This window comes from Monodelphis domestica, chromosome 4 (genome assembly GCF_027887165.1).
Source record: "Monodelphis domestica isolate mMonDom1 chromosome 4, mMonDom1.pri, whole genome shotgun sequence".
Classification (NCBI taxonomy): domain Eukaryota; kingdom Metazoa; phylum Chordata; class Mammalia; order Didelphimorphia; family Didelphidae; genus Monodelphis; species Monodelphis domestica.
Genome location: NC_077230.1, coordinates 353,580,738 through 353,652,826, shown reverse-complemented (window position 1 = coordinate 353,652,826; position 72,089 = coordinate 353,580,738). Strand labels below are relative to the sequence as shown.

Below are 72,089 nucleotides of genomic sequence, written 5' to 3'. Positions count from 1 at the left end.
TACCCCTGAAGCAGTTACATTATGAAGGCAGGGGGTATATCTGGGAATACCTTTTATAAAAAGGAAAAGAGATTATGATTGAATAGATACTCTGTAATTTATAAATGTGAAAAAAAGCACACAAATACACAACAAAAACAAAAAGCAGCTATAAACTAATGTGAGAGAAATGGATGGTATATGAATATTTTCCTCTTAAATAAGGCCTGACTATCTAATTTTGTTCACAAGACCACGGTCATCCTCTGTCTTTTCCACAACTCCTAGAGAATGTGCTGGTGATTATACTGTCAAAGTACCTCAGCAAAAAGTTTGCTCCTATCAACTGGCAGAAATCTGTGGCTGGTGTGGCCAATGTTTTGATCCACAAATAACTCTGAAACATTGCTCCTTTGGAGAGATGTTGGGGTAGTTTTGTTTTATTGAGGACTCAATAAACTCCAGAGCCTGTAGTCTGCATGTGGGCTGAATAGTGCTGGCACAAAACTTGAGCAATAATGAATTTTTATTTATTCATTCTACTTTACTGTCTTGAAAATTATAGGAAGTATTTGTTCCAAGGCAGAAGAATGATAAAGCTAGGCAAATAGAATTTGCCTAGACAAATAGAGTGACTTCGCCAGGATCACAAAGCAAGGAAGTATTTGAGGCCAAATTCGAACCCAGGTCCCACCAACTCCAGGCTTGGCTCTCTATCTACTGTGCTATGTAGCTGCCCTGGAAATATTTAGTTTTAAGAAGTCCTGCTCATATTTCTTCTTTGCTTCCTTCTCCTAAGTTATGTCCCTAGTTCAAAGCCCCCACTCTTCCATGAAGATATCTGACCTGGTACTTCTTAGACTGACCAGTTCTCTCTGTACTTCTAGGGCTCTTCCTGGAGTAGGGGAAGGGGGGGGGGGCAGAAATTCTTGCCCCAGGCAAGGACTAACTCCACCATCAAACCACTGTTGATGGTCTGGGGCTCTGGTGTCCATGAACTTTACAGCCTCCTCTATTAAGTTAGGAAGGTTCCTGTCCCCAGAATTAGAAATAAAGAATCTGAAGAAGAGGAAGGAAAGAAAAAACCACAGTTCTCTTTGCCTCCTTTTCCTGTAACTGAAAACAAAGGACTGAAGATATGAATGATCTTAAGTGTAAATACACACACACATACACACAGGAGTCCAGAAAGTCTTCCTTAACTGTCCACTTTTCACCTTCTGTCCTCTTCAGGGTCAAATGTCAGGACATCTGAATTACCTGTGGTCAACCTTGTGGCATCCCAGGTATATTCTAATCTGGAAGGTATTAATGATGTATTAATATTGTAACCCATGTGCTCATGTACTAGAGTCATGGTCATATTATTTCTTGATCATTGCATTTAATTGGTACTCTATCAATTCTGACCACTCTCTAAACCTACAGTCCAAAGGTCAAGAGAATTCCCAGGATGCCACAAACCTGATCTAACCTCACAGGGAATTGGAAGCTGAGGGATGGGGATCCATGTAGCACCATTGACTTATATACTAATTTTGTAGTTCACTAAAAAGTGAGAAAAAGTATGGACTATAGATATGAGTCACAGAATACTTGAGGGATATCTGGTGTCAGAGAGAACTCAATGAAATTAGGGAAGAATATATATTTTTTAACATTTGACTTCTTATTTTAAATTTCAACACTTAGAAAATGAAAAATGTATTTGACTCTATATATGCATACATATTTCATAATTTACATATGTAATATATATGAAGAATTCCACATGAAATAATTTCCACTATTTCTTGCTTGATTTTCTTTTTTTTAAAGATATTGCAAAATTTAATATTGATTTTGTGGTCCATAAAACTTGAGAAAAAGAATAGACTGTGGAAATGTACCACAGAATATTTGAGAGATCTGGTAGCAGAGAGAACTCAGTGAAAGGAGAGGAAAGTGATTAGAAGAAAAGCTAAAACAAGCATTTTGCTTTTCACTACTATCATCAATCAGAGTAGGAGACCATGAGAGTTTATCACATAATCATAGATAGGGCCATAAGAAGAAAATGAGTCCAAATTCTTCATTTTACACACTAGAAGAAAGAAACCTAGATAAGGAATGTGAGATCACACTGACAGAAATAGCAGTTAGTTCAATACAGGTCCTCTGACTATAACTCTCTCCTTCCTGAATTTTTTTTAGGTTATTGATTGGATCAGGGAAGAACAATGAAGGATGTTTTGAGGAAAACTGTCAGGTTTTAAGTTGTTTACACAAACACTCCCAGGGCCAAAGCCTTCCTCTCCAAGTGACCTAGGTTGGGAGGAGTCAATGGATCAGCAAACATCATTAAACCAGGCACTGTGCTTAGGTCCTGGGGATACAAAGAAGGCAAAGAAATAGCCTGTACCTACAGGGGGGTTATATTCTATCAGGGAAATAATGAGTACATCTACAAGTGTAAATAAGACCTGTAAAAAAAAGCTGACACAAGGTAATCTGGGATGGGAAGGCACTGGAAAGAAACCTCAAGAACAAGAAAAGTGTACAAAAGATAATTTCAGATAGTATGTGATGGGACAAAGAAGAAATCTAGATATAATGCTGAGTTATGTGTAGGCTAATGTTTCTTCCAATAGGGGTGAAGAAAACCTATGGTCTTTTCCTTTAAAGTGACTCCTCTTCTTAATTTCTCAGTTACTGTCCAGGCATCCATTATCTTTCTAATCACTGAGGTTTGCACCCTAACAATTATTCTAACTTCTGCCTCATAACCTATTTCCAACTACTGATTAAATTTTGTAAATTCTATTTCTATAAGTCCCTGCCATTCAGATTCCTTACAATGTATTAGCTCAGGCACTGGTCCCCTTCTTTCTGGTCAAACCACCACCACCTTACTTCAGGGTTTTCTTGTGGCTTCATCTTTCAAACCACCATCCCCACAATTATCAGTGATATCCTTAATTTTGTGATGGTTCCTCTACTCAAAAAATTTTCTAGTCATGATCAATTGCCTCTCAGATAAAATAGGAACTGTTCTGTTTGTTATTTGAAACCCTTCACTCTCTGGTTTCAGTCTACCTTTCCAGTCTTATTACATGTTTTTATAATGCACTCTACCTTTCAACCAAACTCAGTTACTTGGTATTTCTCACCCCATTTCCTGTGTCTCTGTGTTTCAGTATATGTCAGTCCCTTTTATGTGGAAGTTGTTGCTTATTACCTCTGCCCCTTAGTATCCCTGGCTTCTTTCAAAGCTGAGCTTATGGGCCATTTCCTACAAGATCTTACTGGATTTCACCAGCTTCTGTCTAATCCTCTACCCTTTCCCCTTCCACCTCCAACCTCAGGAAAGTACCATGCATTTATTTATTTTTTTAACCAAGTTTTATTGCTTGATGCTGATAAATCCTCATAACTACCCAAGACCAATCCAACTCCCGTGCCAAAACTTTGGTGCCTCATGATAAGGTTTCTACTCAGTAAAATCACCAATGTTAAGCTTTTGGTCTTCCTAGTTTCTTAGTCCCACCAAAAGAAAGTCCCCTAATCATATTCCACATTTAGTTTGGCAGCAGTAAAAGGAAAGGATAATTGTTTTTATATCCCAGATGGGCTGGAAAGAAGTAGCTTCCCTAAGAAGACAGACCAGGGTAGTGAAAAACCCGTGGTTTGTAGACAGGAGCCTGAAAAAGTCACCTTGTGTAGTCAACACAGCATTAGACAAAGATAATGGAAATATCTGGGTTCCAATTCTACCTCAGAAGCAGCTATCTGTATGGCTCTGGTCAAGTTGCTCAACCTTTATAAGCCTCAGTTTCTTCAACTGAAAAGTAGAGCCAATATTATCTGTAGCACCAACATCACTGAGTTGTGGGGGAGGGGGGGAGATGAGAAAATTCATATAAAGTGTTTTGAAAACTTTAAAACATTATGTAAATACCAATTATTAGTATTATTATTTTCTTGGCTTTAACATGGGATACTTGGGTGAACTTAAGCAAGTATTTTCTCCTTTCTGGATCTCAATTTTCTCATCTATTAGGCAAGGAACTTGCTTTATAATATCATTTAAAATATTATAAATTTGATACAGTCACCTTGGCAGATTAAAAGAATCTACACGAAGGGCCTCATGTAGGACAAGGGCATTGCAGACTCAGGTTCTGAACGTTTTGGCCACCGGATGTCACAGATAGGCAGACTATGATCTCGGGGGTCCCTGCCAGAGGACACAAAGACTCTGCCCGAAGGATTGCTCCATCTGATATAGCTACTTAGACCCTGTTTTCAGGTGGTCCTCAGTCTTAAAGAAACATACTCAAGGTTTTCCTTCAAAGGTGCCAGTATAAAGGAAAGATGCTACTACATGTAGCCAAAATGCTATAGTGAATTAATGATGAATAAACGTAAATAATTATGGAAGAGAAAGTTGAGTAGCTATAGTTTGGAGGAGGGGAGTTATGTGACTTTCCTATTTAAAAGGAGAAAAATAATATAGTGGGCCCAGGAGGGGGATGTGATCACTTCTCCTGATTTAAAAATAATGAAAGGATTTCTTGAGGAGGTAGGATTTTAGGTATGATGACATTATTGGGAACAGAGAGGACTAAGTCAGCTGGGAGGTAGCAGGAGCTTCCCTTGTTTTGGGTATAAGGATGATCTGGGAGAAAGAAGGCTCAGGGCTAATTCAGGCCTTATGGTCAACTAGAGAATGTTCTAGAGCCAGGAGGCAACAGTTCTTAGAGTAAAGAAATGGACATGAATATTTGTAGACATTTGTGGTCTTCTGCATGTGGTTGTGTATTTATATAGTGTCTATTATGTTATTTATAAGATCAAGGAGCTCATAGTGCCTTCACTGGCCTGGGTTTTTGAGGAAAAGGGAAGGAAGATTGGCTCAACTACTATGCCTGCCCCAATGGAGACTGTAAAGTCTTAAAGGAGGAAAGGATCTTTGGAGTCAGATTGTTCCCATGGCCGACTCTGTTGGAATTGGCAAGAGGGAAAGGAGATGAGGCCTGAATAGAAAATGGTTTGAAGTTAGAAAAGAGTTTTCAGTCAGGATATAGAGAGGAAAAAGATTGTATTGAAGGGCTGGGGGAGAAAGAAACCTTTTTAGGAATCAGGGGAAATCACCCAAATCCTCTGGGAAGTAGAATGGTTTGAATAGACGAAATGTGGGGTCTACAGTGCTCTAACTGTGTGAGGACATGTAAAACCCAGTGGAATTGCTCATTGGCTATGGGAGGGGGATGGGAAGAGGGAGAGAAAGAAAATAAATCATGTAACCATGGAAAAATATTCTAAATTAATTAATTAAATAAAAAAATTTAAGAGGAAAAAGAAAAAATAAATATGTGAAGAAACAAGTAAGAATTTCACAAATAATCCACATGGAATTATCTTCCTGGAAAATATCATGTTTCTTATGTAAAATATAGTCCAAACTTAAATATATTTTCCATATATTTACATTTATTCAAGGAACTAAAGAATTTCAGTTTCTTGTATACTGAGATATATTTTACTATTAATGTCTGTACTGGAATGGTATAGGAGATAAGGGGAGAGTCATGTCTCAGGCCAGAACTTCAAGAGTCCCAAATCTTGAGGTGATGCCAATCTAGCCTGGTCACTGAGTTGTCAGAGAGGAGTACATCTCCAACCAAACAGAACCCCTCCCAACTCCTCCACCTCCCAAAACATGCACCACCCTCTCTTCCACTGGCCTCATTCCAGGTTAGCCGCACCCCAACCTTAGCCAATAGATAGCCAGGAACCCAAAGGGCAAGGTTTTGGGGCCAGGGATAAAAGGCAGAGCTGGATTAGTTGCAGCATCACACTGCTTTTGACACTTCTGTGTTCACAAGTAAGCTTTCAAAATGGTGCACCTGACTCCTGAGGAGAAGAACTGTATCACCAGCCTCTGGTCTAAGGTGGCAGTTGACCAGACTGGTGGTGAGGCCCTTGGCAGGTAAGTACCAGGGGCCATGGAAAAGGGGCAATGAAGAGGGACAGGGAATGAGGACTGCAGCCACTGATCAAACAGTAAAAACTTTACTACCTCCTTTCTATTTCTTTCTCAAAGGATGCTCGTCGTCTACCCCTGGACCACAAGGTTTTTTGGGAGCTTTGGTGATCTGTCCTCTGCTGGCGCTGTCATGTCAAATGCTAAGGTTCAAGCCCATGGTGCTAAGGTGCTGACTTCCTTCGGTGAAGCTGTCAAGCATTTGGACAACCTGAAGGGTACTTATGCCAAGCTGAGTGAGCTCCACTGTGACAAACTGCATGTGGATCCTGAGAACTTCAAGGTAAGTTCTGGGGCTGATCATTTGAAGATGCAGAAGAGGAGAATTGCCACCACACAAAGCTAGGGAAGGTAACAGAGCCTTTGCCCCTTGGCATTGATATTTAAACAACAGACAGATTAAATATGTACAATTCCTTCCATCAGGTAGAAACAACTGAGTTCAGTGCTTAGTTTGCAAGAGCAGTTAATTATATTAGGAAGCTACCAGAATTCATTGTTAATTTTTATTGGTTACTTCACATTATTTTCACATCATGCATTATAAGTTCACAGGCTTATAGATTTATATATAGATTTATATATATATATATATATAAGGAAATTCGTAAATATGTTTTTATTTTGCATATGAGGAACCTGGGGCCTTATCATCATAAGTAAATTGTCTAAGGCCACTGGGCAAGGAATGGCCAATATGTTATTTGAATCCATGCACTCTGACTCCAAATCCAGGGATCTTTCTAATATACCACACTAAAACTCTAAGATAGGCTATTTCCCCCTCTTATATCATTATCAAAATTGCTAGTCAGATCTTTACCCCCATAGGGGCCTGAAGAGTTGTTAGTGTCTCAGGAGAAAAGGGAGAAAAGTACTGACCCAGTACTTAGGGACTCCTCAAAAGCTTGTAGTGGCTTCCTGTGTTTCTGTCTCTCCAGCTTTACTCTTTCTTCCTCTCTTATCTCCCTGTGCCCTTCTTAGTTCACATTCTTTTTTCTCTCACTTTAAAAAAACTTCTCCTACAGCCTCCTTTTTTATATTAATATCTCTCCACATCCTGCCTTCCTCTTATTTTCATATTCCTCTTATTTAATCTCCTTTATTTTCAACTTTTCACACTTTCCCCTTAGCTTTCTTTCCTATGTGTCTCATATGCTCTATTTTCCCTTCTACTTCCTTTTTTAAGCTCTGTTCCCTTCCATTATTTTGTTTCCATCCCTAATTAAATTTTTCCCTTTAATTTTTTCTTCTCTTTCTATCTTAATAATTCTCCTTCCCTTCTCCTTTTTCTCTTCTGTTTCCTTGCTTTCCCTTACCCTAGCTAGTAATTTCTTAGCTCTTCCCACTAGGCATCCTGTAGGTCCCAAAGACTCCATTTCCCTTGTTAAGGGACAGAGAAATAAAGGCAGAGAGAGGTAAGGGAAAACCTTTGGAGAAAAGTAAGGAGAAAAAATATTTAGGTGAGAAATCAAATAGTCTAATGATTGAATAACATCTGGAGAACAGTAGAAGGGAAGGTCAGGAACTGTAGGAAATGGGACTTTGGGGAATTCAGTGGGGCATTGTGAAGACAAAAGGACCAAACTCTACAATTTGAACCCTAATGGGTTAATATAACCCAGGAAATAAATCTGGATGTCCAGATGAAGGAGAATACAGATAGGTTGACCAGGAGGTCTGGATAGAAGCCTTTTGTCAGAAGTTCATTGTATGTTTTTCTATTTCTTCTACAGATGCTGGGGAATATCATTGTTATCTGCCTGGCTGAGCACTTTGGCAAAGAGTTTACTCCTGAATGTCAGGTGGCTTGGCAGAAGCTGGTGGCTGGAGTTGCCCATGCCCTGGCCCACAAGTACCACTAAGCCTTGCCCATCTGGTGGTCTTCATTGAGCTGAGTCCACTGTGTTCCATAGAGTCTACCTTCTGCACATGGAATGAATAGGGTCTGACCCTGTGGGCATAGTCCCTGACCAATAAACTGCATTCCTTCCAGCAAGCCTCATGTGGTTTTCTTTCCCTTCTCTTTGTTTGATGCCTTGGTTTGGGGGAGTGAGTAAATAAGAGAAGATGAGAGAGAAGAATTGGAAGGGATCTAGAAAGATCTAGAAATCTGGGGTATGGGAGAACCAGAGAACAGGGGAAATGGGAACCTGTAGAAATTAAGGAGACAGGGACTTTAAGGGAAAGGACAAAAGACATCTATTTACCCTTTCTGATTTTCATGATCAAACCAATGATTCCAGTTCACTAAACCTGGTACAGGGAATAGAGCGTGATGGTTCCTGGTAGAAAATTTGGAGAGGCAATTCTTAGATTTATAGCCCTATGGGCATAATACCTCTACCTCTCCAATAGTCTTGCCAAGTTATAGCAAAGGAAAAAGGCTTTACCCATTAAGTATTGCTTGAATGAGTAAGGCAGAGAAAGAGTGAATAAATGAAGGAATGAAAAACTAAAACTATTTCCCATTACCCATGCAAATTGTATTCCCAAAGTGCTCTAACCTAAAAGAGAGCTTTTAAAAAATCTCCTGGTGCTTCCACCAGTCAATATCTCCACCTTCTTCCCAGAATATCTGGAACTCTCTCTTCTCTCTTATGTTGATCAGCTCTTACTCAGATGCAGTAAGGAGGTGGGAACTTCTCAGCTCATGTGGCCTATACTTAGTTGCCACCACTAAATAGCTTCTGGTAGCTTTAGGAGCTTGGCTTTGCTTTTCTCTTTCCCTAGGTCTTTCCCATAGTGCTCTGAAGTATCCTATCCCCACAGTGGAAAAAAATGAGTTAATCATAATAATAAAAATACCCCCTTCATTTCAAGAAGCTTATCTCCCCATTTCAGTGAACCTCTTCTCTTTTTTATTGCCTCTTCATCCCCTGCTCTGCCTATAGTGCCTAGGCAACTGAAAGGGATAGAAAGAGGGTGTAGTGTGGTATCAAGTCTGAGATGGGGGGAAGGAATGCATCACAAGCAACTCCAGGTAGACATGTTTTAGAACTTCTAAAAGGTAATCTAGCCAAACACCCATCTCCATGCAGTTCTTTGGATAGTGTTAATCCTTTCCCATAGCAATTCCCTTCCATTATGGAGGACCACAGAAAGATGTTCCCACTTTCTGGATATTTTAGCCCCTTACCTCTTTTATGGGGAATTGCCTATCTTTAGTCCAAGGGTTTCATCCAGTAGGGAACTGATATCACATTGATTGTGGGAGTACACACACATTTTCTCCTTTTCTCTCTTTTTCCTACATAAATTCTCTTCCATCTCACAAATCACAATTACTCCCTCTTCCCATTTCCCCCAATGGTGAGTGACCTCATATCTCTCTTTTTCCTCTTCACAGAACCTTTTACTACCTAATCCCTCACTCAAAATTCCACCTCTTTCTTAGTTTAGTGGGGTGTCCTTCTTACGGGTGAATCTGTCCTACCAGCTATCTTATATAAGATAAAGGTCTGAAGAGGTTACTTTGTTCACCTTTATCTTCCATTACAGAAATATATATTCAATCTTTTTAAAAATAAAAATTAAACCTAGGAGCTCTCAGCCTGGCATAAAAAACTGACCCAAGACCTTCACTCTGACACAACCACACAATCCCTGGGGGAGAGTAAGTAGATTTATAGTAAATTAATACATATTGACTAAAGAAAGCTAATAAACAATAACATAAAAATGGGATGTCCACATTTTTGTGAAGACTGAGGGAAAATTGAGAGGAGGGCCTATGATGAGAAAGTATGGCTTTTCCTATCTGGGGGTGGTTTAGAGAGAAGAGGCAGATGGAGTTTAAAGTTTTTTTTTAAGGTTTTAGGAAAGTCTTGGTCAGATATTAAATGTATTAGATAGCACCTAAGGTTCCCTTCAAATTTCATGGGTAAGTTCCCCTTGGAGAAGTTAAATTATTATGAGTCCCAGAGATTTGATTTAAAGGGGGGAAAGGGAGAGTGGGCATTTCTCTACAGGGGTAGTTTTCTCTGATACAGCTGAAGCATCATGGTATAGCATGCTTCTGAGATGCTTGTTCAATATCTGAGGAGTGAAAAAGATGGATTGTGGGAAGGGAAAGAATTTGATAGGGATTTTTGAGAAACATAATGGAAAGAAGATGCTAAAACTGAAAGGAATTGCAGAGGCCATCTAGTTCATTTCTTTTCTAATTAGTGACCCTTTTTTACAAAGTTTCTGGTTAGTAGTTATACAGCCTCTATTTAGTAAAATATTGTGATAGAGGGTTCTTGATTCTTAATGGTAGCATATGTAATTTCTCTAATTGTTAGGGTTTTTTCTTCTTTATATTACTCCAATACTATCTCTTTGCAATGTCCAATTGCTCATACTCTCTGGGGTCAAGTAGAAAACTTCTGATCTCCTTTTCACATGTCAACCCTTCAAATAGCTGTCTTACCCCCTTTGGCCTTCTTTTCACCAGAATAATTACCATTATCCCCAAATTAGAGTCATTGAACCTAAAATCATATTTAAATCACTGTTTTAAAACTCCTGCTTTCTAGATACACTTTTTCACCCTATATAACACAGAATTAGAGACTCTCCTAAGTGGATGGGTATCAGAGGACAGCTGGTCCAGTCCACACTGGAAAAAGAATCCCATCCATAAATGCATCCAAGAAGTTTTTTTCTAACCTTTTCATGAAAATCTCAAGGGACACAAATGTCATTGCTTCCTGAGACAATGCACTTTTCTCAGGGGAAGTTTAATGGTTAGTAACTTTTTTCTTGTATAATACAGAGACTAAATCTTTTATTCATTTGTCCCTGCTGGGCCAGCATGCTCTCCTTTCCCTTATCATGTATGGCTCTGGGCTTACATGGACCAGGTTTGATCCTAGGGACCTGATATCAAGGTGGAGTCACCCTTTCTTGGATTATATCCCCACCTGGATTGCTCTAAAATAGCAATTATCAAACTTTCTTTTTTCAAGACTCCCTACTCCTCTTAAAGATTACTTAGAATGCCAAAAAAGCTGTTCTTTATATGGATTATATCAATAAAAATTGCTATACTGGAATTTAAAATCATTATTATTGTTTTGACCTGACAGATCACCTGAGAGAGATTCAGAGATCCCAAGGGGTTTTCAAAATATAAGGTGAGAATTGTTCCCCTAGGAAAGCTCCAAAACAAAACTTAATTGTAGCCCATGCTTAAGGTTTTCTCAAAAATGAGTTGAAGAGCTCCCCATCTCTTATAAAAGCATACAAGTAAAATATGAGTATCATTTATGAGAGTTTTTACTTTATGTATCATATAAAAGTCAAAATATTCAAGTCTCTCAGCTAAATGTAAGAAATATAAAAGACTCAAATAATTACATTTACTATCCTCCCCCCTAAGAGTTAAAGACACTTTGTGAGACCAAAGAACAAATATCTCCCATTCATGATGAACTTGTTCTGCATAAGCAATTCAAAATATCTATGAGGTTTCCTGGTCCCTTCTGGCATGGCTTTAGTCTTCCAACTGCAGGATCCTCCTGTTAGTGGTCTCTTTATCTTCTGAGGATCACATTAAGGAAATCATTCTCCTGCACACAACTCAGGAACATTCAGTCTCTGCAATTCTTGAATATGGGATTCCCCACAAGGTAACTCCAAGACTGAAAATGTTCAATCTAAAAATCCTTAGTTTTTTCCCATGTTCAGAAAAGGAAACAGAAGAGGAGAGTACAGTGGGAAGCACTTAGAGATTCAGGATCATAAGTCTCAAAGTCCATTTAAGCAAGTACAATCCATCTGCTCTGAGCTTCTGCTACAAGTAGTCCTTTTTTTTGTTCTCAGCATTGAGGAGCACACTATTGTAGGACTAGAACTGCAAGTGCAAGGGAGAAAGTGTGAAAGGAGAAAAGACAAAAGAAATGGACCATTTCACAGCTCATTCTTACAAGACAGAAGGGGCATTGGTCTGACCACTGTGCATCCTCAATCCCAATCACTGGAAGTGACTTGAAAAACCCCATATATTTTCTCGTGCAAGGGGTTAGGATTCATGTGCCCTCCCTGTCCAAGGATCATGTCCTGCAATCTCATAAAATTGAATGAAGTTATCATGAAATTGATATGTCCTTTTCATGTGAATTCTGCCTATTGTTCCTGTCTCTAAACTCTAAGGTCTATAAGAATATACACATATAAGGGGACAGCTGGGTAGTTAGACCCAGACCTAGAGATGGGAGGTCCTAGGTTCAAATCTGACCTCAGACACTTCCCAAGTGTGTGACCCTGGGCAAGTTACTTGACCCCCATTGCCTAGCCCTTACTATACTTCTGCCTTGGAGCCAATACACAGTATTGACTCCAAGATGGAAGGTAAGGGTTTAAAAAAAACAATACACACATATACACTGGAGAATATATACAATTACGTATGAGCATGCATAGAGACAAATAAGTGTATTCGTAGGTATTCTAATATACAAATATGTCTAAAGGAAGAAGTATTCCATCATTATGGCCCTTCTTTTTCAGTTGTATTGTGCTTTTCAACTGAGATGAAGTAATTTACATTTATTTCAATTACTAAATTTTAATTAAATGTATTCTATTTTAATTAATTTAATTGAAATGTCTACTATGTTTATGCAATGTTACCAGTTAAACAAAGAAATTTAAAAGCCAATGTTAATAATGATAAAATAACAACAATAACACTAATAATAGAAATATTTATTTGGTGCTTTAACATTTGTGAAACATTTTATGTACATAGTTTCAATAGAGCCATATGGCTAATCTGTGAGTTGTCATGGGATATAATTAACACCATATTAATCATGGGGCAATGGAGACTTAGAAAAGTTAGCTGTCTCTCAACCCAGGACACTAGCTGTTGCAACACATGATCAATTAAAGAAAAAAATATATATATACATATAATCCATCATTTTAATTATCCTTTCCAACATTGTTTCACTTACAAATTTTATGTCAGTTATTTACACATCTATCTCATGCACAGATACAAAATTTTGGACTGAACATTGTCAAAAACAAAATCTTAAGCCATTCTATTAAAGACTTTCCTCTAAGTTAAGATAGATTCATCAATCAAACTTTTGGGGAATTAGACTATGAGGAATGGGAAATTCCTAAAAATAAAGCTCTAAAGACAGATAGGGAAGAAATTCCAAAGAGGAGGAAAAATAAGAATTATCTAAAGATAGCAATGTCTAAACATGGATCAAACAGATATCTTTTTGACAGATATTAGCAGGGGCTACATCTTTTACTTTCTTTTCTTATCTGAAGTATCAATTTGCTTTTCCCCCATATTTGTTCAGTCCTTTCCTATCCAAAGATTGTGCTCCTCAGCAGAGAAAATGTACACAAAATGGACACAAAACAATAGCTCACTGAATTGTTTTTCTCTGTTGCCAATGAGCCTCATCCTATCCAATTTTAGCAGCAATCCCATATATCAAATTATATATCTAATTATGTATCTATTCCCCACTACTTTGTTGTTCTGAGCATTTCTTTCTAACTTCAGTTAGTGCACTATTCACTTTAGATCTCCTAATAATATTCTCTCAAGACCTTTTCATGCTTTTGTTTATCTGCTATCACCTATTTGCTTACTATCTACCCTGTGTGAATTTTTTAGGTAGTGGGTGGTTTTCCTGATTTTTGGCAGAATTCTAAATAGGTATTAATTAGGAGATGGCTAAGAAACATCTAGTAAATGCTTGGAAATGATCAAATAAAATATATTTAAAAAAAAAAAGAAACATCTAGTAAAAAAAAGCTAGTGTGTCTTTTTCAAGAAAGGTCATATAAGACTAACCTTATTTTGTTTTATGATTAGGTTTCTAAACTAGTGAATTAGGGCATTGTTGTGGATATAGTTGATCCAGATTTTAGCAAAGCATTTCATAGTTTTTCTTTATTGGGAAGATTGAGAAATGTGGGTCACCCAACTAGATAAGATTCTGATCTGGTTGAATAGCTTTAACCTAGAGAAGTCATTAATCAACAATATCAACATGAAAGGAGAGCCCCCCAGTAATTGTACTTGATGTTCAACTGCTTATGTAGAGAGAATATTTTGATAGGCCAGACTGTATTTTTTCTGGAGGGAAACAAAGTAAAAGTCATTTTTTCAGTCATCTTTAGCTTGTATATAATTAAGCATTGCCATTTGAATTTTTTTTAAAAATAAGGAACATAATGGGCCAGATTAAAAGCCATTCCTTACCATTTTCATTCAGATCCTTATGAAAACATCTAAGAACTATGAAGGGTTCCTAATAATAAGTCAGACTGGAGCTGAATTGAGGGACTCATAGGAAAAAGTGGAAGAGAAAGGAGTTCACATTCAAAGTTCAAATTCAAAGAAGATTTTTAAAAAAGGATGTGATCTGGGCACCTGCTATTTTTTCTAGCAAATTGGTTAAGAAGATTGTTATTATCCTTAGGTTGCAAGAAGTGACTAAAGAGATAGCTAGTATTCCCTTGAATGGGCACTTACTAACCATAGTAACAGGATATAGGAGAGAGTTGTAGGTAGTACTTAGAATAGCACTTCATTTGAAGACTGTAGCTGTGGTACAACGAGAACCTGAAAAATCTTATAGAAAAGAGTAAAGACTCTCCACACAAACAAATATAAATCTCCCTGATGGATGAAGTTGGTTCAAAGATTTAATTAACAGATCCATAGCTTCTTTTGCAAGGAGGAGGCTTACTAAATCTCAATAGCCCTTGTCTTGAGTTTGGATGGATGATAGGTCAACCTGAAAACAGTAAGAGAGTTGAATAGCAACTAGAGCCAAAATGTGATGCCCAGTCAAAACAGCAAAAAACAGTACAGATGGGGAGCATACCTAGAAGAGAATAATTCAATGATGTCACTAGAAGACATCAATTAGTTCCTCTACAATGTGAGCATGAAATTTCTATCTATGTGTCCAGGATATCAGCATTCCTTCATACTAGCTTTTTGTGGGTATATGGAATTTATTTGTTACCCTTTTCTTAACAAACACATCTATATCTGTGGAAGAAAATCAATGTTTCATGAGAAAAAAATTCTGACATTTTATTACTATGGTATTTTACCCAATGGCTATGTTGAATCTATTAACTGCAGAAATATATCTATAATTATCTGGCTTGTCCCAGAGAGATGACTCTCACAATAGCCCTACGGATCTGTTGGGTCTTGATACTATAGATGACTGGATTCATGAGAGGTGGGAAGAGGACATACACATTGCCCATCACAATGGGGATGATGGGTGAGGAGTGCCTAGCAAACCGGTGCACGATGGACAGGCCCAGCACTGGGACATAGAAGCACAGAACAGCCAGGATGTGGGACACACATGTGTTAAGAGCCTTGAGCTGCTCCCTCCGTGAAGCAATGGCCAAAACAGAGTGGAAGATCATGACATAGGAGAGCAAGATGAAGAGGAAGTCTGACCCCATGGAAAGAAGTATAACAGTCAAGGCATAGAAACTGTTGAATCGTGTATTAGAGCATGAGAGGCGGATCATGTCCTGGTGCAAACAGTAAGAGTGGGAGAGGAGGTTATGGCGGCAGTAGGAGAACCCTAGAAGCCGTAGGACTGGAGGTATGATAAGCATGGTGCTACGGAAGCCTAGCACTACTGTGATCTTCACTATCCGAGAGCTGGTGAGTATGGTGGGATACCTAAGTGGGTTGGTGATGGCAATAAAGCGGTCATAAGCCATGGCAAAGAGCATGGCTGATTCCATGAAAGAGAATGAGTGCACAACATAGAGTTGGAGGACGCAGGCATAGAGGTGGATGCCACGGAAGTCAAGCCACAGAACCCCCAGCACTGTGGGCATGGTAGATACACACAAGCCCAAGTCTGTACTTGCCAGCATGGCCAGGAAGTAATACATTGGTTGGTGAAGAGAGGGATCAGTGCGAACAATGTGAAGTATTATGGCATTGCCAAGTATGGCAGTCAGGTATACAGAGAAGACAGGGATAGAGATCCAGTGGTGGGCCCACTCCAGGCCAGGAAAACCTGTAAGCAGAAAGTTAGAAGAACTAGAATTGATACTCAAGGCATTGGGCATTATATCAGATTTGTAGAGGAACCTTGCAAATATCTACTAACAAAGGATAGAACTCACAATCACAAAATTCAAGAGTTAAAAGGTGTTTAAGAGGTCATCTCATCCAACTTGCACCACATCAAGAATGAGCTCTACTGGGTGAGAAGAGTATCCATCTAACCTCTGATTGGAACCCTCCAATGAACTCACTCTATCTTGAAGCATCCTCTTCTCCATTTAGATAGCTCTTATAATTAGTAAGTTTATCCTCCTGTCAATCTGAAATCTGCCTTTCTGCAGTTTCTATCTTTAACTCCTAGTTCTATCCCTGGAGGTCAGGAAGAAGTACCACAATTTTTGCATATTACAATCCTTCAAATACTTGAAAGTAAATGAACATAATAGGCATTTTCCTCATTAAACATTTCTAATAGACAAAAGTAGAGGAAAAGTGGTTAAGGATTGAATGCCTAGAATCCTAAAAATGAAATTCATGACATCAAAATGCAGATGTGAACTTAACACTGATGCTAGTAGAAGCTATACTTGTGCATATCACCCTGCTGCCTTGAGGTGTCCTTGAGTCTACAATGGCTTGTAGGGAGTAATAACTAATTGGAAGAAAGGCATCCTGAAGCTGCAGATATGCACTGACTGGCAGGGGTAGCTGGGGCCCTATGCTAAGCTTTGATATTGCTAGTCGAGGGTCATTTCTCAATTAGAAAGTCATATCTCAAGGCCACCCCCCAGTAATATGTGTCATCTTCTTTCTCTTCAGTCTTTTTACACAATATTCAAGGCTAAGTCAAAATCTGTTTATAGGGTTGTGGTGATGTCCAAAGGAAGAAAACAAGGAGGAAAATGGCCCATGGAAAAGATTTTGGACACAGAATCCATGGAATTTCTCAAAAGAAGGTTGGAAGAAAATTTAAACCCAGATGTCATCAACAGAACCATGTGCATAGCCAGTGCCTTGATGAAGTGAAGGACAAGATAAGTAGATCTGATGACAGATTCATCCAGTAATACCATCTTCTACTTGGAGTCTATATGTGATATCTTCTCCAAATGAGCCCCTGATGAAAGAAAGATAAATTCATACTTCTATTTTTATTAAATATTAGCCCTTTCCCCTTCCATGGAATCTTCCAGGAGATAAGTTCAGCTCCTACCAATCTTGTCTTCCTTCATTACCCTCGGACAAAGGTCATTAATCTTTAGCACTTTAGCTTGGCCTGATTATTCTCCTTTAGAAGCATTAGGTGGGCCACTGCCTTCCCAGGATTGTTATCAGCTACACTCTCTGTGAGTCAATGTTTTTTCTTCAATTTGCAAGTGGCTTACTACTTTCTTTTTGTCACCACTTCTAAAAACTCCCTCCTCATCAAGTTTGTATTGTTTACTCCTAAGCCAGAATTTAGGTGGCTTTTAGAACTTGGAACAAAGACAAGTATCGAGGGAGAGACAAGAGAGGTACCCAAGGAAAGAATAACGTTAAAGGGAGCTAACTAGGATGGAACTGATAAAGAAATACCAGCTAAAGGAAGGGAGGAACAGAAATTCTTGGGTTTACCCCTTTGCTAAGTGAGAAAGGTTGAATTAGGAAAGTGTCCTCCATGGCAAAGGCTAGGTGGCACAGTGGATAGATTTAGGTCTGGAGTAAAGAAAACCTTTTTAAAATCTGACTTTAGACATTTAATGGCTGTGTGATTGTGAATACATCACTTGCTTCAGTTTTCTGTTCTGTAAAATGAGTTGGAGAAGGAACTCTAGAACTCAAGAGAACTCTAAATGGGGTTACAAAGAGTCAGACATTACTGAGATGACAGAATAACAATCCCTTTGATGGATACCAGTCCAATGCTCAGTCAGGCCCAGTCCTCATGAAGAAAGCTGACTTGGCCCAGGGCACTCAATCTGAGATGGGCAGCAGAGGTTATGTCTTGGATTGACTTCTAAAGTCAAAGAAGCATAGCCTCACTGGGGCAACAAAATAGATGGGATGTGGGAGGAGAGCTCAGAACTCCAGAGTGAAGGGAGATAGGCTTCAGTCAGTCCAAAGGACTACCTTTTTTCCCTTCTGGCAATTTTTATGAAGAAGTTGATGCTGTGCTGCTCATGTCATCAAATGTACATGAGATCATTTCCTACTTCAGACATATACAAGTGAAATGACTGGGAAAGTCCTTTAATTTCTCTCAGCCAAAGTTTTCTCAGTTGTAAAACTGGAATAATAATAGTACCTACTTCACAAGGTTATTATGAGAGGCTCAAATGGGATAATAAATGGGAATTATTTTGCACATCTATGGAAATTATGAATGCTAGCTATCACTATCACCACCACCATCTTCATCATCCAAACAGCAATCAAGTTAGACCAGTATATTACTACCTAGAGAAAGACCTGAACCTGAACATCTTTCCTCAGGGAAAGGAGGAAAGGGAACAAAGCTTGGAGAGTAAAGAGAAACATGCAGCAGAGCTATTGGTAGAGAGGCATAAAAAAGAACAGATGATTTGGAGGCTTATAGGCAGGCAAAATTGTTTAAGAAAGCAACATTGGGAACTGTTTCCATCTAACAGAAATGTAATAAAAATAAATCTTCTCAACAAGATGCCTAACAATGCTTTTTATTTCCATTCCCTGCTTTCATCCCTAGGATCCTCCTTCAAAGATCAGGAAGATAAAGGTAAATGTTTACATCAAGTTGTGTAGCAAGAGTTCCACTTCCAACTCAAAGAACAAGCAAGCCTTTGTTAATGAATCAGTCAAAGAATAACACAGTTAAAAAACATCAGAACTAGAAAAGACCTGAAAGATCTTTTATTCCAAATTCATTTTTTACTGATGCTGAAAATGGGTAAGAGAAAGCCTGTGAGTTATCCATGCTGTATGGCTATTAAGTAAGAAGCTTTTTTTTTTCATTCTAGTAGCCTTTTGTTTTCAGGGAACTGGGGAAACACAGCTAGATAGCACAGCGGACTTTGAATCAGGAATCTTCATCTTCATGAGTTCAAATACAGCCTCAGAAAGTTATTAGCTGTGTGATCCTGTGCAAGTCCCTTAACTCTTTATGCCTTACTTTCCTCATCTACAAAATAAACTAGAGAAGAATTTGACAAATCATTCCAGTACCTTTGCCTAGAAAACCACAAACAAGGTCAGGAAGAGTAACATTTCAAGGTTGAAATGACTGAACAACAGTCTTTTTTAACCCCCAAAGTAAGGGTATAAGGGATGACTCAAAGGTAAAGTTTTCTCCTTCCCCTGCCCTTCTCTCCTGCCTGCCTCATCAAATAAGACACTGACCTGCAGGAAACAGTTCCTGGATCTAAAACCTTATATTCCTCCTCAAATACTCCCTATTACTACTAGGGTCATCAAGTCTTGTAGCCAAGGCTGACTTTCTGTTCCTTAGAAAACTCACTGTGAAATTCTTAGGGCAGCATCCTTCCCTGCTTTGCAGTTAGAATGAAAGAAATGTTGACATGGAAGCAGTAGGGAATATTTATCTGAGTGCTCTGTGCCTAGTACTGTCCCCATGGGAGACCTCTCTTCCCTCTTTCTGCTCCAGAGATTCAACACAGGCACTGAGTTCCTTGGAACTCCAAGGAGATGCTTTGACCTGCCCTGCCAATTTCAGGGGTTCATGTTGCTCCTTTCCTCTCTTGCCCAGGGGCATGGCCACCTCTCAATGTACACAGACAGTCAGGCAACTCACTGACCTCCCACCAGATCTCTTTTCTTCCCTATGCCTGGCCCAGTTTGAAAAATAGTAAAAAGCACCAAAGTGATATAATGAATAGAGTTTTGGATCAAGAATCAGAAAGATCTGAGTTAAAATCCTGCCCCAGACGCATACTAGCAGTGTGCCACTGGGCAAATCACTTAACCTCTTAACCTGAGTTTCCTTATGTGTAAACCAGAGATAATAACAACACTTCCCTCACAGGGTTCTTGGGAAGATAGAATGAGAAAATACACAAAGTATTTTGCAAACCTTAGAGCACTATATAAATGTTCACTTTTTTGGAAGGAAAGATTAAGAGGAATGGATGAGGATAGACCCAAAGCAATGGCTGCCCCATTTATTTTTCATCACTAGTTTTTTTGGGTTTTTTGGCTTTAGTCTTCCACCTAATCCTAGTCTTAGCTGTTCCCCGATCCCATTTTGTGTGACCAGAGTGGGGAAAAATCTTCATAAAACAAACTAGACTGACAAATAGGAAAAGCTCATCTGGACCCTTGCAGTAAGGAATTTCATCCCAATTTCTAACTTAAATTCCTTCTGTACTGGTATAAGCCAGTGTTCTCAATGGAGACAGAAGAATTTCTTGTACTGTTATAAAACTACTTCTCAGAAGCTCTAATCCATAGCCAGACTTCCAATTTCTGCACTCAATTCTAGTTTATTTATTGTATTTTTCCAGACAAAGGAATTTCATACTTTGCAAACCCTGAATATAATAACAATCAATCTATAAATATTTCTTAAGAGCCTACTATGGGCTAAGTACTGTGCTAAGCCTCGGGAATGCAAAAAGAGTCAAAAGACAGTTCCTGCTCTCAGGGAATTTATAATCTATGTAAATTCTAACTACTATTGCTACTACTACTACTACTGTCACCACCACCACCACCACAATACCATCTGCAATGGGGACGAGTTAGAAGCCTTCCCAATTTAATCAGGAGTGAAGCAAGGATGTCCATTATCACCTCTATTATTTAACATGGTACTAGAAATGTTAGTGATAGCAATTAGAGAAGAAAAAGAGAGGAAACTAAATTGTCACTCTTTGCAGATGATATGATGGTCTACTTAAAGAATCCTAGAAAATTAGCTAAAAGGATAGTAGAAATAATCAACAACTTTAGCCAAGTTTCTGGGTACAAAATAAACCCACATAAATCATCAACATTTCTATATATTTCCAAAAAAAATCAGCTGCTGGAGGTAGAAAGAAAAACTCCACTTAAAATCACTCTAAGTAATATAAAATATTTAGGAATCTATCTACCAAGACAAATACAGGAATCATATGATCACAACTACAAAACACTTGTCACACAACTAAAACTGGATCTAAATAATTGGAAAAACATTAATTCCTTGTGGGTAGGATGAGTTAACATAATAAAAATGACAATCCTACCCAAATTAATTTACTTATTTAGCACCATACCTATCAAAGTACCAAGATTTTTTTTTTCTTGAATTAGAAAAAATATTATAACAAAGTTCATTTGGAAGAACAAAAGATAAAGGATATCAAGGGAAATAATGAAAAAAAATATGAAGAATTGGGACCTAGCAGTACCATATCTTAAACTGTACTATAAAGTGGTGGCCATCAAAACAATACAGTACTGGCTAAGAGACAGAAGGGTCGATCAATGGAATAGATTAGGGGTAAATGTCCTCAGCAAGCTAGTGTTCAATAAACCTAAAGATCCCAGCTTTTGGGTCAAGAACTCACTATTTGACAAAAACTGCTGGGAAAATTGGAAAACAGTATGGGAAAAATCAGGTCTAAATCAACATCTCCCACCCTATGCCAAGATAAATTCAAAATAGATAAATGACTTAAATATAGGGAATGAAATCATGAATAAATTAGGTGAGCATAGAATAGTATACCTGTAAGATCTGGGGGGAAGGAAGGAATTTAAAACTTAGCAAGTTATAGAGAACATTATAAAATGTAAACTGAATGATTTTGCTTAAATCAAATTAAAAAGGTTTTGTACAAACAAAACCAATGTAATGAAAATTAGAAGGAAAACAACAAACTGGGAAAAACCTTTATAACAAAATTCTCTGAAAAAGGTTTAATTTCCCAAATATATAAAGAACCAAGTCAAATTTACAAAAAAAATCAAGCCATTCCCCAATCAACAATGATAATTGGATATGAATAGGCAGTTCTCAGATGAAGAAACCAAAACTTTCATTAATCACATGAAAAACATGTTCTAAATCTCTAATAATTAGAGAAATGCAAGTAAAAACAACTCTAAGGTACCACCTCACACCTAGCAGATTGGCCAATATGGCAGCACAGGAAAGGAATAAATGTTGGAGGGGATGTGGCAAAATTAAGACACTAATACACTACTGGTGGAGTTATGAATTGGTCCAACCATTCTGGAGAGCAATTTGGAAATATATGCAAAGGACTTTAAAAGACTGCCTACCCTTTGACCCAGCCATACCACTGTTGAGTTTGTACCCCAAAGAGATAATAAGGAAAAAGACTTGTACAAAAATATTTGTAGCTTCACTCTTTGTGGTGGTAAAAAATTGGAAAATGAGGGGGGTGTCCATCAATTGGGGAATGGTTGAACATACTGTGGTATCGCATGGTGATAGAATACTATTGTGCTGAAAGGAATAATGAACTGGAGGATTTCTATGTGAACTGGAAAGACCTCCAAGAATTTGTGCAGAGCGAAAGGAACAGAACCAGGAGAATGTACACAGAGACTGATGCACTATGGCACAATTGAATATAACAGATGTTTCTACAACCAGCAAAGCAGTGATCCAGGACAATCCAGAGGAACTTATGAGAAAGAAAGCTATACATATGTGGAGAAAGAACTGTGAGAGTAGAAATGCAGAAGAAAAACATGTGATTAATCACATGATTTGATAGGGATATGATTGGGGTTTTGGTGTTAAAAGATCACTCTATTGCAAATATGAATAACATGGAAATATGTTTTAAACAATGATACATGTATAACCCAGTGGAATTGCTTGTCAGCTCAAGGAAGGGGGGAAAGGAAGAGGGATGGGAATAATTATGAATCATGTAACCATGGAAAAATATTCTAAATAAATGAATAAATTATTTAAATATTTACATATAATTGGGATATATTTAATGCTATGAATAGAATATGTTTTAATATATATATATCATGGTTCTTGAGAAATATATATATATTTTTCAATATATATATATATATATATATTGAGAAATATATATATATCTCATGGTTCTTTTTATTATTGACAAAATTGTCTGAATTTCTCCACCCATCCAATTTTGGCACCAATTAACTATTCATTTTCCTCTTCATGAATGGAATCAGTTAAAGGAGATGATCTTGCAAATTTGCCCCATGGAGGTATTATGGCTTTTGCTGTAATGTTGGGCATCAGGTGGAAGGTGTTGGTTACACTAAACAATGACAGTACAATTGGACTTTGTTTTCAGTTGGGTTCTCCACTTTCCCTTCATCACTATATTATATGTATTGTTTATTATATTATATATTATATTATATGTTATGTTCTTATATTTAGACTACAATTTCCTTTTGAGTATCACTTCTGGTCATCAACTATATGACTTTGCATTGGGCAAGTGACTTCAATTCTCTTGAGCTCAAATTCAACTTTTGTAAAATAAAAGGATGCTATATGTTGGTCTCTGAGGTCCCTTTCTTCTCTAAATGCTATGGTTACTATTTCCTATCTAAATATACAAATGAGGTGACACAGGTGCTTTACACATTTTTGTTATTTCTTCTTAATGTATAGAGGGATAATGAAAAGATAAATAATCATTATGCTAAAGACAGATGCCAAAATGGATATTGATAATATTTTTCACAAAATAAAGTCTATATGGATAGAATCAACCCTGAATCCTGAGGTATGGTAACTAAGGAATATTAAATCACCTTAAAGTCAAATTATATTGTTGATTTATTTTTTATTTAATTGTGAACAACAGTAAATTTCTTAGAAGCAAATAATATAAAATATTCAAAAGGTATTTAGATAAATTAATGCACTAGAGATAGCCATAACATTTTCATGAGAAAAGTTTACTTGTTCATAAGTATAATTTTAATTTTTCAGAGGCTAGAAGTAAGAATAGTATCAGAAAACATTCTGTCCTGGGGGTCATATATTTTAGAAGTAGGAAGATTAAAGAATGAATACACACAAAAAAATGTTTATTTTGTGAGAGTGGGATCAGTGCACATGGGAGCTACAGACAAAGCATTATGTGAAATAGGAAGAAATTCATTGCCAGCTAGTCATTAGGGCAGAATGTTTGACCCCAAACCAATAATTCATATTACCCATAATGTTGTATTCTTTTCCCAAGGTTAAGTATTCCTCATTTTTTATAGTAAAGTAATAGATATAAATGCTATTCTTCAAGTATCTGACAGGCTGTCACCTTGAGGAGTAATCTATCCATTTTATTTGGTCCCAGAGGACAGAACCAAAAGCAATGGGTAAAAATTGGTAAAAGATCCTTTAGGCTTACAGTTAGGAAAAACTGCCTCATAATTAGAACTATTAAAAAGGGGAAAGAGTTCTAGGGAAATAAGTGTGTTGCCTTTCATTTCATATCTTCAAGATATGAAATATACTGTATGGCCACTGAAGTCCCTTCTAACTCTAAAACTATGTAATTTATTTTGGTTTGCCCTAAAGAATTTTTGTTTATACTTAGAATGGCTTCTACAACTATTTTATTTTGTCTCTATGCCAGCAGACATTCCTTCCAAGTTGTGTTTTCTTACAACTCATAATAAATTGAGTTGATGTTCCTTGCATAGGTATGGATTGATGGATAGGGAGTCAAGAGTGGGAAAACTGGGAGGAAGGGAAAAGATAAGTGACCCAGATACTTATGGAAGGGACTGGAAAGAGGGAACCATGCTACATTGAAATTGTCACATTTACAAAGAAAATTTGCCTTTTTGTAGATGATAAGAACTTGTTTGAGCTTCAGAGGCTTTATAATTATCTGCAACCTTTCAGAGAAATAATTCGGATTATAGCCCTACGGATCTGTTGAGTTTTGATGCTGTAAATGAGAGGGTTCATGAGAGGTGGGAAGAGGATGTACACATTACCCATCACAATATGTATTATGGGTGAGGAGTGCCTAGCAAACCGGTGCACGATGGACAGACCCAACACTGGGACATAGAAGCATAGAACAGCCAAGATGTGAGACACACATGTGTTGAGGACTTTGAGTTGCTCCCTACGGGAAGCAATGGTCAAAACAGAGTGAAAGATCATGATATAGGAAAGCAGAATAAAGAGGAAGTCTGACCCCATGGAGAGTAAGATGACAATCAAGGCATACAAGCTATTAAATCGTGTATTGGAGCAAGAAAGGCGAATCATATCCTGATGCAAGCAGTAAGAGTGGGAGAGTACATTATTACGACAGTAAGTGAGCCAGAGTAGGCGTATAATAGGAGGTATGGTGAAAATTATGCTCCGTAACCCTAGTGTCAGTATGATCATCACCACCCGAGAGCTGGTGAGTATGGTGGGATACCTAAGAGGGTTGGTGATGGCAACAAAGCGGTCATAGGCCATGGCAAAGAGCATGGCTGATTCCATGAAGGAGAAGGCATGAAACACATAGACTTGGAGAACACAAGGATAGAGGTGGATGCCACGGAAGTCAAACCACAGAACCCCTAGCACTGTAGGGATGGTAGATACACACAAGCCTAAGTCTGTACTTGCCAGCATTGCCAAGAAGTAATACATTGGCTGGTGAAGAGAGGGATCAGTGCGAACAATGTGGAGGATTGTGGCATTGCCCAGTATGGCAGTCAGGTATACAGAGAAGACAGGGATAGAGATCCAGTGGTGAGCCCATTCTAGGCCAGGGAAACCTGTAAGCAGAAAGGTAAAATAACTAGAATTTCCATCTAAGGTACTGGACATGATGTTAGAAGGCTGTTTTTTTTGAGAAACTTTGCTCATAGAGAGTATGATAATGTCTCAGAATTAGAGAAATTCAGACCTGAAAGATACCTCAGAAGAGATCTTGTCCAACCAGTACTACACTAAAAATGATCTCTATTGCTTGTGGGAAAATGGTTATACAACCTTTAGTTGAAAACCTCTAGGGAAGGGGATCTCACACTTCTTTTAGACAACTCTTATTTCTGGCAAGTTTTTACACTGATCTGAAATCTGCCCTTGTAATTTCTGTCTACATCTCCTAGTTCTTCTCTCTGAGGCAAGGAAGAATAAGTCCAATATTTTTATACATTATAGTCCTTCAAATATTTCAAGGTGAATAATAATAAGGAGTCATTTTCTGCATATAATACTTCTAAAAGATCAAAATAAAGGAGGAGAGAAAGTGATCAAGCAGTAAATGCCTAGAATCCTATAGGTAAAGTTCTTGAGATCAAAATGCTGCTGTGAACTTTATCCTGGTCAAAGTAGGGGCTGTCGATATATATATATATATATATATATATATATATAAATATATATATATATATATATATATATATATCCTGCTGCTGCTGGGAGATGCCTCTGAGACTACAATGGTATGTAGACAGTAGCCACAGCTTTGGAGAGTAGGAGTTGTGGATGGGTAGGTGTGCAATGACTCTCTTAAATGAATACAAGAAAGCTATGGCAATGGACTTTGCTTGGACATGCTAAGGTTCATATTGTTAGTCAGAATTACTTTATATTTTTAAAAACCCACATGTCTCTCTCAAGCTCACCCCCAGTGATATGGGTGATCCTTTATCTGTTTTGCCTTTTTACAAGAAACTCAAGACTATTTCTGAATATCTATCTATAGTTTGGTGGTGCAACTCCATTAGCCCAGAGATCGCCAGGGAAGAAGACAAGTACAGCAATGAACCATAAGAAAAGTCTTGAACACAGAATCCATGAAGTTTCTTGAAAGATGGTTGGGAGATAATTTAGAACAGAATGTCAACAATGGAAGAATGTCCATGGTCAGTGCCTTGATGAAGTGAAGAACAGGATAGGCAGGTCTGATGGTTGATACTTCCAATGACACCATTCCCTTCCTTGAACCTCTTTGTGATGCCTTCTCAGAACAAGTTCCTGATGAAAGGGAAACAGATTCATACTTCTATTTTTGTGAAACAGTAGCCCATCCCCACAATCCTTTCCATGAAGTTTTCCATGAGATAAGCACAACTGATTGAGCAAAATTGCCTCACTAAGTTCATGCAAAATCACTTTAATATTTAGCAATGCAGCCTGGCATGATTATTTTCCTTTGGAAATATTTGGTGTGCCACTGTGACCCCATGCTTGTTATTAGCTACACTCTCTTTTAGCCCATTCCCCCTTCATTTAAAAATATTTAATTGATTAATTTATAGCATTTTTTCAAAACTGGTTTATTGGTTTCTGCTTGATACTGTTTTCCAAAAGTCTTCCCCATAAGGTTCTTATCATTAATTATTTTTTAAAAACCTTTACCTTCAATGTTAGAATCAATGCTGTGTATTGGTTTCAAGGCAGAGCAGTAATGGCTAGGCAGTGGGGGTTAAGTGATTTGCCCAAGGTCACAGAGGTAGGAAGTATTTGAGACCATATTTGAACCCAGTACCTTTCATGTCTTTGTGTATCTCTCAATACACTGACCTCACTAGCTTCCCTCTATCATTAACTCATAAACCTGAGCAGAGTTGTTGTTGTTTTTTAATTTCTGGAACAAAAGATAGATAAAGCAGACCTAAGGAGAGAATAGAGATAAGCACTAGCTAATAAGAGTGGCAAGGATAAAGAAATACCAACTAAAGTTGAAGAGACACAGAAATCCTTGGGTTGGCCTTTGTGGAAAATGAGAAAGCTTGAATCAGAGAAATGTCCCTGATGGCAATCAATTCGATTCTCATATAGACCCAGACCTGATGAAAAGAACAAACTTTGCTAAGAGTATTTGCTTGGGACTGGACAGCAGAGGTTGTGATTTGGTTTGGATAGGATGTTTAGAGAAGTATAACAGGCTTCCAAGGGAAAGGAGATTAATGAGGTATGGAGAGCTGTGTGGGACTCAGGTTTCTAGAGTGAAGCAAGTTAGGCTTAAATCAGAGCAGGGAGAAGGACTTAGAGAACCACTTTTGTCTCTCCTCATCTCTCTCTCTCTCTCTCTCTCTCTCTCTCTCTCTCTCTCTCTCTCTCTCTTTCTCTCTCTCTCTCTATCTCGGACTGCTTCAGTGTTACAGGTTAACAAATGACTGAGCAAATCACTTAACTTCTCTCAATCTCAGTTTCCTCAGCTTTGAACTGAGGATAATAATAGCACCTACTGTCCAAGGTTATTTTAGTGTCAAATTAAATAATATATGTAAAATCCTCTACAAATTTTACACTGGTGTTTAAATTCTAGCTCTCTTTACCAACATCATCATCATCATTATTATTACTATTATTATTATTGTTGTCTGAACAGCAGGGTCAGGCAAAACCATTGTATCACTCCTAAAAGAAGGACATCATCTTGGACAGCTTTTCCTCTAGGAGGAAATACAAAAAAGAGCCTGCTTTGGAAAGCAGAGTAGAACATGAGATACTATGTTTGGGAAGGGAGGCATAGAAAAGAATGGAAGATAGGGAAACATGCAGGAATTCTAGTTTAAGGAATCAAGGCTTCTCATCTAGAAAAAATGGAATAAAGTGAAATTTTCCTATTAAGATACAGTCCAATGTCCCTTTCTTTATATTTTTACTCCCTGCTTTCAATCTTAGATATTTCCTTTTAAGAGCAGGGGCCTGAGTAAACACTAGTATCTCTAAATTCCTATATTAATTTGTACAAATGACCCACTTGGTGGGACAGAGAATTATGACAAATGTATGAATTAATCACAGGACCACAGAACACCAGAATTAGAAAACAACTGAAGGACTATCTATTCCAAATTCTTCTTTACAGATATTTAAAGTGGAGTCAGTGTGGACCTATGAATTGTAAAAGGAAACCAGTGAATAGGTGATAAAGCTCCTATCCATTTCCTACTCCATTAATTCTCTCAACAAAAGTGATGCCCTGTGTATAGTTCTAATAAATAAAGACACTGACCTTTAGGCAACAGCTTCTGGAACTAGAACCACATATCTGCTCTCCATCCTCACCAATTTCTGTTTACATCAGAAACTCCTGTAGCCCAGGGCTACTCCTTGCTCCTTGGAAAACTCACTCTCTGAGATTCTTAGGTAGCATCTTTCCCTACTTTGAAGTTTGCATGGAAGAGATGTCTGCATGGAATCAACAGGGAATATTTATCTTAGAGCTCTTTGTATAATAATTCCCCCATGGGAAACCTGTCCTTCTTTTTTCTGCTCCAGAGATTCATCACAGGCATTGGATTCTCTCTGGGCTCTAAGCAGATGTTCTGGTCTAAGCTTACTTTCCAAATGGTTTACATTGCTTCTTCTCCCTCTTATTTAGAAAATAATCACTTCTTAAAGTGCAACCCACTTACCCCTCATTAGATCTCTTACCTTCCCAATTCCTGGCTCAGTTTGAAAAGATCACAAGGCAACTAGGTGGTGTAATAGATAATTCCTGATTTAGGGTGCCCTTAATTCAGATCTTTCCCTACTAGCTATATAACTTTGGACAGGACACTTAACCACTCTCAGGCTGAGTTGCCTCATTTGAAAAATGCAAATAATAATGACCCTGCTTCATAGAATTATTGTGAAGGTAAAATTAGAAAATATGTAAATTGTTTTACAAACATTAAAGTCCTGAATAAATGCTATCTATGTCACTAAGAAGGGATAGAGAGAGGAATGAAGAGGCAGAAACCTAAAGAAACTCTTACTCCATTTACTCCCATTACCACAAATCAATTGTACAAAAAATCAAGCCATTCCACAATTGATAAATGGGCAAGGGATATGAATAGGCAATTTTCAGATAAAGAAATCAAAACTATTAGTAAGCACATGAAAAAGTGTTCTAATAGAGAAATGCAAATCAAAACAAGTCTGAGATACCACCTCACACCTAACAGCTTGGCAAATATGGCAGCACAGAAAAGAAATAAATGTTGGAAGGGATGTGGCAAAATTAAGACACTAATGCACTGCTGGTGGAATTGTGAATTAGTCCAACCATTCTGGAGGGCAATTTAGAACTATGTCAAAAGGGTTTTAAAAGATGTCTACCCTTTCACCCAGCCATACCACTGCTGGGTTTGTACCACAAAGAAATAATAAGGAAAAAGACTTGTACAAAAATATTTATAGCCACATTCTTTGTGGTGGCAAAGATTTGGAAAATGAGGGGATGTCCATTGATTGGGGAATGGCTAAACAAATTGTGTCGACTGATGGTGATGGAATATTATTGTGCTGAAAGGAATAATGAACTGGAGGATTTCTATGTGAACTGGAACAACATCCAGGAATTGATTCAGAGCAAAAGGAACAGGATCAGGAGAATATTCACAGAGACTGATACACTATGGCACAATTGAATGTAACCGATGTTTCTACAACTAGCAATGTAATGATCCAGGACAATCCAGAAGGATTTAAGAGAAAGAATGCTATCCAAATCCAGAGAAAGACCTGTGGGAGCAGAAACACTGAAGAAAAACATATGATCGATCACTTCGTTCTAAAGGGATATGATTAGGGTTTGATGTTAAAGGATTGCTCTACTGCAAATATGAATAACATGCAAATATGAACAATGATATATATATATATATATATATATATATATATATATATATATATATATATATATATATATATATATATAACCCAGTGGAACTGCTTGTCAGCTCCAGGAGGAGGGAGGAAAAAAATGTGGAAAAAGTAATGAATCATGGAAAAATATTTTAAATAAATTTTTTAAAAGGACCTTAAAGGTCATATAGATCAATGTGCAATTGAGCAAGGGTTGCCTGAAGAATGTCCCTCAAGTAGTTTTTGGTCACTGATGTTTTTCAGTGATGGAGAATTCACTATCTTCAGTACAGATTATGCCTTTTTTTGGAAAGCAGCTATTTTGTCCTTTCAAGTCTTGTCTACAGACTAAACACAAAAATCCTCACATGGCATGGTTCCAAGTCACCTTGTCAGAATGGCCATGCTCCAGTCAGAATGCTTATCCATTTCTATGATAAAATTTGGTGCCCAGAACTGAATAAAATACTCCAGAAATTTTCAGACCAATACAGAGTATAGTTATTCTTTAAATAATGTCCTTCCTCCTCTAAAGGAGTTACACAACCATGTCTTAAAAGTAATGTAGGTAAAGAAACATGTTGAGACACAAAAATTGTAGAGAGATTTTAAATTCTAATTTAGACTTAGATTCTAATTTTGTGTTTGAAATGGTCTTTTCCCATATATTCAGGAGGAAGAGAATTCAATAACCATTGAAGGGGCAGGAGTGGTGTTGCTATCTCTGATGCAATGACAACCCTTAAGAAGGTGCCTCGTTGATCCCAGAAGAATGAAGCAAGTCTGCAATCACAGAGACACTCTAGCTAGCCTCAGACATTTCTCACCATTCTGATGTCTCTGGGATTTTAACTTTTCAAAATATCTGTGCTCCATATTGAGCAACACTTGTGCCATGGTTTTTCATGCATCCTTCCTTGACTTGTTCCTCTGACAACCTCTCTTCTTCTAAGAACCTGTCATTGCAGCAACTAACAGCAACTTATCTTTGAGCAGCCAGGGCTAGGCTGTCTGCTCCAGATATAAGCTGGTACTTTCAGAAAATAAACATTGTGGTTTTCACATCTATGGGATTCAGATGACCTCCATCAGCTCTTTTGGGTCATTCAGAACCACATCCATTACCATAATACAAATTCAAAGGTATAGATCCCTCTTTATGAAATAATATAGTCTTTATGTTTCATTTTTTATTTTTAAAAATATTTCCATGTTTTCATGATTTATTTTCTTTCCCTCCCCTCTTCCCTTCCCCCTCCCAGAACTAAAAAGCATTTCCACTGGATTGTACAAATGAATCACACAGTTTTTTGACAATGTGGGCACCATGAAACTTAGTTTTGAGTCCCAGCTCTGCTATCAAGGAACAAACTTTGAGATGTTAATCTTTTTATTTTCTTTGAACCTCAATCTCCATATTAGTGAAATGAGGTCAATTAATTGTAATGGAGAACTCATAAATATGCTTAGATCTGCCCCTTCCTGGAGGGTTATCCCCTATCTGGACCAATCTAACATGTGCTGGCTTGGAGGATCTGTTTCCAATCATTGGCGACTAACAGACTGGTATCAATGGGTTACAGAATTCTTCTTGGCTGGGCTACTTGTGACTTCTGAATTTCTGAACTTGAGAACAAAGTGTGCATACAAAAGGAGTTATCTCTATCTTGGTCCTTTTGCTTATTTCCTTCCTGGTGGTGAATAAGGAAAGATCAGATTGAGCTGATGAATGGTAGAGAGGCAAATAAGTCTTCCACCCTGCTACCATGTGAGTCTCTTCATGCTCCTGGGGCTTAGTGTAAAACTCTATTATATAAAATAGAAGTTTCACTAGATCCTCTGCAAGATCCACTTTATGCAAAATTCAATATTTAATATTCTTTGACTTAGTTTTGGTTATGACCATTCTTCACACGTATCTAGCAGAGTGCCTGGCACTTATTAGGTGGTTAAAAAATGTTTATTGACGGTTTCTTGTCCCTGATACTGGCAAAATTGGGGAGAAAGTAAATTTCAGCTTACCGCTATTGCCCTCTGGTGGCAATGTGACAGTTTTACTTTCTCATCTCCATGTGGAAAGGATGGAGCAGGTGGAAGTTCAGAGGGAGGATAATTCTGAGCTGTTTATTGAAAAGTGGGAAGGAACAGGTAGGCAGAGTACTTATAAGTATGTGAGATGTGTTGTGTGACCCTAGTCAAGTCACTTGATCCCCATTGCCTATCCCTTATCGCTCTTCTGTCTTAGAACCAATACACAATATTAATTCTAAAACAGAAGGTAGGGGGTTAAAAAAAAAAAGTATATCAAAAGAGAAGCAGCTAGGTTGCTCAGTAGATAGAGAGCCTGACCTAGACTGGAGGTCCTGGGTTCAAATCTGCCCTCAGATGTTTCCCAGCTGTGTGACACTGGGCAAGACACTTAGTCCCAAATTGTCTTACTATTTCTGCTTTACTGCCTTGGAACAGATGGCATAAATTCTAAGACAAAAGATGAAGGGTTTTTTTAAAAGTATATCAGAGGATAAACTATCACCTTAGTGCAACTGTTAACAATATGGCAATAGGTCTGGATCAACGACACATGTAAAACCCAGTGGAATGGTGAGTTGGCTATGGGGTGGGGGGAGAACATGAATCATGAAATCATGGAAAAATTTTCTAAATTAAATAAACAAATTTTAAAAAAGAAGTAAAGTATAGGAGAGGAGCAGCTAAGTGTTTCAGTGGCTAGAAAGCCGGGTCTGGAGGTAAGGGATCCTAGGTACATCTGGCCTCACTTTGTACACCTGGGCAGGTCATTTAACCATAATTGCCTAGTCCTTATCACTATTCTGTCTTCAGACTGAAACTTAATCATTTCCAAGCCAGAAAACAAGGGTTTAAAAACATGAGAGAAATAAAAATCTGAATTGTGTAGTGTAAAAAGGAATTCTTTAATTTCTTTAATGTGGGGATTAACCAGCCCATAGTGACAGGAAGTAGGAACCAGGGAGCCCCCTGCTGTCAAATGGGAGGAAGATTCTTACACATAACTCCAATAAAGGAGAGATAAAGAAAAAATAGATTGGTCTACAGCGATGAACTAAAGAGTAGTACATTTGAAACCTAGTGTTCTTCTAGGAGATGGTGTAGAGGCATGGGAGGCTCAAACCTCCCTGAGAATCTTCTTCAGCCAACCTTTAAAGGGCTTTTTGCCTCTTGAATCTCTAGAGAACAGGAAATCTGTCTCAAAGGCAAGACTTTGCTGTCAGTAGCCAAGTGGGGCTAGTAGAGTAGCCTCTTTGGAGCTGACAGCCTGGAGTAGCTCTGCTAAAGGGTAGCTGCTTCCACACTGTGGATCAGTGTAGGCATATTCATTGTAGCTTAGCATCAACCATTCCAAATCAGGGAGAGGTATGTTTTGGTGTTTGTTTCCATAAGGAATAAGGAGCATGTGCAAAATTGGGGGATTCTTCTGGAATTCCAGAGTCCCCAGTGTGCAGATTCCATATTCCTCCATTGTCCATCTTGTCATCATTTGTCAACGCAGGAGGACTTGCTGACCTACCAGAATGCAAACATAGGGAGGGGATGCAGTATAGTGAAAGGCTGCAGTAGGTAATTAATTATTTCTAAGATCAATATAAACAATGAGATAATAATAAGATTAATTATTTCTAAGAACAATATAGCCAATTAACAAAATAAAATAATTAATAAGAAGGTACAAAACTGATGCCTAGAATAGAATGATACAGATCTAGTACATAGAGTAGATAAATGAACAATCTACAATTCATGCTTGACTAAGGCTGAAACTACAGGTTTTGCAGTTGTTGTTTAACCATTGCTAATTAGTGAGAAATGCGAGATTTCAGAGTATGAGAGTCTTGTTCCTATGACTACACTTTACTGCCCACTGCCAGCCCTCATCAGTAACACTCTCACAATTTCCTTTTAAGGACAATTGTTCGTTGAAAGAACTCGCAGATTTCAAGGATAGAAAAGAAGAGGATTTGGCTGCCTGAGGAGCATTAGCAGAGAAGCAGATCTGTGTGGAGCACTTCTTCTTGATTGTACTAATGGCACTGAAGACAACTCCAGAGTTGTGATACCTCTTGAGCTCATGTGTTTTCCTTCCCTTGTCGTATTTCTGTAAACATATGATCATTCTCTTCCACAGATATCGAGTGCATTGGTAGGGGAGGGTGGCTTAGATATTGAATTATTCCTGTGAGTTCTTATGATGCTATTACTTTTGTTTTAATGATAAATAAATAATTTTTAAGTTTTAAAAAGCATCATCATTGTAAGTGATTAGCTTGTATAAATGGAAAAACAACAATGGATGCTAAAAAAAAATAATGTACTCAATGTGAGAAATGCCTTCACCCACAACAGGGAAACTCTAGAATGTTGAGAAAATTTTATCACAACTGACTGGAAGTGATCCTTCTCTGAAAAATCTATCCACACCTTTCTTTTTAGGGACAGATGGGAATGAATTGGTAGTAGGTGTCCATATACCCTATGTGAGAAGTATGAGGTCCTAAAGTTTAAATGAAGGCATATACACACAGACATATACTATATATCTATACAAACATACACACACATATATGTATATACATATATATTATATAAATGCAGGTTAGCTTACATGAAGTAACAGAGGAAAGAAGAGGAATATTAAATTGATGGAATAATAAGGAAGCCAGTTAGGCTAAAATAGAGATTGGGAGAAAATGTAAAATAAATATAAACATGCTGACTCCAAAATAAAATTAAAATCCAACATGGGTATTGTGTATTTTAATCTAGAGGCAATAGGAAGGCATTGATGATTCTTGAGAAGGGGAATCACACATTCAGATCTGTGCTTTAAGAAGATTGTTTTGGGGGCAGCTAGGTAATTCAGTGGATAGAAAACTTCCTGGAGACAAGAGGTTCAAATCTGCCCTGGTTCACTCCCTAGATGTATGACCCTGGGTAAGTCACTTAACCCCAATTGTCTAACCCTTACCATTCTTCTGCCTTTGAATCGGGACTTAGTATTAATTTTAAGAAAGAAGGTAAGAGTTTAAAAAAATGTTTTGATGGTGAGCATGGAAATATGATTTGCATAACTTATTGCTTTGCTTCTCAAGGGGTAGAGGAAAGGCAAGAGGAAGAATAAGAATATGGAACAAATTAATAAAAAATAATTTTGAAATGTCTTAAAAAGAAATTGGAAAATATTGAACAAAGTAATCTAATTTTTTCAGAACACTATAATGGCAATTATGAAGAGGATATATTAGAGAAGGGATAGCAGTTGTGTATAGAAAAGGCAAGGGTGTTAGAAAAGGGTAAATAGTGCTCATGTAATGGGAAGCATGATCTTCCTTCCCTACCCTTTATTCCTTCTGGAAAACTGATATCCACATACCTCTCCTCCTGATCATTCCTATTGGTTTCCTATCTTTGGGTTAAAGAATAGAGAGCTAGAAATTATGAAGTATTGTAAAGAAACCCTGATGAAATTAATTGTTAGGGAATTGATAAATGAATAAGCTTATTGATTACATTATTTTGTATATAAAGACAAATTATGTATTTAATACATCTAATTTTAATATTAAAATGTAAATTAAATTAAGTACTTAAATTAAACTAATAAACTTATTGATTACTAAATCAATAAACTAATACATTTGATATATTAATTTTTATTTGATAAAGTCTATATTTCTGTGATCTCGATAACATCCATTTGTCAAAAACTTTTGAGTTCTCAGAGAACCTATTAGAAACAAATAGACACCATATCTACATTATACAATTAAATTTTTAAAAATCAACAAAAATATATGTGGTGTCTACTACATGCTAGACACTATATTAGGCCTAAATGTAGATAATTTGTCAATTTGCCTAGAGTATATGCATAATTTAGAAGTAAACTTGGTCAGGTAAATATTTTATACAAAACATACATTGACTTTTAATCCAATCTTGCCAAAGATTGAGGTGATAGAAAGAATGTGAGTCCAGTTATGAGGCAGGCTGGAGAAGACAAAGGAATATTTTTATGTATTGTCATTTAGTAAATAACCCCCTGTAAAAGTTAACTGGTAGGAGTTGGTTAAATAATACAGGGGAGTCCCTGGTGATTAATATTCCTGGGGTAGCACCACAATGGAGAGCTGTATTGATACTATTAGACAAGAATCCCTTTGACCCATGAGATCAGAATTCTGAATACAGAACTCTGAAGTGAACTCACAGCTGAGATCAGGTGATCTGATTAATCAAGATAGTAGAAGTTAGGATATGCACCTCAGAGTATATACTATATATAAATATATAGTACTTATTTATATTAACATATACATAAACATATATGTATATAAATATATTGGCAAAATAATTTCATTTTAATTTATTTATATACATATATATAGATATAAAATATTTTCAAGATCAAATTGCTTACCATCACAGGAAGTGGGGAGGGAAGGGGCAGAATGAAACAATTTGGATCTTATAATTTCAAAAAATGTATGTTGAAAATTGTTATTACATGTAATTGGTGGGGAGGGAAGGGGCAGAATGAAACAATTTGGATCTTATAATTTCAAAGAATGTTTGATGAAAATTGTTATTACCTGGAATCGGAAACATAAAATATTAAAAAAGAAAAAAGAATTGTTAACTTTAGGGATAAGGAGTGACTTTAGTGGTAGCAACTAAAGTATACATTAAAGGATGCTATAGATTCAACAAGGCATTGGTAGGAGGGCATTCATTGAAGATGTAGTGTCTCTAAAAGGCATGAAAGAAGGAAATGGAATCTTAGTTGGTCAGCAAAGCATTTATTAAGTGCTTACTAAGTCAGAGACTGGGAATATAAATTCAAGCAGAATCAATGATGGTCCCTGCCCTTAAGAAGTTTATATTCTAATGAAGGAAGACAATACAGAAAAGGAGATGCTGGGACAGAAGAGCTCCCAATGGAGGGGAGTGGCATAGTAGAGGAGTTTTGTGATGATAACTCAGCAATGCGGTTTGGAGTGAAATGAAGGCATGATTATACTGAGCAGCCTCCTTAATAGGAGGTTCTGGGAGGAACCAGCAAACCAGAGGGAGAAGCCTTGGGCACAGAGGGGACTGCTAATAGGAACAAATAATTCAGAAGTGAAGTGAGCTCTAGAGCTTTCTATGGCATGGTAGATAGTCCTATGGAAATGAGTCAGCTTATATCCAGTAGAGGAGGACAACACATAAAATGCATACCAAAAAAGGCCAGTTGAGAGAAACAGAGAATGTTGTTTGGGGTGGGGGTTGGTAATATGAAATAACCGCAAAGATAAATGGTAACAGATGATGGAGGCCTTTCAGAGTTAACATGGAAATGGGAACTGAGATTATCCAGAATCACCAAATCAGTCACATACATTTACACAGAAAGAACAATAAAACACACAAACATCGAGGGAATGGTACAGTTAAATATATTTAGGGAAAGAAAGGTTAAAGATGGCCCCTGAGAACAATAACATGACAATTCTGGGGTCAAGATAGAGGGTGGATGCTTTCCACTAGACTTTGTGCTGAAAATAGAGGACTATTCAACAAGAGTGTTGGAGAGGGAGTTTCCAAAGAGGAAATTCTGAGTTTTTTCTCTAAAAAAGTCTAGATTCCTTTTCTTTAAACATAATAGATACTTGATCTTTACTTGGTGCAGACACAGAGACTCAAGGAAAGAATATAGGAGAGGGACCTAATACACACAGATAGATACAGATTTCCAGGTATGACACTATAAAGGAGAGGATAACATATCTCACCCTACCCTATTTTTCAGTCCTCGACACAGTCCTGAGTTGAAAATGACTTCCATGTCCTCATACTCTCCTTTTTAGTAACTTCTGGATCCCTTGTTTGATCTCCTTGGTCCTCACCCCATAGACAATGGGATTCAGGGCTGGGGGAATAAGATGATGAAGGACATTGAGAAGGATAAGGATGTCCATGGGAACTCTCTTCCTGGCCACATTTGTCAGCACAACAACCAGCAAGATGGTGCTAAAGAAGAGGATGAGAATAAAGTGGGAGCCACATGTGCTCAGGGCCTTGGCCGCAGCCCCCTCAGCCTTGATCCTTAGCACAGCCCGGAGGATAAAGGCATAAGAAATGAAGATAAGGATGAGGTCAGAGCCAAGGAGGGTCCAGCCAGCCACAAACTGATAAATTCGGTTGAAAGTAAAGTTGTCGCAGGAGAGTCGGGACACAGATAAGTTGGCACAGATGCAGTTCTCAATTATATTTTTTCCACAGTAACGAAGTCGAGAAGAAAGAATAGGAATCGGTGCAGTGAGGAGAGCATTTCTGGCCACAATAAATATACCAGCTTTGACAACAAATCGATCAGTGATGATGGAGGGGTAGCGCAGGGGGTGGCAGATGGCCACATAGCGATCATATGCCATGACCATGAAGGTGCAGGACTCCATGGGAAGGAAACTATTCATAATGAACATTTGGAGGAAGCAGGCAGAAAAGCTGATGGCTCTGAGATCAAACCAGAAGATAACCAGCACCTTGGGGATGACGGTGAGACAGAGCACGATATCCAGCAGGGAGAGCAGGCTGAGCAGGTAGTACATGGGCTCATGCAGAGAGGCCTCTAACCAGATGGTGAGCAGAAGTGTAGCATTGGCCGCCATGGCCAAGAGGAAGAGCAGGCTCAGGGGCAGGGAGAGCCAGTGTTGCCAGCTCTGGTAGCCAGGGAAACAGATGAGGAGGAACTCGGAGATCGCAGCAGGTGAGCTGTAGTTCCCAGGTGCCATTAAGAAGGCCATGGTTTGGTCAAGGTTTACCTGGAAACCAGCAAAATGTAGAAGCAGGAGTCAATTCATCAGAGGAGATGACTGTTCTAGGATTCGTCAGGCAGGGTCAGCATCTCATGTGAGTAAAGCTGAGGTCACTTCTTACTCTTTGTGAAATAACTGCCCACTCTCCAAAATATATACACAAATAAAGTAGAAATGTTGGCCTTTTCTTTTCTGGGATCACTTCCTTTTTCTGAATCTCTATTTACCCATCTATAAAGTTAAGAAATAGTGAATTTGATGATTTATAAGTTCCCTTCTATATCATGCACTCTTTGCTTATAAAACTATAGGACACGAGAGGGTTGAGATTGAGTATGTATATTATATTGGACAGAATGTTAAACAGAGCTCACAAGACCTGGGTTCAAATCATGGACTATATATTCTCTATGTCATCATTGGCTAGTTACTTAATCTTTCTGAGACTTTGGTTTCTTTGTTTGAAAAACTAGAACAATATTCTATACAGAATTATAGAGAGAATGAAAGGAAATGATGTGTTTGGTGCATTTTGCAAGCCTTTAAACACATTTTAAGTATGTTATGATGATGATGATGATGATGATGATGATGATGATGAGAGATAAAATTACCTTGAGACATATTCATGGGATAAATGTTGCTGAGATTGGAGTTATATAGAAGAGAGAGTAACCAAAGTAGATATGTGTTATTCCATATATTTAAATGTCTTAATCAGAGCCCTCAAGATATGTGGATGTTTGAGATGAGTCTGAAAAAAAATACTTTACTTTTCACTGAGCTAAGCCAGTTTTGTCTAATCATTTTTAATACCTATCATTATCAGTAAGAAAATTTTCATAGTTTTAATATTTAATACTTTTAAATATACTGCCAACATGTGAATTTTAACTCATTTATAATTACATGAGAGGATGAAGTTAGGTGGCACAGGGACAAGCTGGAAGTCAGGAAGATTCATCTGAGTTCAAATCTGGCCTCAGAAATTTACAAACTGTGTGATACTGAGCAACTTATTTAATTCTGCTTGCCGCACTTCCTCATCTATAAAATGAGTTGGAGAATGAAATGGTAAAACATACTACTGTATGTTTGCCAAGAAAACACCATTTGGGATAATGAAGAATTGGAAATGACTGAAACTGAAATATTTTATAATTCATGATTTTGCTACTTTAATAAGGATATACTCTTTGAACTAATAACTAGATACATTTAAATTTTAATTCAAATATAGACATTAAAAAAACCTCCTACCTTCCATCTTAGAATCAATATTGTATATTGGTTCTAAGGCAGAATAGATGTAAAGGCTAGGCAATGGGGTTTAAGTGACTTGCCCAGAGTCACACAGATGGGAAGTGTCTGAGGTCAAATTTGAACCCAGGACCTTCCATCTCTAGGCTTGGCTCTCAATTCACTGAGCCACCCAGCTGCCCCCCCCCCAAAATAAAGAATTTTTAAAAGACAAACATTAAAAGAGATAAAAATTAAATATTTGAACCTAGAATCATGGGGAACCATTAGGATTTATTGGGAAGGGATATAGTAAAATCAGATCAGAACTTTAGGAAACATTACGTGGCAACAATTTGAAGTATGAAAGACTAGAGGCAGAAAGGTCTATTAGTATTGTGCATGTGAGAGATGATTAAAACTGGAACCAGAGTGATGGTGAATAAGTAGAGAGGGACAAATATAGATTGGATAAATGTTGTGGAAGTAGACATGAAAAGACTGGACAAGTAAATAGATGAGTGGAATGAAAGAGGGAGAATTTGAAGCTGACCCTAAGGTTATGAACCTGAGTAACTGAAGGGATAGTGTTATTTTTGATATGCTAGAGAAAAGTAGGAGAAGGGTAGTCTTGAGAAGAAAGAGAATATAATTAAGTCTGCTATTTAAATCACAACTCACCCATGTTTTCTCATCTCAGCTCATCCATGCTCCAATAAGTCTGACAATATCTTCCCATTCAAAATTTCCCCATTTGAATAGAAATAGCTTCATGCCCTATCTCTAACCTTGTAAAATTGTCTCTCTTTTCTCTTTTCCTTCCTCTGTTCATTTTCCTGTCTTGGTCTTGTTTCTATATCAATAATCTACGATAATTCCCACTCCATATCTTCCTATTCTTCTCCCTTTCCTGGTTCACAATCAATCTTTTTCAATTTCATTTCTCTGTCTCTATCTGTCTTGGTCTCTCTCTCCTCTCTCTCTCTCTCTTTCTCTCTCTCTCTCTCTCTCTCTCTCTCTCTCTCTCTCTCTCTTCTCTCTCTCTCTCTCTCTCTCTCTCTCTCTCTCTCTCTCTCTCTTCTCTCTCTCTCTCTCTCTGTATGTGTGTGTGTGTCTTTCACCCTTCCAACTCCCATAAGTAGGACCCTAACTCTTAATGTTTTAAGTTAGAGGATTTAGGGGCTTGCAGATCTAGGGAAAATATGACAGAAGAATCTGCCTCTTTGTTAAGGTATAGTCAGCTGGGTCATAGAACAGACCATGAGAAGCAATAGATACAATAAGGTAAATATGTGGGGATCTCTCATGGAGAGGATAACAAGAGAAGGAATTAGGAATCCCAGAAAGATGTGACTGGGTCCCTCTTCAGTCACTACTCTCTATCCAGGAAACTAATGGCCACATATTTTCCCAAGATCCCAGTGTCCCTGTATATCAATTTGAAGAGAGGTCCATCTAGACTTTCTTCTGACACCAACTCAGAGGACAGGAAAAGGAGAAGCCATTAGTAGAAGCAAAGCAATCAGAAGTGTTACTCATCTAAAATAAGGGGACAATTCTGTACCTTGAAGTGTTCATTTTCCAAATCCAAACCTGACTTCAGTATTTTCTGTGTCCTAGTCCTAGATCCAGACCTGAATACTGACTTTTCCAACTCTATATTCTTATACTTTAACTCCCTCCCTTCACTCCTCCCAAAACTCACAGTGGTTAATTGAAATCCTTTGGTGAAAACAGTGGTAGTTCTGTGGTAGGTTTTATAGATTCCAGACCTTCCCTTTGGGATCAGCAAGGGAAATGTCTGGGCCCCATCAGGAGTCACATGCTCCTATATTTTTCCTGAAGATACTTGGACAGGAGCCAAATCTTGCCCAGAAGGATAATGTTATAAATGGGAACAAAAGCCAGTGGCCTTAGAATTTAACTCATTTATTTTCTTTCTCTGCTTCCCTCTTCCTCCTCTTCTCTGAGAGTGATGCTATGAAGGAAGGTAGTACCATAATTTTGTGCTATATGACTGTTTTAATGAAAAAATTCCCTACATCTGTATATATACAGACACACCTATGCCTTGTAATATAGATTCTGACTAAACTGATGTCTAGAGAAACTTTGCAGAGATTACATAGACCTTTATCCAGCTAATTTTGACTTTGATCCCATTCACCTCAATATAATATTATAGCCAATCCAATTCCATAATTCATATAACATCTCTCTTATTTTTTATTGGTTCCCAATCTTGGTTCTTTACATCCTACCTCCATGACACTTTCTGTGGGAAATCTATCTATAATTATCCTTATTGATTACATATGCATGTTCCTCATCTCTCTAATACTACTATAAATTCTGTAGCTGAGGAAGCAGCACGGTAAAGGAGAAAAAGAATGACTAAAGTCAGGATACAATTTGGATCCCAGATCTGCCATGTGTTCAATGTTGGCAAACTCAGTTTACTTCTCTGCACCTCACATTCTTCATCCATAAGAAGGTAAATTGGATTGATACAATTTAACAATGATTTATTAAGCACCTACTATGTGCCAAGAACTTTGCTAACCACTGAGTACTAGAAAAAATCTAAAATGTTTTCCAACTCTTAATCTACAGTTTAGCAAGTGGCTCATATCTTTATTTCCTACTGCATTTCCCCCAACCACATTGTCCCCCAAACCTAAAGATTTACAACAATAATGTCTTCTGGGAGTAGCCCACAGTTTTAACTTCCCTAACATATTAGGAGCTTTTTAAGTTTAGAGACAGTTTGATGTAATGGAAAAGAGCAGTGGCTTAGAGTCAAAGGATCTGAATTTGAATATTGCATTTTCACGTTTTGGCTATGGGATCACTTTCTCTGTCAATATCTGAATGTCCTCTTTTGTAAAATAACAGGTATGTAGGACTAGATGACCTCTAATGCCAATTTGTGGTCCAACCTTTTGCAACTCTGAACTAAAATCTCCCTTACCACAAAGAACAATATAGGTCCACCATGATTTTCATCATTCAAGATATTCATTAATTCCAGAAATGATATTAATATAAGATATTGGCCTATACAGTAGAAGAAAATAATAAAACTGGTAAAATTTGTTCTCTTCATTGAATTTATAATCAAAGAGGAGATATTATAGATCATGTACATATACATCATTATTATTTAAAATAAAATAATAGCATCTCAGAGGTCATGTACTCCAAATCCTATCTGAACCATTCATTTCTCTATGATATACATAAAGCATTTATTATAAAAGCATTGTGCTTAATAGAAAAGTAAGACAGTTCCTGTTCTTAAAAATAAAGCTTACCTTTTATCTCAGAAAATCAATAAAATGTATTAGTTCTAAGGCAGAAGAGTGGTAAGGGCTAAGCAATGGGTGTTCAGTGACATGCCTAGAGACACATAGCCAAGAAATATCTGAATCCACATTTAAACCCAAGTCTTTCCATCTCCAAATCTGACATTCTATCCATTGAGCTACTTAGGTGCCCCAACAGTCTTTGTTCTCAAAGAGTTCATATTACAACAGAAGAGACAACACAAATGGAGAGTTTCAGCTGCAAATCAGATGGAAAAGTCGCATCATCTTTAGGGTGTAGCAGCAAAATGAATATTAATGTTTCTTCTTTATAGTCAATCAATAAATTTCAATTTCTTCAATGCCATTTATATCAACTTCAGAATAACCAAATGGGTTCTTTTGAGATCAGTGCTTTTGAGATAAGTACTTTCTTTCTCCCTGGGTAACTGTAGCTGTAGATCCTATAGGGGCAGTTATCAGACTGTATTTCCTAACTGTTATTTCCAAAGAAGACATCTAAAAGCATTGGACTGGAAGCACTGTTTTTTCTAAGGGTCTTAGGTTCAGAGCCTTAGACTGTCCCTATCAGAATTCAAGGGTAGATAGATGATAAAATGAGAATCTTGGGAGAGTTTTGTCAAAGTATTACTGGTGGTTTGACACCATTGGCAAGTGTTGTTTCCTGTCTCTCCCTCAAGCTGCCATGTTGCTTCAGTTAGGCTGACTTGCCTGCCATGTATATGGGAAATGGTTAACAATGGAGTTGGTTACCCCTTTCTCCAAAGGAGTTGCTTCTCCAATTATGATTGTGAGGAAACAGGATGAGTGGTAGTGGAAGGAAAGTGCTGCCACTGTCAGGATTTCTGTATCTGCTGACTATTATTTATCTCTGATATATGTTCATTTTTACTACCTAACCAAGAGATTCATTCCATTTTTGGAGTAATCTAATTATTACGACTATACACATGCACACATACAACACAACACACATACAATATTTGAAATAAAATCTTCTTTACTCTTACTTCTACCCATTAGTCCTAGTTAAATTGTCTGGCATCAGGGAAGACAAATCTAAGTTCTCTTCCATTTGATTTACCTTTTATATGTTTGAAGATAATCACCATTCCTTACTTTCAAGTCTTCCCTTTGCCAGAATAAATATCACCTGTTCCTTGTATTGTATGATTTCAAGTCTTCTCACCATGTTGGTCATTATTTTCTAGATTCACTTCAGGTGCTTCCCAAAATATGAAGTTCTATAGTAAAGATAATTTTGGGAGTTTATTTATGAAGAAGATGTGAATAAAGTTCTCTTTTGATTTTTTGCATTAAGTATAATCTCTGCCTGAAATCTGCCATTGGAATTCCTTTATTTATTCCTTTATTTATCCATATGTGTTGAATATTGTAAAGTGCTTAATCACTGAATAACACCTATTGCATAAGATACAATAGGTAATACAGTTTCAAGCCAAAGAATTCGGGTTCATTAGAAATCTATTACTCTAGACTAAATGGTGAGCCCTTTACCCATATCCAACTATGATACTAGAAACCTACCTATAGATGACCTGAATTGAACAAGATTTCATCTTGTGGTTAGAAGAATTAGAATCCTTCTCCTCATCTTTTTTTATGATTCTGATAAAGTCCTTTATATGTGTGTGTGTGTGTGTGTGTGTGTGTGTGTGTGCATTTAAGTGAATGTATACAAATATTCCTGTGTTTGATAAAGCCTTGCTCCAATTATAGGCAAAATTCACTACTACACAAATAGCTGGGGTAAAGATGTAATTGCGACCAGAATATAGAAGTCCTGTGAAGAATGGGCCTGTTGGTAGCTGGGAATAAATCCCATTTTCTGGATTCCTCTAATTGAAAGTCTGTGACAAAAAGGTAAAAAGCATCCATCTACAAGAGGGTATTAAAGTTCCAAGTGATCACCAGAGCCCTGCGTGGTCACAGAAAGTTTGACCTCTGAGCCTGGAGACTGGGAGGCAGGGTATTGCCACCAAAAGGGACTTTAGGAAGGAAAAACCATTCCCTTTAAATATAGTTCTACAAAATAATTATTTGGTAGTTTGATTGGCATGTCACTGAATAAATGAATTAATTTAAGTTGAATTGTCATTTATATTATATTACCTCAATCTACCCATGAACAATTAACATTTTTCCAACTGTTTTTATCTGACTTTATTTGAAAAAGGTTTTGTAACTGTTCTCATATAATTAAATCCTGTTTTTGTTTTGGCAAGTAGATTCTCAGTTATTTTATAATGTCTAGAGTTATTTTAAATGGAATTTCTCTTTCTACCTCTTGCTGCTGAACTGTGCTGGTAATATATAGAAATGCTGGTAATTTATATGGGTTAATTTTGTATTCAAAAACTGCTGAAATTAGTAATTATTTCTACTAGTTTTTTTTAGTTGATTCTCTAGGATTCTCCACATATATACCATTATATCATCTGCAAGGAGTGATAGTTTCCTCATTGCTTACTTTAATTTCTTCAAATTCTTTTTATATTTTTATTGATGAAGGTAAAATGTCCAGTACAATATTAAATAATAGTGATGATAAAGAGCATCCTAGTATCACCTGCAGGGAATAAGTTAGAAACCTTCCCAATAAGATCAGAGGTGAAGCAAAGAGATGCACAAGGAATGATATCATTGTCCTTATAAGAAAGGAAGCAGTCATGTTCTCTTTAATGCTAAAGATCTTGTGAGTGGAGCTAGGTAGTGTTTAAAGTGACTAGGAATGAAGGCAGCTAGGAATGAAGTGATCTCTCTTACACCATTACTAAGAAATAATTATAAAGTAATCATACAGTCTCCAGAGAATTTTTCCCATATTGCTCCTAAGGCAGAAGAGTGGTAAGGGGAAGAGAATGAGGATTAAGTGATTTGTCCAGTATCACACAGCTAGGAAGTAATGAATTCAGATTTGAACCCAAGACTTCCTTTTTCTAGGCTTGGCTCTCAATCCACTGAGTCACCTAGTCCCTCCTTAGCAGATTCCCTACCCCATCTAACTTCTCCCTCTAATTGTCTTCCTAATAATAATCCATTATATTCACATAACATTCTTTCTTCTTCAGGCATCCTTTGTTTGTTTTCACTTGCCTTTATGTTCTTCACATTAGAAATATTTCCATGCAAGTAGTTCTTTAAAAAGAGAGCAGCTAGGTGACCCAGTGGAGTGAGTGCCAGATTTTGAATCAGGAAGAACATTCATCTTTTTAAATTCAAATCTGGTTTCTGATACTAACTCTGTGATCCTGGTCAAATTATTTAACTTTGTTTGCCTCCGTTCCCTCATCTGTAAAATGAGGAGCAGAAAATGTCTAACCATTCCAATATCTTTGTCAAGAAAACCCCATTTCCATTTTCTTAACTTATCCAAATTTCAATATGATGTATTGGTATTGTCAAATTCTAAGTGTCGTAGCATTGTGGGTTAGGTATATATTGAATGGTATTTCAAGTGACATAAGGTGCTGCCATTGCAATAGCTATCCACACCCATTTGTGGCTTCCTGTAATCATACCAAAAAGCATTCTGTCATTTAATTAACTAATCAGCAAGTGGGTTTATATCTCCCTTGTCCACTGGGTTATCTTTCACCAAAATCACCAGTGAAACAGTTTCATCAGAATGTATTCAGTGTCCTTCAAGAGTCTTTCTCTCAGGCTGTCATAATTCTACTGGTGACCAGAGGCATAGTGGTTGCTCTAATTGAGATTTGGGCCAAATCTTGCTATGGGGGGCAGAAAAAGAAATGGAGAATATTTCTGCTGGCTCCAATGGCATCAACCACTATACCTTTCCTCTCTGTTTTATGCTTTTTTGTATATTTGTTTATTTCCCTTCATTATTGTCCTCCTGTAGTAAAAACATCTACCTTCCAGCTTTGCTCCCACGTTAGATTCCTCCTTCTCACAAAAGGAAAAAAATCTTGATATCTTTGACAACCCAGGTCCCCTCAAACGGCAGTAAATCCAAAGTTTACCAGTACTGTTGCTTATACATCATCTTCTTCATCATCAACAACATCATTATCATCATCATCATCATCATCTTCATTCACAACTCTATAGCACTCTAAGATAGGCAAAGCACTTTCTTAACATTATCTTGTATGTTCACAACAATTCAATAAGGTAGGTATTATTATCATTCCCATTTTACAGATGAGGTAAGTGAGGCTTAGAAATGCTGTTACTTGCAAGGAACACATAGGGAGTAGGTGTCTAAGAAAGGATTGAACTTAAATCTTTCTGATTCCAAGTCCAGAATTCTAATCAGTAGACCAATTAAATTCCAAATTTTTATTTTTATAATTTCCTTGAGGTCAAAGATTGTCTTGATTCATATGCTCATTTATTCATTCTGTTAAGAACATTAGAGTAGTGAATAAGGAAGCATGAGGAGAGAGTTCACTTATAGAAAGATTGCAGAGAATGTTATAGTGTAGCTTCCTGTGCAATCATGTAAGAGAAAGAAATTTATTTTGATGGAAAATGGAAAGATGAGATTGTGTCTTATGCTATGTCTTATATTTGAGTCCTTGTCTTGTGGATTAGAAACGAGAAAAGGTCATTACACTTGGAGACCCAATACATAATACATCCATGATGATAATATGACATTATATAAAGGTTCTTATTTCATTGCTTTTTCTGTAGAGTTACAAACTTGGACTTATGCCATGGAATGAATATTGGCCATTGCCGTTATGTGCTCTGCTCAGTTTTATTCAGTTTGTCAAATAACTGTCCACTTTGTTCAAGTCAAGTGCTAGGTTCTGAGAATACAAAGCCAAAATGAAAAGCAGTGTCAACTCTCCAGAAGCTGACACTTTATGGGGGTGGGGAGGATACAACATTTATGCAAATAAGTAAATACCCAAAAAGGAGAAAGCACTAACAAGAGAGAAAGGAAAGGCTTTCTGTGCTTAAATGGAACTTGAGTAGAACTTTGAAGGGAACTAAGGACCTGTGGATGTAGAGGTGAAAAAAGAGGGATGTTCAGGTATGTGGGACCAGAAGATGGCATCTCTTTCATCTACTCCTTTGTAATGAAGTATCTCCAAAGTCAAAGAAACATGAGATGTGATATTATCTTCAGAGGAAAATCACTAGTCTGTTTTGGCTAGAAAGTGTAGTGTATGAAGGTTATTAACGGGGCAATAGACTAGAAAGAAGTGGAGATAGATTGTAAAAGGCCTTAAAAATCCATGATTTTTTAATTTTATACCAGCATTATTAAAGATGTACAGCTTATTTTTGATGAGGAAAGCTTTCTTTGCCTCAGGAAGATTATTTTGACATTTCTATGGAGGCTGTATTAAAGAGGGGAGAGAGAGGAAGGAAGAAGATCTATTAGAAGCAGTTACAATAATCTAGGCAAACACTGATCAGGAACTGAAGTAAAGCAATGCCTATATTAGTGAATTAAAAGAAATGGTTGGAGAGCTGTTGTAGGGAGAGATTTGCCAAGACTTGGCCACTTATTACATATGGGACATGAAAGTACATGAGGTTGTGAACTTGGGTGAATGGAAGAATAAGGGTGCCTTCAACAATAAAAAAAGAAGTTTGGAAAAGGGGAAGATTTAGGAAATGATAATATCAACCATATGTAAGATTTGATAAAAGATGAGCTTCTGAAAATCTAGGACTACTTCATTTATATTGTCTAGTACAGTAACTGGCCCATCACCTAGCTAGTTCCAGTTTTTAAAAATATCTGCCTTGAGTAAGCTAAATATCTGTTTCTATGTTCAAAGACTCAGCATTAAAAAACCTTAAAGGTCACCTACCTTCCAAGCTGAGTCTAAACAAGAAACTCCATAGAATACTCATTGAAAAAAAAGAAAAAAAGATTATCCTACCTCTGCATGAAGAATTATAAAGACAAGGAATCTACTGTTGTTCTGGGAAGCACATTGCTTTGTTCCACCTCTCTTTCTTTCTTTCTTTCTTTCTTTTTCTTTCTTTCTTTCTTTCTTTCTTTCTTTTTCTTTCTTTCTTTCTCTTTCTTTCTTTCTTTCTTTCTTTCTTTCTTTCTTTCTTTCTTTCTTTCTTTCTTTCTTTCTTTCTTTCTTTCTTTCTTTCTTTCTTTCTTTCTTTCTTTCTTTCTTTCTTTCTTTCTTTCTTTCTTTCTTTCTTTCTTTCTTTCTTTCTTTCTTTCTTTCTTTCTTTCTTCCTTCCTTCCTTCCTTCCTTCCTTCTTTCCTTCCTTCCTTCTTTCCTTCCTTCCTTCCTTCCTTCCTTCCTTCCTTCCTTCCTTCCTTCCTTCCTTCCTTCCTTCCTTCCTTCCTTCCTTCCTTCCTTCCTTCTTTCCTTCCTTCCTTCTTTCCTTCCTTCCTTCCTTCCTTCCTTCCTTCCTTCCTTCCTTCCTTCCTTCTTTCCTTCCTTCCTTCTTTCCTTCCTTCCTTCCTTCCTTCCTTCCTTCCTTCCTTCCTTCCTTCCTTCCTTTCTTTCTTGCTTTTTTTTTAACCCTTATCTTCTGTCTTGGTTCCAAGGCAGAAGAGTGATAAGGGCTAGGTAATGGGGGGCTAAGTGACTTGCTAAGGTCACACAGCTGGGAAGTGTCTGAGGTCACATTTGAACCTAGAACCACCTGTATCTAGGCTGGGCTCCCAATCCACTGAGCCACCCAGATGCCCCCTTTTACCTGTTTCTTGAAGACCCTGAGCCTACCAGTCCATCCCAATTGATTTAGGAAGTATCTCCTTTACAAGCATTAGTAGTTAAAACTGGATTTGGAGCTAAAGCATAAGTATTTTTGATTAACCTCCTGATAACATTCCAGCATATAATAAAAAAAAATATCAAAGTCCCATCTCAGCACCATCTTTTGAAGGCATTTTCTATCAACTTAACATTGCAGTGTGCATAGACCAGTGAATGCTGGCACAGAAAAAAAAAACTTTTAATTATGTTTTTTTCTTGGATGTGGTCAAAGACCCATGTCATATTGATTTGTTTAGGCTGGGCTACTACAGTTAGTTTCAGTGAACAATGACTGAAATTTGGAAGGGAATAGTCATTGTAGTCAGTGAGCATAGACATGGCCATGATCAGGAAGGGAAAAGGTCAAAGTAGTATTTGAGGTCAGAAGGAGCTTAAATTAAGTACAGAGTGGAGTGAATGAGAACACAAGGCTCAGAGGAAGAGAGCTCTGGACCGTGACTCAGTGATGGCTCCCATTGAACTTATCCTGTCTTTGGGACAGTTGAATTTTAACAGGAAGAAAATTTGAGGAAGACAGAGGTCAGGTTGAAGGATTTTATCCTCAAAGCCCTTAGCTTCTATTTGATCTGATCTTGATTTCTCAAAGTTTCTTAACAATCAATTGATAACCTTTATTACTTATAAACAATTTAGAAAGAACTTAATCACTTTAAGACCAAGAAGTCATACTCTTCCATCACAAGAGTTTTCTGGACTCAAGTTGTAAGGAAGGTCAAATCATCAGGCCTGGTTCAAGGGTGCCCAAGGAGACTGGGGATCTGGCAAACAAGTCAGGGATAGCCTCTTCCTTCTCATCAGGTAGTTTGATCTATGTAGTTATCCCTCCCAGATCAAAGCAAGATCTTGGCCCAGGACTCAAACTGACCAGTGCATGGAAATAAACAAACCATGTCAAAGTAAATATGAAGAGCTTCAAGACAAAACTAAGGGGGCAGCTGGGTGGTTCAGTGGATTGAGATCCAGGCCTAGAGACAGGAGATCCTGGGTTCAAATCTGGCCTCACATAGTTCCTAGCTATGTGACTGTGGTCAAGTCACTTAACCCCCATTGCCTAGCCCTTATTACTTTTCTGCCTTGGAAGGTAAGGGTTTTAAAAAATAAAGACAGAACCAAATCAGTCATTTGTAGCAGAATTATCTCATTATACTCTACCCCAAATCCCTATAGTTAATGTTGGGGAGATGAGTTGGATAAAATGGGTCAGGGTTTACAAACAGGCCAGTTGAAGGAAGCACATACACTGCATTGTCCTCTCAGCCCAATCTCTCACAGTAAATGATTCCAGTCTTAAAAAAAATGTCATGCCTAAGTCTGTATTAGTGTGTGGAGAACTTATCCTTTTTCCTGAGGAAAAGAATGACCACTCGGTCACGGATCTGCTTCGTCTTTACACCATAGACTAATGGATTGACTGTGGGTGGCACCAGGAGATATATACTGGCAAAGATAATGTGAAGGGATGGGGGCACCCGCTTGCCAATACGGTGGGTGAGGAAACTAAACAGGGCAGGTATATAGGTGAAGAGGACAGTACAGATATGGGCAGCACAAGTGCCCAGGGCCTTAGAGCGGGCCTCCTTAGAGGAGAGTCGGAAGACGGCCTGAAGGATCTTGACATAGGACATAGAAATAAGTCCAAAGTCCATAATTATGACTGAGAGAGCCACAAAGATGCCGTAGCTACGATTTATGTAGGTATCGGTGCAGGCAAGTTTCACCACGGCCATGTGTTCACAGTAGGTATGTCGGATAACACTCTGAGTACAATACCTCAGCCGTTTAATGAGTAGTGGGCAGGGCAAGACCATTATGGCACCTCGGGCCGCACTTACTGCCCCTAGCTTGAGGACCAAAGGAGTGGTCAGGATGGTGGCATAATGCAGCGGACGGCAAATGGCAACATAGCGGTCATAGGCCATGGCTACCAAAAGAGCTGATTCGATGATGGAAAAAGTGTGGATTAAGTACATTTGGACCACGCAGGTATCAAATCCAATGACATGAGCAGCCAGCCAAAATATTCCAAGCATCCTGGGGGCTATGGTTGAGGCCATAGCCACATCATCAAAAGCTAGCATACAAAGGAAAAAGAACATGGGCTGATGAAGGCTGGGTTCTTCTTTTATCACAAGAACAATGAGGCCATTCCCCATCAGAGTCAGGGCATACAAAAGGCAAACAGGGATGCCAAACCAAAAGTGGTAGACTTCAAGCCCAGGAATACCAACCAAGAAAAAGGATGAAAAGCTGGAGGTATTAGCATTGTCCACCATGCTGTGTACCCTGAAGGACTGTGAATTGTGACTCATAGAGATCCCATCCTGAAACAAGGAAAAGAGAAGTCAAATGGCAATCAATTTCTAGAATTGTCTGAAGACTAGCGACTCCCTGAGATTACTTTTCCCATTGAGACATAGTTCTCTGCTCCCTATCCACACACATGTACCCTTCACCCCCAATTATAGTGTTAATTATATCTCCCATTTTGTAAGGAGTTTTTCCTTTTTCAAAGGTGTGTCCCTTTTCATTTCCCTGTGATATGGTTAAGTGATGACTCAAAATCCCTTATTTTTGTGGTGGGGAAACAAATAAGGAAAGGACAAGTGAATGTTTCAAGACTATTTAATGACAGTAGCAAAGACAGAACTAAGGGCAACATTATTAATTTTTGAGTTCTTTCCCCACTCACCATATCCAAAAGCCAAACATAGTATCCACCAAATGAGAATATAATAAAAATGATAATGATAATAAATTGAAGTGTTTTATGCATTTTATTTCATTTGATCCTAACCCTGTCAAATGGATATTGTAGGTATCTCCCCCCTCTTTTATAGATGAGCAAGCTAAGACACAGAATGATAAAGGAGAATATTAAAACACCCAGTAAGTATTTGACTTTGGATCCACTATGCTTCCTACTACACCTCATTGCCTCCAAAATTACAAATCCATCATGAATGGAGGTATCATTATGACCATCAGTTTGATGCTGAGAAGTTATGAAGCTTTCTGTGGAAGTTTAGAGTCCTGATGCTAATCTTACCTCATTAAGTAGCCTTGAATAAGTCATTTGCCTTTGAGTCTGTTTCTCCATCACAAAAATGGAGGCCTCAAGTCCTAACTTTTTAGCTCTATCGTGTTTTCTATTTGACCTCATATATTTGCATGTGTATTCATGCTAGTTTATTTCTCTCTCTTGAGAAATCCCTCAGAAATATTTTCCATATTAAAAATGCATTTCCATCTACAAGTTATTTATTCTCTCTCCTTTCATGTAGAATAAAGAATATGACTCCACTTGTCTACTGAACAAAACAGAATCTCTTTTTCTCCCTCTCTCCCTATATTCCTCTCTCCCACTCTTTCTTCCTTCTATTTTCTCCTTGCCTCTATTTTTCTTATTCTGTATCTGTCTTTCTTTCTTTTCTACCTTTCTCTTTACTCTGATGGGAAAATGTGAGTGGCCAAAATATTGGGATTTGAGTATAAAAAGAACTTGAGGATGAATTAAAATTGACAATAATTGCTCCTTGGCCAGAGTGATGTGATCAGGTAGGAGTCAAAAGAATGGGAAGGATATAAGGGAAGAGTTGAAGTTGGAATTCTGAACAGAGATTCAAATTAACACCAATTCTAACTCAGTGGTACCTTGGGCATTGAGTTTATTTATTCATTGTTCAAGATGAAACTAAAATTCCATATCCTCAGTCAAGTTTTCTAGGATTTACCCTATCCTTAACTAACTGCCAAGTTGAAGAGAATCCTTCTTCTGAAATCCTATTTACTTCATCTATCATAGATCATCATATTACCTCTTTTTTTCAATATCTGTTCACATTTTTCTCCTCCCTACTTAATGTACTGTTCCTTTGACACAGGAGTTATCACTTAGGAATTATTGTTGAATGAATTAATGAATGAATGAACTTGCTTGGTTGCATAATCCATTATTTATCAAGGTCTTTCCTAGTGGTTTATTATAATATTTACTTTATTCTCATGGTCTGGAAGCCAATCTACAATATTTCTGAAGTATGCTTGCCCTTTAACTTGTCTCTTCTGATTTTAAAATTGCATTTATATTTGCATGTATGGTCATTTATTTTTCACATAAATAATGAAAGTACATTATTAGAATTTTCTGACAGAATTTTTCTGAAGACTCAGAGGTCTGAAAATCCTGAATTTCTCTATCATGTAATTTCTTCTTCCTGTGTTTTTATTCATGCAAACCTCATAATAGGAAATTTCCTTTCTTTGTATCTCTATCCCCTCATACATCAAGGCTTAGCTGAAATTCTGTCTAGTTCATAAAAGCTTCCTTGACTTCTGCCATTTCCAGAAATGAACTCTATCTTTATTCTGAAATTATCATGCAATTATATAGTCTATACAATTCACTTGAAAATTGTTCCCATGCTGCCTTAGGACATCTTTCCTCTTGGTTGGGCTACTATGGTAATAGTGAATTATGTAACTGAGGAAATATTTATGTCTCATCTCCCCTACTAGAATTTAATTTCTTGAAGGTAAGGAGAGAGGACAGTGCTCAATACAGATCCCTTTGCATTATGAATACTTAGTAAATATTTGTTAACTGAAATTTTTGGTATTATGGCTATCAGCCTTTTGTTGTTTCACACTTATTGACACCAATCCTTCCCTAAATCTCACTTCATGGATATAATATCTCTTTGACTCATGTTTTACTCTTTTCCCTAATTGCACACAAACACACGCGTGCGCGCGCGCGCTCAGACACACACACACACACACACACACACACACGAGAGAGGGGGAGGGAGGGAGAGAGAGAGAGAGAGAGAGAGAGAGAGAGAGAGAGAGAGAGAGAGAGAGAGAGAGAGAAATATTATACTCTTTATATTTGTTCCCTTTAGAGAAAATTATTTGGTGGCTAGGTAGCCCAATGGATTGAGGGCTAGATCCATAGGCAAGAAGACTTAACTTCAAATCTGGCCTCATATGCTGACTAGCTATGTATCCCTGGGCAAGTCATAGCTTCTCTTTACCTTAGTTTTCTTATCTGAAAAATGAGAAGAATAACACAATTATCTCTCACAGATATTATGAGTATAAAATGATTAATATTTATAAAGAGTTTTAAAATATTAAATAACTGTATTTTTGTTTAGTCAGTTTGTAATGCCTTCATTTGGATTTTTTGGAATGATTTGTCATTTCTTTCTCCAGCTTATTATACAGATGAGGATACTGAGGCAAATAAGATTCATTGAATTGTTCAGGGTCACACATTTAGTAAATATCTGAGGCTCAATTTGATCTCAAGTCTTTATAACTCCAGGCCTGGCAATCTATCAGCTGCATTACTTAAATGCTAGCTATTAATAATTATAACAATAATAATGATAATTATTGTAATGATAAAATAAATCCTGAATGTTTTCTGTCTCTATTGGCTCACTTCCCATGAGCACCTTTCCTTATGCTCTCAGATACAGCCCTGAAGTCAGTTGCAAGTTCCACAGTGCTAAAATATATTCCAACTTAAAAGACTCTGATGCTGAATTTTTGAACAGGGTGATCAATGGAAGAGGATAAGCATCAATGTGCTAAATAACTGCTGAATTCTTGAGTCCAAACCTCTGAATCAGCTTTGTTCTGTTTCTGAATCTGGTCCCCTGAAACTTGCTCCAATCTCATCTGTGGAAAATAATATGATTCAAAATAAAGAGCTCTGAACTGGTGTCCAGAAGTCCGGGTTCTATTGCAAGACAAATCCTGATTTACCATGTTTCTCTTCTGAGCCTCAACTTTATCAACTGTTAAAAAATAAAAATTAAAAAAAGGAGTTTGGATAAGATGATGCCTATTATCCCTTCCAATATATAAAATCACCGTAATGCTATCTAATTGTATTTCTTTATTCTGACATGATTTCCTGCTTTGGGCTATTTCTCCATGTTGATCACTGAACTATTTTTCTAATTTAAATACAGATTCCATTGTATTCTTATTTAGAAACATGTCTTTCACCTAACAGTTACTCACCAAATATAACAGGAACTGATTCTTGAGTCAATAAAGAAGTCTGGTGTGAACTGGATTGGCTGGGAAAGTTTCTTTATGATAAAACTTATTCTCTCAAGGTTAATGTTTCCAGGGCAGCAGTCAGGTTCTGAATTTTCTGGGAGCCATGCTGTCATCCTGATCCTTGGACTTCTGTTGGCATATCCCAGTCTTAGAGCGAGAAGAGAAGAATGGAGAGAAGTGGGAAGGTATGCCAGGGCTAGACTTCCCAGAAGGGCTTCCTCTCTCTTCACTACTAATATTTCATGTAGAAAAAGTCCCTCTGTCTTGGTCATTAAGTCTATTCTGCTACCTCCAAGATGGACTGCTCCTCTGTTCCTCTGACTCTTACAAATGAAGCCACCCTATTCCATTCTGAAAAGATTTTAGGGACAGAAAATCCACAGAAGTTCATGTTTCTTTATGCTCTTATCTATTGGCAGGGTTCTTTGATTCTAATTACTCAATACTTAACAATGTGTCTTGAGCATAATAGGTACTTTAATAAATGTTTGTTTAATTGAGTTGAATTCCTCAGAAGGGAAATCCTGAAATTCCAAGCCTTTTATGGAATATCACCTGCATATGATAAAGGAAATAAGGGAGATAGTGGTTGGGATAGAGACAGAGATATCTGACTCAATTAATCCAGTCTTATATGCAGGACCTTTGTTCAAATTATACCTACTTATTCCCCAAGGCTCTTCTCTTTTCTTATCCTTCTATACTATTTTACTTGGTAATAGCCTCAATTCCCATGGGTTCAATTATAATCTCTATACAAATAATTCTCATCTATTTATCCATCTCTAACCCCTCTACTGTCTTCCTAGTCTCACATTATCAAATGCCTGTTGGATGTCTTCAACTGAATTTTCCATAAACATCTCTAACTCAACATTTCCAAAACAGAATTCATAATCTTCCCTCAAAAATCACTGCCATCTCTAAAATTCCCTATTACTGTCAAGGCCACCAGCATCTTTCCAGTCACAACATGAGAAAAACAAAAATAAAATAAACTGTCTTTTTAATAATCAATAACTAGGGCTAAATATGGATATGTTTGGTTTTTAAGGATTGTAGCTCTTCATTCCATCATCCAGCAAGCATTTATTAAGTTTTACCTTTGTGAAAGATTCTATTTGAGGCCCTTTGCCTATAAGAACAAAGAATTACAAGATCTTTATTCACATACTATAATGGATGGGGAGAACAAGTACATACAAAATATAAACATCATAAAGTTCATAAATATATGCATATATGTGTATAAAAGCACCCAATAATACTTAAAATATATATGGTGCATGTATATGTAATAGGTAGCATGACAGATAAGGTGCCAGGCCTGGAGTCAGGAAGGTTCATCTTCCTGAGTTCAAATCTGGTTTCAGACACTTATTATCTATGTGATCCTGAGAAAGTCACTATTTAATTTTCTCATTTGTAAAATGAGTTGGAGAAAGAAATGATGAACCACTCCAATATCTTTGCCAAGAAAGCATCTAAAGGGGCCACAAAGAGCCAGATATGGCTGAATAATGACTGAAGAACAACCTATTTACTTATATATACATCTTAAAGGAAGAGAAAAGACTGCAGGATAAAGGTAAGGAAGGAGTTAATTCCAGGTTTGTGAGACAAGTAGTTCATAGACAGAGGTTAGGGACAAAATGGGTATGAGTAACAGAGAACAACTGGGATGGATTAGAGTACAGGAAAGAGAGGTAATATCCAATGAAGACTAAAACAATAAGCTGGGGTCATGTAACAAAGGATGTAAAAAGCTAAACAGAGGAGGTTGTGTTTTATTCTAGAGGCAATAAGAAGCCGCTGGTATTGGTTGAGTAGGAGAGATAAATCATTCAATCTATACTTAAGGAAAATTACTTTGGCAGCATTATATGGAATGGACAAGAGTCAGGAAAGATTTGAGACAGGGAGATTAAAGAGGCCATTGGTAATAATCTAGTATAAAAAAGAATTCTTTATTCCTTTTTTAATTTAATGGAGAACCTGGAGGTCCTCTTACCATAGAGATGTGTAGGGATTAACCAGCCCATGGTGAGAGGAAGTAAGAACTAGGGAGCCCCATTTTGGAGCAACATCAGTTTCAGGGTATCAGTTGCTGACAGTGAGGGCTGACAGATGCGGAGAAGCTGGCTGCTGGACATGAAGTGGTCATTGGGGGTTTGTTGCTGGAATATAAAGGTAGGCCTGAGCTTACTGAAAGGGCTTTTGGCTTTAGCCTTTAAAGGGCTTTTTGCCTCTGGGATCTCCAGAGAGTAAGAGATCTGTCTCATAGGCAAGGATCTGCTGGTAGTTGGCTACTGACAGTTTGGACTACTATAGAAAACTGACTGAAAGAGTGAGAGAGTAGTAGGTGTCTATTATTGTAGGGAGTTAGGGAGTTAGTGAATCATTTATAGATAGTGTAGTTTAGGTAGGCCTGGTGTTTGCCAGGCAAGAAGAAGGTGTCCTCAGAAGACAGTTAGAGGTAGTTATTAGGAATTTTAGGTATATTTATAGGGTATAAGATTAATAATCTCTCTTTGACTCTTTTCTATCTTTCCCTCCTTTACTATATTCTTTTACTATCTATATTTTAATTTAACTAAATTGTTCATTGTTAAAAGATGCCAGAAATTTTCTTTTCTCTGGCTTAAAGGAATAATATTAATTTACAACTCTATTATATTCTAATTAAAACTTAAATTATTAAAAGCTGTTCTCACTTTGTCAAACTCCTACTTTTAACCCTTACATGTAATAATCTAGGTAAGAAGTGATGAGAGCCTGGACCACCTCCATTGAGTGAAGAGAATGGCTTGTTGTAGAGTGTATGAAATCAAAAATGGTAAGATCTGGCAAATGACTAGGTGAAGGAGAGAGAGGGGTCAAGGTTAATATCATTATTATGCATTCTAGTCATTGAAAGGATAATGATGCTCTAGACAGAAGGAAATTTGAAAGAAATGAAGGTTTAGGGGGAAAGATAATAATATTGGTTTTATATAGATAAGATGCACTGGACATTCACTTGGAAGTTGGTGATGTAAGACTGAAGGTTAGGAGAGAGGTTAGTTCTGGATAAGTAGCTCTTAGAGTCATCTCCATAGAAAGTATAATTAAATTCATGGGACCTGAGGGTTACCAGAGGGAGTTTAGAAAGATAAGAGTAGCAGTTCAGGGAAGAAACTTGAAAAACACCCACATTCTGGAATGATAATCTAAAAGGGATACTGAGAAGGAGTAGCCAAACAAGTAGGATGAAAAATAGGAGAGAATACAGTTACAAAAACACAAAAAGGAGAAAGAATCCAGGAGAAGAAGGTGATCGCGTGCTAAATATAGCAAATAGACAAAAAAAGATTAATGCTGAGAGAAATTATGAAATTTGGCAAATGAGAGATCATTGGTAACTCTAGAGAGAGTAGTTTCAGTTGACTAATGAAGATAAAAGCCATATTGAGAAGAACAATTTAGCCACAATTAAATAAAGACTCTAAATCAAGGGCAATAAAAACACAAGACGATTTGAAGGAACAATTAGCAAACTTATAAAATGACTTCCAGTAGATAAAAATCTTGATAAATGTGACAGAGTATATTGAGGTGTGTAAAGACTAATAAATAAGAGAAATATTAAAAAAAAAGTTCAGCATGTGATAGACCTTTAAAACATTTAATGGATGTTCAGCATAAAATTGAATATTTAGAAAACTTATTTTAATCTCATAAAATACCAAAAAGAAAAAAGAAAAAGGCTCAGAATTATATTTTTGAGAGTAAAAATGAATAAAATCCAAATATGTTAAATATGTAGGATTTAATAACAACAAGAAGTGAGAAAGAAAGGGGTTGATTCAGCCAGGTGAGCAGAGCACAAATCAAAAAGAGCCCTGCAGGGTGTGTCTCAGCCAAATTTATCTCCCAAGGCCCCATATGTAAAATGAGAATGTGGCATAAAAGAATGCTGGGAAAATGTAGTTCAAGTGTAGCAAATTTCTATTTGCACATATTCTAGGTTCTACTAAAAAAATTATCATTGTCCAAGATCACAAAATATTTCACAAGACAATATAAAATCTTAGCTATGATTCAACAAAACAAATTAAGTTAAGATACTAAATCATTCCAAAAGAAAGGAAAAAGCTACATTTAAATAGTTAACATAATATGATATTGTCCTTATAAAGACTAAAATTAATTGGAAATTGTAAAAATTAAGCAAAAATATTAAATTATTTAAAAAATCTAATTGAAAATCAAAATTATGTCCACTCTAAACAGTATTAGAGATTACATATTCTACATTGTGTGGGTTAGGAATGTGGTGGCCCTACTATCTGGAAAATTCATGTAAAATTTTTTGGCTATTCCTTTGCAGAGAAGTATGTTCTTTAAATTTTTTTTATTAGGTATATTCAGTCCCTTATATTCATCTATGAGTTACTAAACATTTAAAGATATCTCTATATTGCTAGTCATTGTGTGTCATCTGCTGGCTTTTGCATTCTTTTGGCAAACTAACTTTTTACTTATTTTAATGTTAAAAAAGAAATTGTGTATACTTATTTAATTAAAAGAGAAAATATATTGTATATTGCATATTGGGCCCAATAATATTGAGGTCATTTACCCCAAGCCTATTCCACTGATCCTCCCTTCTGTCTTTTAGCCAGTATCATATGGTTTTGATGACCACTTCTTTATAGTACAGTTTAAGATCTGGTACTGCTAGGCCCCCCTCTTTCACATTTTTTTTCATTATTTCCCTTGATATTCTTGACCTTTTGTTCTCCCAAATGAACTTTATTATAATTTGTTCTAATTATATAAAAAGTTTTTTGGTAGTTTGATGGATATGGCACTGAATCAGTAAATTAATTTGGGTAGAATTGTCATTTTTATTATGTTAGCTCATCCTACCCATAAGCAGTTAATGTTTTTTTATTTCCAATTCAAATAGCTGTTTCTTAATGAACACTTGTTCTTTCTTTTTCCCTTCCTACTATACTGTAAAGTCCATGAGGTCAGATTTTGGGCTTTATTGACCTTTCTGTTATTCAATGTACTCAATTAATGTTTTCATTAATGATTTTTTAAACTTCATGATTTTTGGAAAATAATAATAATAATAATAATAATAATGGTCTTTAAAATCAGAATGACCTTTTCACAGAAAGTTCAAGCTGGAAGTGACCTCAAAAGTCATTTCTTCCAACACTTAAATTTTTTAGGGATAGGGGTATCTGTGATTTCATTGGTACAGGGAACTCCCCATCATAAAATACCTTCTCATTCAGATCAACACTTTCTCTGCAACTGTAGTCTTAGAGAGTTTCCTGAGTCCCTGGATATTTAGGTGATTTGCCTAGGATAACATAACCAGTTTATGTCTGAGGTAGGACATGAACCCTGACCTTTGTGTTTCTGAAGTCAGTTCTCCATACACTATGTCATACTGCCTAATTAAATTTTTGAAGAAAAAAAAACAGAAAGGAAGCAAGCATTTATTAAATGCTTGCAATGTGCTAGGCACTCTACAAAATGCTGTATAAAAATCTTATTTGATCTTCATAACTTTGGGGGGGAACTATTATTATTTGAATTTTATATTTGATTAAATTGAGAGAAACAAAGATTAAATGACTTGCCCAGGATCACAATTAGTAAGCATTTGAAGCATCCATGTTACCTAGCTATCTTTATGGAGGCTATATTATTAGGGAATTGGGAAGTGAGGTCTGTGAAAGTGAAATGGACTTTCTCAGGGCAATACAGTCAGTGAATGGAAAAAAAGGTAATTCTACTCAAATCTTTTCTTTCCAGATTCTGTGAGCAACCATAAACTCCATATTGACTCCTACTTCAGTGCTCTCTTAGCTGGGGGTCTCAGAACAACTCTGGGGCACGACTCCTTAGTCTTGGTGGCTAATTTTATTGGGAGAATTGAAAGCCAGGGAGAGATAGAGTCCCTTTACTCAGGAATCTCCCATTCTGATGGGGAAAGACAAAGAGATAGATAGATAGATAGATAGATAGATAGATAGATAGATAGATAGATAGATAGATAGACATGGATAGATAGATAGATAGATAGAAAGATAGATAGAAAGATAGATAGATGATAGATAGACAGATGGATAGATAGATAGATAGATAGATAGATAGATAGATAGATAGATAGATGGATGGATGGATGGATGGATAGATAGATATAACTCTACTTCTAATTCCTTCTTCCTTATTTCTCCCCTTGCCCAGATCTTGGCTTGTTTTGAAATGTTTTCTTTCTTTCCTCTTATCCCCAGATGTAGATAAAGAGATTTAAAATGGCATGTGTGTGTGTATGTATATATATATATATATGTATATATATATATATATATATGACTCTCTGTGGCCATAATGACCTGGAAGGAAAATTGTGAAAAGAAGCAGAAATTTAAGTCCTTCTTCTTGGTAAGTTACCTGATGATCTCTGGTATGCATTTCCCTTCATTTATAAAAGGAATAAGTTCATAAATATATATACATATATATGTGCATATATATTTTTATACTTATATCATATACACATGTGACCAGCTGAAATACATATATTCAACTCAAAAAGCTGTTTGACTCATGATGTTAGTCTGACTGCACAGACTTCCTTGAGGAGATGTCTTCAAGAAAAAATGTACTGAGAAATAATGTAGGTGACCCTTGAGCTGAGATGAGGTATAAATAGGTCCTGAGGTCAATTATTTAATGGTACATGTGATAGAGAAGGGAAGCTGTCTAACATGTAAGACTGGTTTAGGTAGAGGTTTGGAAGTGGATGCTGGCAAAGAGTGAGGGATCAAAGCAGAAACTTTTGCTAAGTGGTACTAGGTAGTCTAAGGAGTGACTCTGTGTGGTAGATTATGTAGGTTTGGGATATGGGAGGAGGGAGAGAGGCTGTAAGTATTTTTATGTGTGTGTTTAATATGTGTGTAGATACATTGTTTATATGGAGGTTAATACTTCAATAAGCCTATTTGGAAAAATATGAAATTAATGTAATTATCTCTCTTTCCAAAATAATTGTCATTTTCTCATGCCTAGGAGACTTCAGTTTTTATTTTAGAACTCTATATTCCTAAGTCCTTTTTCAGCTCTCCATTGCCCAGGGCTTATCTTAGTCTCAAGGGGTCTCAAGGGTTTTCTTCCCTCTCTCCAAAACCCCAAACTGTGCTGGGTTTAGGGACTCATGGGACCCAAGCTATCAGCCTTCAGGTCTCATCTGTATAAGCCACCTTACATCCCTATGGACCCCAAGGATGTGAGGTATATATTAGAGAGAGAAAGAGAGAGAGTGAGCAAGGGAAAAGGAGAAAGAGAGAGAGAGAGAGAGAGAGAGAGAGAGAGAGAGAGAGAGAGAGAGAGAGAGAGAGAGAGAGAGAGAGAGAGAGAGAGAGAGAGAGATCCCCACACCAGTGGTATTGCTGAAAAATACAGGATCCTGATGATCTGCATCTGTGAGTCTTGGGAGAAGGGAGGGGAATGGGTTCAGAAGAAAGCGTCAGTGTGTAGGAAATAAGAATTCATCCTTGTTCAGTGACCAGTGGTAGAGTAAGGTCTAGACTATAGGTATTGCCCTGTGAAAGGAACTAAAAAATGTTTCTCTATATCAGACTGGAGCTGAAGGGTTTCTGCTAATGGCTTCTCCTACTAACCTCCGATTGAGGGGGGAAAGATGGAATGGATAAAACTGTACAGAAACCCTAGGACTTTTCTGGGTGGACATGAAATCTAATATTTTCTAGCATATTGAATGATGGGAGATGAAGAAAGGTTTAGTCACCCCAACTGTTCTCTGGATTCCCAGCTCCTCCTCTGACCTAACCTTTTTGTTATTGATGATTCACTTATGATAGATATTTAATACTATACTCTCATTAGCAATAACTGTGCCATCAAAGAAAAAATCGATACCTTTTTGATGCCTGGCTTGTCCTACTTAATCCCTAGTGATATAAGCCACTGGCCAGAGGGACACTGGAGTCTGAAATATCTTACTGAAGTTTAGAATATAGAATATTATAGAGAAAAGTGAAAAGGTAGAAATTAGATAGTAGAAAGAAGAAAGAAGAAAGAAAGGGGGAAAAGGGAATAGGCATTAGGGAGAGATCCAAAGAGAGTATTATTTAATTATAATAAAATAATATACTAATATTTATAATATAAATATTTATATAGCACTATGCCAGGTTTTACATGTATTTATTCTGCATTTATATGTATTAACTCCTTTGATTCTCACAAAAGCTCTAGGAACTAAGTAAAATCCTATCTATTTTACAGATGAGGAAGCAGAGGCAATAGAAGTTAAGTGACTTGTAGCAGGGTCACACAATTAATTGGTGTCAGAGGTTGGATATGAAGTCAAGTCTTCCTGACTCCAGGTCTGGCACCCCATCCACCATGCCACCTCATTGGGTAAAGGGATAGAGAAATGGCATAGAGAGAAAAGAATCATTGAAGGATGGTTGAAATATAAAGAAGGAAATGTAAGTGGTCAATTATTCAGCAGAAATGGGTTCACTAGGAATTATGAATCCTAAGTGAGATCAGCAATGTGTTTGGTACTGGTGTCAGGGACCAGGACTCAGGCTAATTTTATTGATGATCTAAGGGTTCTAAAAGGAGATATTAGATGTTTTGGAGAGCTAGGAAACCTTCAAAGAATGAACCACCTCCTCTCCCCAGCTCCCATTCTAAGGAAAGCAAATGTTACTCCCCATCAAGTGACAATTTTATCATTTGTTTACCATCTACTCTCATCCCACATAACCCTTCTTGTCCAGTTTAATGAGAAACAAAATTATCAAATATAGCTAGTTTCCTGAATGACTCTATCCATTTCCAATGAGATCTCCCCTATACCCATGTGTCATACTTATAAAACTTATAGGATATTGCAACTACAGACCTTAAGAGCTTTAAGATGCTTTGGTTGAACCCCTTCCTTTTACAGATGGGGTAAGATGCATAACAGAGATCACCAGGTGACTTGCCAACCAGAAGGACACACATTTCTATTTCTTTTCAAGGTACTCCTTCCAGGAATTGTAACTCTAAAGAATCAGTTGTGACCCTAGTGTTACTCAGGAGAGATGACATCTAATGTTGGTGAATTGTGGATTAGCCACAGTTTTTGTTTTATTAATTCCCACACTGGCCTTCCAGCAGAAAACTTGTCAATTTACAATCCATTCCATGGCACCTGTACACAATAGCACTTCTGTCCCCTTCTCTGAGTTCCTCCTCATCTGCTTCCCTGGCTTTCAGAGCTGGCAGCACTGGCTCTCCCTGCCCCTCAGTCTACTCTTCCTCTTGGCTATGGGGGCCAATATGACTCTTCTAATCACCATCCGGCTAGAAGCCTCTCTACATGAGCCTATGTACTACTTGCTCAGCCTTCTTTCCCTGCTGGATATCGTGCTCTGCCTCACTGTCATCCCCAAAGTCCTGCTCATCTTTTGGTTTAATCTCAAGACCATCAGTTTCTCTGCCTGCTTCTCCCAGATGTTTGTCATGAATAGCTTCTTGACTATGGAGTCCTGCACCTTCATGGTTATGGCATATGACCGTTATGTGGCCATCTGCCACCCCCTGAGATATCCATCCATCATCACTGATCACTTTGTGGCCAAGGCAGCTGTTTTTGTCTTAGCTCGGAATGTCCTCTTTTCCCTCCCTGTCCCCATTCTCTCTTCCCGACTACGATACTGTGCAAAGAACATCATCAAAAATTGCATTTGCACCAACCTATCCGTTTCCACACTTTCTTGTGATGACATCACTTTAAACCGGCTCTATCAATTAGTGGCTGGTTGGACCCTGCTGGGCTCTGACCTCATCCTCATCATCCTCTCCTATGCCTTTATTCTTCGGGCTGTGCTGAGGATCAAGGCAGAGGGGGCTGCCGCCAAAGCTCTAAGCACATGTGGCTCCCATTTCATCCTCATTCTCTTCTTCAGCACTATCCTCCTGGTTTTGATCATCACCAATGTGGCCAGAAAGAAAATCCCTCCTGATGTCCCCATTCTGCTCAACATCTTGCACCATCTAATCCCTCCAGCCATGAACCCCATTGTTTATGGTGTGAGGACCAAGGAAATTAATCAGGGGATCCAGAGGTTACTGAAGAGGCTGTTAGGTGAGTAAGGGTCCAATTTCTGTCCTAAGGTACAGATTTTAAAGGGAGAAGCAGATTGCATTTTCTGGGATGGGAATTTTAATTGTTTTTTTTTAATATAGTGCTGAATTCTAATCTTTGCTTTCTCTTAGATCCTAAATGAATATGTAGGAATGCCCTTCCTTTTCTGAACTTCAGTTTTCCCATTTCCAGTGAGTCCTCATTGCAGGGATATGAGAGGCAAAATAATTGCAACTGAAATGCTATTGACTATAAGACTGAAAGCCTCTGTTCAAGGTCTTCCGAGTGACTACATTTTCTTCTTCCTGGGGCAAACAAAATGATGAGTTGACTAGTATACAGTTTGGGAGAACTCCCTCTATGAGACAAGTCAAAAATGAAATTATTGGTATGATGGAAAAAGCACTATCCCTAATGACAGGAAGACCTAAGTCCAAACCCTACCTCTGTCACTTGTTACCTTTGTGACAGTGGGTAAGTCACTTAACTTCTGTCTACCTTAGTATCTACACCTATAAAATGGGGAAGATAATAGAACCTGCCTCCTAGAATTATTATGAGGATCAAATGAGTTAATATTTGTAAAGAATTTTACAAACTTCAAAGTACCATATGAATGCTAGCATTTAGCATCATTATTATTATCATTATAAAATATTAAATCACTTTACATTCTACTCATATTGGACTACTAGCCACTTCTAAAACCATATCCTTGCATTTGTACCCAAGTTTTTCCTCAGTCCAGAACATTCTCTTTCTCATGCCTATCTCGTATAATCCATATAATTCTTGTCTTCATTTAAGGCTAAATGAAGTTGTCATCTTCTTCATAAAATTTTCTCTCATCTTTTCTTTTAGTCCTCTCTACATCCCCAGCTTTTCTTATATGATTCTTATCTGTTCATTCATTCAATCTCTGTTTGCCTGTGAATTCCCAGAGCCTAGGGACAGTGCCTGTCACATTGCTTATTTAACAAATGCTTGTTGATTTGAATTATTTTAATTTGACATTTATGAAAATTAGTTTAGACATTACTTGAAATTTTAAACTGCACTTCAGAAGACATAAAGACTTATTAAACAATAGATGCCATTACACAAGTAACAGAGAAAATGATTTTCCAAATAATTTAAAACATTCTCTATATCTTTTCAAATTCTATCCATTAATATTCCATTTAACACAAGAGTAGAGAGGATAAGAAACTAAATTCCCCTTCTAATCAATTCAGCATTTTTCTTTCCTCTTCAATACAATAGTTTAAGAGTAAATGTAATTATGGGCATCTTAGGAATCCTTCAGAGGCACATCTTGCTGTCATTGGAACTTGGGATGATTATGTAATCTATGAATTTCCTATTACTGCTTTGGAACAAATAGATATTTTCAATATATCTCAACTTTTGGGGAAAACATAATTTCTAGACTTATTCTTCCTTGGGTAGAATATGATATTTTTGCATCTTCAATCAACTCTTCTGCAATTTCTCTCAATCAAAAAAAAAAATTGAACACATTACCAGACCTGGTATTTTCCAGTTCCTTTCTCTCACTTTTGTAGCAAATAGAACAACCCCTAAAACTTCAGCTGGGAACTGATAATTTCATTTGTTTTAATGGCCATCCTTCCTCTGGTGATACCTTTTTGGCCAAAATGGCAAAGGAAAGGTCTTAAGAAGACAATTCACAATGACTTCCATGATGACTTTAATTGAGAGCTCATAAATATATTATATTATAATAGGTATCACTGTGGATAGAGTTCTGGGTCTGGGTCATGAAGACTTGAGCTTAAATCGAGCCACAGACACTTAACAGGTATATGACCCTGATATGTGATGTATCTATAAAATGAGGACATTTAATTTTTTCTCATTTTTTAACATTATTTTATTTGGTAATTTCCAAACATTATTCACTGGAAACAAAGATCATTTTCTTTTTCTCCCCCTCCCCCCCACCTTTCCCTCTCCCATAGCTGACACACGATTCCACTGGTTATCACATGTGTTCCTGTTTCTAACCCATTTCCATGTTGTTGGTATTTGCATTAGAGTGTTCATTTAGAGTCTCTCCTCAGTCCTATCACCTCCACCCCTGTAGTCAGGCAGTTGCTTTTCCACGTTGTTTTTACTCCCACAGTTTATATCCTCTGCTTGTGGATAGTTTTTTTTAGATCCCTGCAGATTGTTCAGGGACATTGCATTGACATTAATGGAGAAGTCCATTACCTTCGATTGTACCACAGTGTATCAGTCTCTGTGTATAATGATTTCCTGGTTCTGCTCCTTTCGCTCTGCATCACTTCCTGGATGTTGTTCCATTCTCCATGGAATTCCTCTACTTTATTATTCCTTTTAGCACAATAGTATTCCATCACCAACATATACCACGATTTGCTCAGCCATTCCCCAATTGATGGGCATCCCCTCATTGTCCAATTTTTGGCCACCACAAAGAGTGCAGCTATGAATATTCTTGTACAAGTTAAAAATGAGGACATTTATAGCACCTGCCATCCCATTATTGTGAGAGTCAAATGAGGTAATGATTATAAAGTGTTTGTCAGAGTGCCTACCACATAGTAAGTGCTATTTAAATTCGGAATTTTATATTCTAAGCATTATATGAATTACTTTTCCCTTAGATACTTTACCACATAACCACTCACAACACAGCACCATCTTATATTGCTACGTTGCTTGCATTTTATTTCTGATGTAGCTTTGCTATCTAACTTTTTACATGCTCTCAATTACTCTAGTATAGCTCATGAATCTTGTCAATTTACCACTCTTTCAAATCATGGAGGAAAATGGAATTCAGAAATGTATTATCTCAGAGATCAGCTATTCTGAAAGGTATCTGGGCAGTATAGTGCCCTGATAACTGATTTTCAGTCTCTCTCTTGAGAACTTCCATTGACAGGGAACTCATTCCTTAAGCATTAAGGATTTAAGAGGTAGAAGGGGTCTTCTGGCAAGACACTACCTGTTCCAAGCCCATCATATTACATACATAAAAACAAAACTAGAAAGGTTTACTGATGGGGTGGAATCTGAACTCAGTTACTTTGTCTCTAAATGCAGTGCTATTGAAACATCTTATTTCAACTTTGCATATCTGGAATTTTTGAAAAAATATTTATAGTATGAAAGAACTTTTGTTTCCCTGAAAACTAGACCAAGTAAGTTCTCAGAAGTTTGAGACTTATTTCCTTAGAAATCCTATTCAACATGGTGGTTGAGTTAGAAGACTAATACATAAAAGGTTACTTAATTCTTAACCAATTTAATTATAACATTTCTAATGATAGTTTGAGTTCTGGATCTTGGGAGAAAAAGGCCTTACCATCAAATATAGAAGAGATGGCATATTTGCTTTCATGGAAGCTGAGGCTGGAGGATCACTTGACCTTGGAAATTATGAGCTTCAATAGACTAAGCCTAATGGGTAACTGCAATGTTGGGTTTTCATTTGGTGAACCTATAAGAACACCAGATTGTTACTCTCAAGTAACTCTTACTTCACCTCTCAAACATTTGCTTCATCTCATCATCTTACATAAGAAACTTGAAGGTATCCAAAAAACTTGTTATCCTCTGCATGCTCTTCAAATTATGAGAGATCCCTTTGACCTCTTGGATTCAGTGATTTTATAATTCTGTGATGCTCTAATCTAGGCCATATTTCCCCATCTCATTCAAAAGAATGGTATGAAAAAATTGTTAATATGTTCTGATGAAATCTAGGTAAACTCATTTTAGATAAATCAATGTTTCATAATATTTTGAACCCCTTGAGCAAGTGATGAAGCTTATGCACTTTTTCTCTAAATAATGCTTTTTAAATAATTGAAGGAAATGTTCACTTTTTTGTTAGGAGCATGTAAATAAGAAATGCAATATTTTCCATCTAAGTTCAAGGATGGCCTGAAAGCTATCAATGAATTCACTTGTAATTCATGAATTCCAGGCTAAGAAACTCTCAGCTAGAGAGCATTCACTTGACCAATTTCAATTTGCTATAGAAAACAACAAAATGCATTCAAAGTAGCTCTATGGTCTCTACATTAATTGTTAGCATAGTTCCATCTACCTTAAGCCAACTTATCACTTTAACATCCTTTTACCCTAATATATCCTTTTAAAAAAGTATTTGTTATCCTTTCAGATCCTTGCCAGACAACTTATATTTTAACAGAATATGGCAAACATTTGTTTATCCTGCTTGCTGCTTTGCTTTTATCTTTCATAAATATCTTTTATCTTAGCTTGGTTGATTAGTTCCATCAATCTATATTATCTAACTTAGTCAACTTTTCTTTTTACTCCTCAGCTGATTTTTTTTCTCTTTATAGCTTTGTAATTACATTATTGGAATATTGCATCAGAACTATTCAGGAGTATTTGAAAATGTACATCTTTTGTGATAAAGAAGTTATTATCTTGGACTTTACCATTATAACTAACTAAATACTTTTCTCCTTGGCTGATTGATTTTTCTGCTTCTATCTCTAAACCAATCCTATAATCCAATATGGTCCTGTGTTCCCATGAACTTTTGAACTATCTTTCTGTGGACAATTTCTCTTGTATGAAGATAGGGGAGGATGTCATCATTTTTATGCATCTTTGAAATCTTCTCATCCTAAATTGGTACATAGAGGGAGAGGTCATGGCTTACTCCTGGTGGGATGAAGATGTGGGAGATAAGACACATGGTGAGGTGGGAAAGATGAGGGAGATGTTTTTAACAGAGTTAATGATCCTCACTGGTTCAAGGGAATCCACTTCACAGTCTACTTTCCTAAAAATTTGATTATTTATTTATGCCAAATATCATCCTCAGTTACACCCCCAACTTCTGGCCAATTCTCTCATTCACACAAATAATCTGGAAAGGCATTTTAGGAACATTTCATTCTTACCTTCTACCAGTCTCAGATAATTCCTCCTCTGGTTGCCCCAGAAATCTATTCAAAGTCAAAAACAAGATCACAGAAATCTAGAGAATGCAGAGTATTCTTTCTGCTTGGCAGAGAAGTATCTAGCTTACCCAGTTTCCATGGCAAAGACTATAGCTTGGGTAAGTCTATGCTATGAATGCATTATAAAATTGACAGAAGACAAA

General features: G+C 37.1%; 6 protein-coding genes across 6 annotated transcripts; 2 read left to right on the top strand and 4 right to left on the bottom strand.

The window, feature by feature from the left end:
- Positions 1-5,765: 5,765 nt before the first annotated feature.
- On the top strand, positions 5,766-7,999 carry LOC100019389 (hemoglobin subunit beta-M). Its single transcript, XM_001365299.4, has 3 exons — positions 5,766-5,950; positions 6,065-6,287; positions 7,741-7,999. The coding sequence occupies exons 1-3, from the start codon at positions 5,859-5,861 to the stop codon at positions 7,867-7,869; spliced, it is 444 nt and encodes a 147-aa protein (XP_001365336.1). The 5' UTR covers positions 5,766-5,858; the 3' UTR covers positions 7,870-7,999.
- Positions 8,000-15,133: 7,134 nt separating this feature from the next.
- On the bottom strand, positions 15,134-16,081 carry LOC100619071 (olfactory receptor 51V1-like). The gene has a single exon (XM_007491174.2). It carries the CDS (start codon positions 16,079-16,081, stop codon positions 15,134-15,136), a length of 948 nt encoding a protein of 315 aa, XP_007491236.2.
- An 8,309-nt stretch (positions 16,082-24,390) lies between these two features.
- LOC100022032 (olfactory receptor 51V1-like) lies at positions 24,391-25,788 on the bottom strand. The gene has a single exon (XM_001373973.4). It carries the CDS (start codon positions 25,786-25,788, stop codon positions 24,841-24,843), a length of 948 nt encoding a protein of 315 aa, XP_001374010.2. The 3' UTR covers positions 24,391-24,840.
- Positions 25,789-38,064: 12,276 nt separating this feature from the next.
- LOC100021998 (olfactory receptor 56A1) lies at positions 38,065-39,385 on the bottom strand. Its single transcript, XM_001373950.5, has one exon. It carries the CDS (start codon positions 39,375-39,377, stop codon positions 38,421-38,423), a length of 957 nt encoding a protein of 318 aa, XP_001373987.5. The 5' UTR covers positions 39,378-39,385; the 3' UTR covers positions 38,065-38,420.
- Positions 39,386-51,944: 12,559 nt separating this feature from the next.
- LOC100021970 (olfactory receptor 52P1-like) lies at positions 51,945-52,979 on the bottom strand. Its single transcript, XM_001373929.3, has one exon. The coding sequence runs from the start codon at positions 52,977-52,979 to the stop codon at positions 52,023-52,025; it is 957 nt and encodes a 318-aa protein (XP_001373966.3). The 3' UTR covers positions 51,945-52,022.
- Positions 52,980-66,009: 13,030 nt separating this feature from the next.
- LOC100618933 (olfactory receptor 56A4) lies at positions 66,010-66,960 on the top strand. Its single transcript, XM_007491173.2, has one exon. The coding sequence runs from the start codon at positions 66,010-66,012 to the stop codon at positions 66,958-66,960; it is 951 nt and encodes a 316-aa protein (XP_007491235.2).
- The last annotated feature ends 5,129 nt before the right edge of the window (positions 66,961-72,089 follow it).

Excerpts from the sequence above, each read along its gene's own strand:
- LOC100019389 (XM_001365299.4), top strand. The coding sequence starts at position 5,859 with ATGGTGCACCTGACTCCTGAGGAGAAGAACTGTATCACCAGCCTCTGG. Across the intron at positions 5,951-6,064 it reads GGTGGTGAGGCCCTTGGCAG|GATGCTCGTCGTCTACCCCT; the intron begins GTAAGTACCAGG and ends TCTTTCTCAAAG. Across the intron at positions 6,288-7,740 it reads TGGATCCTGAGAACTTCAAG|ATGCTGGGGAATATCATTGT; the intron begins GTAAGTTCTGGG and ends TTTCTTCTACAG.
- LOC100021970 (XM_001373929.3), bottom strand. The coding sequence starts at position 52,979 with ATGGTGGACAATGCTAATACCTCCAGCTTTTCATCCTTTTTCTTGGTT.
- LOC100022032 (XM_001373973.4), bottom strand. The coding sequence starts at position 25,788 with ATGTCCAGTACCTTAGATGGAAATTCTAGTTATTTTACCTTTCTGCTT.
- LOC100021998 (XM_001373950.5), bottom strand. The coding sequence starts at position 39,377 with ATGGCCTTCTTAATGGCACCTGGGAACTACAGCTCACCTGCTGCGATC.
- LOC100619071 (XM_007491174.2), bottom strand. The coding sequence starts at position 16,081 with ATGCCCAATGCCTTGAGTATCAATTCTAGTTCTTCTAACTTTCTGCTT.
- LOC100618933 (XM_007491173.2), top strand. The coding sequence starts at position 66,010 with ATGGCACCTGTACACAATAGCACTTCTGTCCCCTTCTCTGAGTTCCTC.